Here is a 72,089-nt window from a genome sequence, read left to right as displayed (position 1 = left end):
CGCTACACCACTCATTATGGGGCTGCGTAGGGGACTCAGTTACACATGTGCGAGTTTCCCTTTTAAGCAAGGCCCCCTCCCCCTTTCTCTCCCGGCTTCTTTTCTCTTTCTCGGTTGGCCACCAGCTACCCCCTTTCTCTTCTCTCCACCAATAAACTCCACGTGGGTGCCTTGAGTGTTCGTGTCTCATTGGCGTTAACTGGCAAAAGAACAACAGTAACAGCATCTCTAAAGTCCTGGGTAGCTTCACACCAGTGTCTGCTGACTTTCTATATACCTTAGAGCTTAATGGGCTAAGAATAAGAGCGCAGTTGCAAAGCCTTTTGCAGTCCTGCTCACCATCATGCCAGGGGCTTTATAGTTAGTTACCATTTCACTTAAGATGATAGAGACACTTCTGAAAACCAAAACCACAGAATTCAACTAACTGGCCCAAGGACTGAACTGGGATCTGAACCAAGTCAGTGTAGTTTTATCCCAAACACTCCCATGTCATTGCTAGGGAGCCTACCCATAAAAACCAGGCTTCCACCAGTTTCCTCTCCAGTCCCCCGGCTGGTTTTGTAGATATTGCGGTAAATAAGGATCAGGATAAACAAATAGGCCTAATAGATGTTTATTCAGGGAGAAATAACTTACAACCTAGACAGATGAACACCAGGAAATTCAACCCGATCCTCTCCTGTCCGAGTCACGCCAGAAAGAGAGAGCCTTTCCTGGCCCCCTCCGACCTCCTTCCACAGGTCACTTCCGCCCATGGCTCCACCCCCCAATGGGCGTGGTCAGTGCCACAGAAGGAGACAAAGTGAATATCCCACTACATGTACTAAGTGTGAATACTAAGTCCAGGTCACTAGGTTATTTCAGCCAAAGGGAAAGTGGGAGCTTGAGTCACCGGAGCGCCTTATTCTTAAGGGTGAGATTCTCTGGCCAGTGGGGAACCCCCTGTCTGTTTTCCACTATGCCCATAGAAGGAAGATTCTTAGGCAGAGCAGGGATTTGGGCATTGAGCGCCTCTGACAGAATCTCACTCGAGGGGAGCCCTTTGAAAATGAAACCATGCTATCCTGTTGCGAGTGGGTTTGACAAAATCTCAAAGTCAACACGACCCTGTGTGCTTTCCAACTGTGGCACGTTTAAGCCAATGGCTGCCTGCCTGCCTCTAGCCTAGAAGGGGGAAGGCAAACAATTCCATTTGGACGAACTGGTTTTGGTTTTTGTCACCTTCTGGAATCCAACTCTACTTAGCCACCTCACCCAGACCACATTGCCCAGGCTTTCGTTCCCTGGGGTGCACAGGGTTGGGACACCAGAACACAGACAGTTTGACTCATGACAGCCCATTTTGCTTCTATCTCAAGGACAACCTGGTAAAGGAAGTAGTGTGCCTCCACTCTGCTTGGTCCTCTGTGTAAGATGCTTGGGTGAAGGAATGTGCCCACACCAGGACGGACAGATTGCTGTTCAACCATAGCTAGTTCATGGGTAGGATGGGTACACGTTAGGGTCTGAACAGGTACTCCCACAGCTAAACCCTAAGAATGGTGTGAGGGAATGGAGGAGGGGCTTCTGAGAGGAGATTAGGTCATGTGTGACTGTGGAACTCTCAGATGTTCCGGGATACTTGATCACACTGTGAACCCTGAGTTTGTGTTTGCATTAATTAAATAAAATCAACCTTGGGTCAGAAGGTTGAGCCAGCAGCTAGTTGACAGAAAGTAATCATAAAGAATTACAGGGAAGCCGAGTGTTGGTGGCACACGCCTTTAATCCCAGCACTTGGGAGGCAGAGGCAGGAGGATCTCTGTGAGTTTGAGGCCAGCCTGGTCTACAGAGCTAGTTCCAGGACAGCCTCCAAAGCCACGGAGAAAGCCTGTCTCAGAAAAGAAAAATAAAGAATCAGAGGGAGCCTGGAAGACAGAGACCCACAGGAAGTAGTGGAGGGGCTCTGAGTGTGGCAGTCTCTTTTTGGTGTGGTGGAGCAGAAGGAGGCTGTCTTTTTGAGATGCTTGAGAAGAGGGAAGGCCAGCTAGTTGCTCCTCAACCTCTCTGGAGTTAGCAGGTTCTCAGCCCAGCCTCTGACTCCTGAGTATTATTGATAAATAGAATAATAGAGATTTAGTTAAAACTGCATTTGGTGGCAGCGGTAGGAGTCGGACCTGGTGGGACATAAAAGTTCTGCTAGGCCATTGGGCTGAGCCACAATGACTGGCTGAAACAGTTCAGGTGCGGCCACTGTGCCAATGGGGAAACAACACTCAGTAATAGGAAGAGAAGAGACTCTAGGACCAACAAGCTGGTTCAGTGGATAAAAGTGCCAGCTGCCAAGCCTGAGGACCTGAGTTCAATTCCTGAGACCTACATGATGGAAGAGGAGACATTGATTCTTGCGAGGTGTCCTCTGGCATACTATGAACACAAAAACAAGTAACGAAATCATAAAAGAAAAGGAAGGAAGAAAAGGAAAGAAACCCTAAGAGCTTATTGGTCCCATCCACATGTGAAGACAGCTGCACATTAGACCCTCATCAGACATCAATGAACCTACTTGTGCCTCAATCTTGGCCATTCCAGAGCTATGATACATACGATTCCCCATCTATGATACTGTCACAACAGTGTGGATGGAATGAGAACGTGGGACACACAGACAGCAGTGACTCAGCCCTTCTCTGTGCCATTACTGCCACTCCTGCTTGTTTGTCCGTTTGTCTGGCCCAACTCTGATGATAAACTGGATGAGGGCAGGGCCCATGGCTTCGTGAGGATGTTTCAACACCAAGCAGCTTGCCTACACCCAGTAAAACCTGAAGGAAGATTTGCTAAGTGGACAAATACATAAACAAACAAACCACGTATGGGTGGGCATAGGCTACTCAGGCAGGCAAATGAGTATCAAGAAACAATATGGGAATTTCATTACTTAATTTATCAGCTCTATTAGACCTGAATCCAAATGCAAGAAATGATTGTGTGTGTGTGTGTGAGTTTGGAAAGCAAATATGAATATCCACATTCATGAAAAATAGTATGAAAGTGTAGGTTTTAAAGAGTAAGGTCTTTCTCGCCTTGAGCTATACGACTTTTCGAACTTTAGAACGCCTGGTAGCTGTTTTTAAGTAAGAAAGGTGAAGTCTGGCGCCCTCTTGTGGCCTTCTATTTAAAAGACAAATGCAGTGAAGTTCTGTGATGCTGGGACTTTTGTACCTGGCAAACTCATGCCCTGGGGAAATTGCTTCCTTGAGACCCATGGCTGCTTTCGGTGCCACTGTGCCACGTCTCAGTAAGTTCACATCAGAATATTCCAAAGGCTAAGGGTGCAGCTAGGTGGTTGTAATATCCCTGTATGAACTTGCTAACTTGCTCTACAAAATGGATAATGAGACCAGAGATGAAAACTCTGTTATAGTCCTACAATCTCAGGTCAAGGCCAGAAGAATTCATGATCCAGCCCATGTCTTTTCCTCTGGTCCCCTCTGATATCCCCCTCCTCCGAAAATCAGCTGCTCATCTTTCAAGGTGGCCTAGTTTGCTTTTCATTGCTATAATACATTAACATGACTAGAAGCAACAGGGAAGAAATAGTTTGTTTAGCTTACACATCACACTCGAAGGCCATCACCAAGGGAAGGTGACTCAGGAACGGAGCGCAAGAACCTGGAGGAAAGAATTGAATCAGAGCCATGGAGGAGCATTGCTTACTGGCTTGCTGTCCATGGCTTGACCAGCCTGTTTTTTTATAGCACCCACAGCCCACAGGTTGTGTTACTCCTAGTGAGGTGGGCCTTCCCAAATCAACCACTAATCAAGAAAATGGCCCACAGACTTGCCTACAGGCCAACCTGTTGGGGGCATTTTCTCAGTTGAGGCTCCCTCTTCCCTGATGAGCCTAGCTTGTGTCAAGATGACAAAATCCAGCCAGTACCCAGGGGGCGCTTAAGCATCGGTACCTTGAGAATGGGTTATCCAATCTTAGTGGTCAGCTCTGAACACTAACAGACTCCGCTCTCTCTCTCTCTCTCTCTGTGTGTGTGTGTGTGTGTGTGTGTATGTGTGCTTACAGAAGAGTAGGTCAGTAGCTCGAGGGAGAGTGGAGGGAGCTGGAAGTGGAGAAGGGAAAAAGGAAATGGTGTAAATATAGCACTCCTGTATGAAAATTTCAAGAAAGATTTGGAATTTAAATTAAAATAACTACCTTCCTGTCGGCTAAGGGCTGGTCACGTGTCCTTGTGTTCATTTGAATTCTCCATTAACTGCTGTGTTCCAGCGGCGAAGTTTCTGTCTTGAGACTGGTAACTACTCCCTGCTATTCACCCAGGGCTCAGCACAGGGGTGCAATAAATGCTCATCTGGTGTCGATTAAACATCGAGACAGAGATTCCATTTTAGAAGCAAAGAACACGCAAAAAATTCCTTTTCTTGCTAGCCTTCCCTAAACAACAGGGTATAACAGCCACTTACATAGATCCCACACACTATTAGGTGTTCTGAGTAATTTAGGAATGATTTCAACATAAGAGAAAGTCACACATGGTGGCATGTACCTGTAATCCCCAAACCTAGAGAGTAAAGACAGGGAGATCAAAGAGTCAACACCAGCCTTAGATACAAAGGGAGTTCAAGGCCAGCCTGGGCCATGTGAAACCCTAATAAATAAATGAATAAATCAGTTTTTGAGAAGATGAGTTTTGGTTCTATGTAAATACTGGATTTAATTTTAGAAGACTTGAGTGTCTGCTGAATTTCGGTAGCCATATGTATCCTGGCACCAACCCCTGTGGACATGGTAGCTACAGCACTACAGCATTGCCTTGGACCTCCAATACAAGTATGGAGGAGGCTAGGGCTAGATGAATTGATACAGCAACTGAGCTCACCTGGAATCCCAGCCCCCTGGAGGCAGACGCAGGAGAGTCCCAAGTTCCAAGCCAGCCTAGGCTACAGGGCAAGACCTTGCCTGTCTCAAAAAGCAAAACAAAACAAAATAATAACAACAAAAATACAAAATCAGAGGCAGGGGAGAGAGATAAAAATGAGAGGCATAAAGGGCTAGGGCTGGAGCTCAATGATAGAGAATGTCCCTAACTTGCTATAGTTTACACAGATTGGGATCTGATCATGCCAGCGTTAGTCCCAACTGATGAACAGAAGATGAACTGGGAGACAGATCGTGCGTGCTCCAAGTCACATGACTCAACAAACAAACAAAATCCCACAAAGCAAAACAAGCCATGTCTTTGGGGTCTTGCTTTCCAATTCCTCACTGCTTTTCTTTCTCTTCTTGGCAGGCAGCTATAGTCTTAGACAAAGACACTGTCTGCTGTCTGTAGGCATATATGTACGAAACACTTGGGTAGATTTAAAAATCTTATTTAGATGTTACAAGTCACTACCCAGCCACCCTCATTTTCACACTAACTAATGAAAAGACTGAAAAACATGTTCCTAGACAACACTGATGTTCAGGGGTGTTGGGGAACACTCAAATGTTGGAACCCATGCTCTGCCATTCACTAGTTACACAGTCTATGCAATTGGCCTCTGTCTTCCCAGCCTCCCCTATAACAAAGACTAGAATTAGAGTGTGTTGTTAGTTTTGTTTTTTAAGTTTAATTCTCACAGGGCCTGGCAGATAATAAATTAATTTTAGCTGTTATTGATATTAGAGTGGCTTCTATCAGAATGCCCTACATTGGAGAACTTCACAGCCTAACAATTTGCTTTTTTTGTACTAGCTTCTCTCTCTCTCTCTCTCTCTCTCTCTCTCTGTGTGTGTGTGTGTGTGTGCGTGTGTGTGTGTGTGTGTGTGTGTGTGTGTGCATGTCTCTCGCTCTCTGGCTCTCCATCCCTCCTTGTGTGCCTACATATAGTCCTGGATGTGTCCTATTTGTAAGGACCAGTGGCTCAAGACAACTCCTTATGTAACAGGTTCAGATTGTTGCTCACACAGAAGGATTCTGCCTACTTGCTTTTCTGTGGGAATTCACCTACCCAAAGGGGGAAGTGGGATTTTTGAACCTTAAAGGTCTTAAGAGTGTCAACATATTTTATATAATTTGACAGTAAAATTCAGCTTGCAGCTTTTTGGAAAAGGACTAATAAATAAATAGACCATAAAAAAATGTTTGGGTGAGTATGGTAAAGCATGATTATAATCCCAGCACTTAAGGAAGCTGAGACAGGAGGATAACCATCTGGAACTACATGGAATTAAGACACACACTCACACAAACACACACATGCACAAATACACGCACACGTGTGCGCGCGCGCACACACACACACACACACAAGATTAAGTTTGGTGGTAACTGCACTTTTGTTTGTGACAGGGTCTCATGCTGCCTAGGTTAGCCTGGAACTCTCTATGTAGCAGAGGCTAGCCTTGAACTTCTAATCACCTGCCTCTCTTCTCCCAAGTTCTGGGAAGACAGATGTGAACCATCACCTTCAGTTCAGTAGTAACTAATTTAGTGGTTACCGATGACAACTCTTAGTAAAAGAAGAATTTAAGGCAGGTGCATGCTTGTGCCTAAGCCTGCAGATTCCTTCCAGGAGCAGGGACTGTTCAGAAAGCAGGTTGTGGTGGTATGTCTTCATTATTATACTTCAGAGCCTTAGTCCACAGCCACATTCTGGGAGACTTGTCTTTTAAAGAAACTCAAAGTACATGTAGTGACTGATTGAATAAGCATGTGCCACAAAAAAATATTTGGGGAACTATCAGGCAAACCAAAATTAAGTTGGCCACAAATCTCCTAAGAGCCACCTCGTGGCTGCGTGGAAATGCAGAGGCAGTGTGAAAGCCCATCATCCCATCAGCATGTGTGTCATTGGCTTTGGGTGTGGGAACACAGGACCTGAGGTGCAGAGTAAAGATGGGGCACTGGGGTCAAGCCAGAGATACTTCTGCACCCAAGAGCCCAAATTGCAGTTTTCTGCTATCCTTTGCAGCAGGTTGGAAAGCCACAGGGTTCGTATGGGCAACCAGGCATCCACTCAGGATCGCTGTGGCTTCAAGGGGTTCATCTGCAGCCAGTTCATAGGACCCTCTATCTTTGTTATTCTTTATTTTTGAGGCCGATCCCCAAGGCAGTAACCTATCCCCCGTCCTGGCATCACAGGAGACACAGAAAGATTCCTGGAGATACTTGCATTTGCAGATTGATTAGAAATGTGTCTGCTTATCTCCCAGTGCTTTGGCTGCTCAAGATGAAGAGAGCAAATAGGTCTATCTCAGACAGCTCAGATTCCCAGAAGGACCATCCATCTGAGCCTCCAGCTCATCGAGTAAGCTCTTATTGCTTGGGTGCCATAGCAGAAAGAGACCTGGGACCTGGACCTTGGAAGCCGAGACAAGAGCAGTCCAGGACTTCACTGACTTTCTCAGAACACGGGAGGAAAGTGATGTGGGTCTTATAGATGTGAACAGAGTTAAAAAAAAGAAAAAAAACTTTATTGTAGTATAATTTACATATAAAAGATATTGAAATACACATTATTTTTATTTTTAATTGAAGACAATCTTTTGTGCATGTTCTCATGTGTGGGTGCACATGTGTGTGCAGGTAGAGGCTAGAGATTGACGTTGGGTGTCTTCTTTACTCTTCTCTATGGTACCCATTGAGGCAGATGTCTCACTTGAACCCAGAGCTTGCTGGGTCAGCAGTCTAGCTGATGTTTGTCTCAAGGATTCCTTTTCTCCATCATCCTGGTGGATGATGGAGGTGGGTGGACATGCAGGTGGGTGGGCATGCAGGTGTGGACATGCAGGTGAGTGGACATACTCACCTGCACTTGTGTGGATGCTGAACTTGCATGGTATGGGCTTTACTCATTGATCCATCTCAGTGGCCTCTGACACTCACATACTTAAGTGTATTATTGGATACATTTGGATATTTGTGCATACTCTCAAACTGTATCCATTCACAAGTTAATGAGTACTTCTGCCATCTCCTACTCCCTTGTACTCCGTTTTTTCCATCTTTCCTGCCCTTCCTTCCCAGACAATGACTGACTTTCTTTCTGTCATTATTGGATATTGTTATGCACTTTTAGAATTTGATATACATTCAATCACATAGTGTATATTGGGCATTTTTCACATTCTGGTTTCTTTCATGTTGTTCCCTTAGTCTAATTATTTTGAGGCTGTGACAATTCTCAGAGTGCGTATCAATGGCCCAATGACTCATTCATTGTATAGACAGAACTGTTCCTCTATTCAAGTTGCTTCCAGCTATTGGCTATTACAAGTGAAGTTGTTCTGAACATCAATGGCTGGGTCTTTGTATAAAAAAGGTTACATAATGGGCTGAATGGTTATGCTCCGCCCTCCAGCCACATGTTAGAATCCCTAAGCAAACCCCAAGATGATGGTTTGCTATTGTCAGAGTGTCGAGCTCAAGTGTTTCCAGGTTCTAGGCCTCTTATCCAAAGAAGTGAAAACCAGAGCTCACCCAGACTTGCAAAAGTAGTGAGATAACTTTATTCTGGGTGAAATGATAATATAGATTACAAAGGGTAACACTATCAAGATTGCCATTGGGCCACACGAGTGAAGGCATTCAATTATAGTTTGGATTTTCCTCTTAGGTGATTCAAGAGAAGGAGGAGTTTGGTTACTATGGGGTTAGTTTGTGTGGTTTTCTGTTTTGTTTGATAGGTTAGAGGTAGGTTATGCAATCATTTTTCTACTGTGTGTTTCTCTTCCCATAAAGCATCTGATTTTAATCATATTCATGCAAAATTATAAATAGGCATACGATGATAAATAGGGGATTCTCCCTAAAAGTTCTCCTATACTCCTCAGATCAACCAGGCTGCATCTGTCTTTCTAATCTCCTGATCCAGATTCACTGGAAATACACTTGAACAGAAACCATCTAAGTTTAATTGTCAGGGTAGAGAAATGTACATCATTATTTAGAGAATGGTGTGTGTGTGTGTGTGTGTGTGTGTGTGTGTGTGTGTGTGTGTAACAAAGCAGAGTGGAGTCCCAGGTTTCCCTGTTTGAGAGTTGTCTCTCCACCTCCCCACCTCAATACTTGAGGTCAGTCCACGATCATCAAGGTGGGAAGCAGCCAGGCATGGCGCTGGGGCAGTAGTTGAGAGCTTTGCATCCTGACCCCCAGGCAGCAGGCAGAGAGAGAGAGAGAGAGAGAGAGAGAGAGAGAGAGAGAGAGAGAGAGAGAGAGAGAGAGAGAGAGAGAGAGAGCAGACCTAGCATGGGCATTAATGGGGAGGTCAGTACCCTGGAATCCTAAACTGGGCTTACTTCTGAGTAGCCTGGAATAAATACAGTTTTTCTGGAAACTGCAGAAAGCCTGGAATGGGTAGGGGAGAAATTTAATGATAATGACTTTGTTACAGCCATGGTCACAGACAGAATGATCTAACAAAAAGTAAGATAAATAAATAATTTTTGAAAGTGTTTTGTAAACAACAGTCTCATAATAAAATAATGGGAGCTGCAATAGTGTCGGTGTTAGGACTCAAGGCATGGTTCTATGATAGAGAGCTTGCCTAACACATACAAGACCATGGGTATCCTCCTCTGGACCTCACAAAGGAGGAAGGGGGGGGGGAGAAAGGAGGGAAGGAAGGGGGGAAGGAAAGAGAAGGAGGAAAAAAGGACAGATTGGTAAAAGAGAAAAATCAAATGTAAGTGATGTGGTAACTCCTGCTTGTAATCCAGCACTTGGGAGGCTGAACAAGGGGTCATTGTGAGTTCAAGGCCAGCCTGAACTACATAGTAAGGTCTAAGTTCCAAGTCAACCTGAGCAACAGTGTGGGACTCTACTTCAAACTTTTAAAAATTGGCAAAAGAATAAGAATAAAGATACATATTGTTTATCCTGCTTATATTGCATTCAAAGGAGATAATGCCCAACTCTATTTTTTGAGGGATGTTTATATACAGTATAAACATGGTATTGAGGGCAGCACTTCCCACTGTGGCACGGGATTTGGATAGGCTGTGGCAGTGTAGAGCTAAGGTTTGGGGAGGTTATGGCAATCTCCTAGGATCTGGGCTTCTCGGGAAGTATTTATGTCGTGAGATCTCCAGGTCATGAAAGGAATTTTGTGCAGGGTTTTGAAGAAATGAGCAAAGCAGCACGTTTTATAGCACTCCAATTCTAGAGTGCACTCTGGTGGAGAATCTAATTCTGGGGTCTTGGAAACTAAGAGGAATGTGCAGTTTTTTTCTACCTAGGGCTTCTGGTTCTATTTGTGTGTTCTGTTTGTGCCGCAGGACTTTGCCTGTGGTCCTCAGATGTCTTTTCTGAGTTCAACAGGAGCCTGGAAGTCACTCCTCCAGTTGCTTTTGCTTCATAGTTGGTTTTCCAAGTCAGTGACATTGCCTGGGACTGACTGACATGGGGGGGGGAATGGTCATTCTGAGGCAGAGAATGAAAGAAAACCAAAACCAAAACACAGACAGCCCTAAGACAGAAACCCAGCTCTCTTTAGGCAATGTAGTTAGAATCTTCCAGTGTGGCTGAATCACCCCTCCCTTCAACTCTCACTCATACTTCACGATGGGTGGTTTGTGACCTGTGCTGGCGTTACAAAACATCCGTTGGCATGTTGTACCTATACTGACTAGGACAGCTGGAGTCTGGAGGGCTGTGGGCAGGGGTACTTGTGTGTGTGTAGTGGGAATCTTTTTTATGTTTCAAAGGAATCTCATGGGTACATTCGGATCACCAAATCTCACCTAAATACTTCCTACTGCCCTCAGCTCACCTTGTCTTCGTTTCTGTCCCTTATAAGGACAGGCATTCTGTTACCAATAAGCCAGGGGAAGAGGGAACTTAAAAGATTAACCTTTGCATGACTGTTGCCAGCCTAACAGTCTTCTTGGAGATGGCATCTTGGTGTGTCTCTCTGTTTAAGGAATGTGGTGGCTACAGAATTGCAGTTGAAAGCTGTCCAGAGAAGCCATTGAGAGATAGAGTCCCAACTCACAACTCAATGTTCTTCATAGAGTCAGAGGAGAGGGGTCAATTTCAGAACGAATTTCATTGACCTGACTGGAACATGCCAAGTGTGTTCTCTTCCATCCTTTCCTGAACTGCCACACTCAATAGGAAAACCCTTGTAGAAAAGTACGTGGCCAGATGTCCTTCCTCTGCCCCCCCCCATGATGGTTGATTTCAGTTGTCAACTTGACAGGATCTAGAATGATCTCGGAGACAGACCTCTTGGCATGTTCATAAGGGAGTATCTAGACTGAATTCACTGAGGTGGGAAGACCCATTCTAACTGTGGGCAGCAAACTCCACCCCACCCCCCAGCCTGAGGTCATGACTGGATGAACAGGAGAAAGGTAACAGCATTAGCATGCATCACTCTCTGCTTTCTAACCTCGGGTGACATATGATCATCTTCCGCATGCTCCCGCTGGACCTGAGTCTTCCCAATGCACTAGGCTCACTGGTCAGGGAGCCCGTGGATCTCCTTGTCCCTGCCTTCCCTGTGCTGCAATTACAGGTGGATCCTGCTACATCTGCCTCCCTGCCCCTCATGGGTGCTGGAGAAACTGAACTCAGTTCACTATGCTTGCACAGCAAGCACTTAACCTGAGCCAACTCAATAGCCCAGGGACTACACACTTTCAAATTTTTTGAAGATGAACAGATGGGGCCAAAGAGCACAGTACCTCTTTACATCACCCGTTGCTTTGGTTTTGGTTTTGATACAGTGCACAATCACCCCGCTCCAAGAATGTGGCTGAATTCAGGCACCTACAGAGAAGCTTGTTTGTTTAAAGAGAAAGACATTGGCCAAGCTACTTAGAACTCTAAGTCAGTTCAGTTGAAAAGGGAAAAAGGGTTCAAGCTGTCTAAAAGGGAAATGAGCTGAGAGCTGGTGGGTGAGGACAGAGACCAACTGGGCTTTGTTCAGATGGCAAATGACAAGCATCTTGAAGTTACAGCTTGGGGAGAAGAGAACAGCTCCATAAAGGTCTTTATGCATCAAGTGATGATTATACGGTTATAAATCCATTTGGATGTGGAGGAAATAATCCTTGGACATAGGGTAAATAGAAACCATCTTCTTCCCATCAAGCTGACATTTTAACAAAGGGGGAAAAAAGGTTGAGTTAAAAAAGAATTCTCAATTCAATTTACAGTGTAAGATTGATGACTCTCCCACTGGACATGATGCATTGGCAGAATCCTGAGGACTGCAGAGGGGCAAGGAACAGTGTGTAGATTGTTCTGGTTGGCTAGGATCAGTGCTGACTATGGATGGGAAGTTGCACAGACATACATATACCCCCTGTCATGTGTATGTTTGTGTGTGTGTGTGTGTGTGTGTGTGTGTGAAGCCTTTCAAAACAAACTACTATAGAGCTTTTTTTCCCAAGAAATGTAACATTTCTCAAACTCTTACACTGTATCAGAACTTCTACCACACATAACTTACTTTCTCATTTAATCTTCATTAAAAAGCCACATACCCAAGTGTTATTTCCTTCTTGGACAGCTAGGAAAAGTTATGGTAATATTCTCAGTGTTTCAATAGGTAGTATGCTTTACATATTTCTGTAGGATTGCTGTAATGTGTATTCATACTACTTTAATCTTCAAAATTGCCTCCCTAAAATAGACACTCATATATGCAACAAGCAAATAAACTGAGGTTTAGATGCTTTAAACAAGTTGTGCACTGCCAAAGAAAGAAATAACCTTTCCATCATAAATTACCTTAAGTCCTTGATATCGTGTAGAAATTAGCTACTATTTGGAAATAGAATATTTGTGGAAGACTTGTATTAATTGCAGAGAATAATGACCATGTAATAATTTTTCTTTTTGAGACAGACTATGTAAATCAGGCTGGCCTAGAACTCACAGAGATGCCTCCTGAATGCTTGGACTAAGAGCATCAAACTCAGCCTAGTTACTTTTCATTTATGGCAATCATTGAGAAACTGGAATAAAGGGAAATTTTATCTCCAAACTTGGATTTTAGTCTGTTTTTGCTGAGATTCCACAATAATATGATGCCCACTAGGTTGAGGGACACTATGTAGCTTAGAGTCAAGTCTGACAAGGCGTGGAGCCTTCAGACCTTGGTCCTAAATATAAGTGTGGAGTGCGACAGAAGACTATGGCTCGTGAGGCCTGTGACTGCCCATGACTGACGTCTGCATTCTGACACTTGTACTAAGATCTAAGATCCAGACCTCTAGTGTGTGTTTCATTTGGCCGTTGTATCTACGGGCACTTCACCAGGGAACCAAAGCTTAGCGAGAACCATCTTACCTGCTGAAGAAGGGCAGCTGTCCTGCACTGGGAGGTCACATGGCCCATTATAAGGCAGAGGATAGTCAGGAGGTCTGAGCTCTAAGGGTCCACATTGCTTGCATCTTGTTGTACTTTTAGGGACAGTTTTAAAATTCAACTGACTTCCCTTTTCCCTCTTTGCCACTAATCATTAATTGGAAAGGTTCTAGTACTTTTGTGAGATCAAAGTGTGTGTTGGGTGGGTGTGTGGGTATTTTTCAAATGTATGTTACTTGATCCCATCAGTGTAATCATTGATGATTCATTGTAAGTCCCCAATAAATATATACCATAGCGAACACAAAAAGACTCCACTAAGTCGAAGATAGCATTGATATACCTGTTTCCAATGCTAATCTTTCTGTTATGTCTAGTGTGTCTGCCTTGTATCTCAGTTGACCTTCATGACAGCTCCACATATTGGTGTCACTGGGCTTGCATCTGTTTTCAAAGAAGGGGACCAAGGCCCAGAGAGTAGCGTCTTGCCTGAATCACATGCTGGTGAGTGGTCCCCAGAGCACAGGCTATGGAGCCTCAGCAACAAGAACTTAGGTCTGCCTCCCATTGGGGAGCTGGCTGGAGAGTGGCTGCTTACATAATTGTCATCGTTGTTCACCTTGCATACGAAAACGGAGTTCACTCTGCTCTGAATTCTGTTTAAAAGCCTCTCTCTTTGGCCTTTCTACTTAGCTTTGTGATCCATTTCATATCACTTTTTGTGTGTGTGTGTGGGTGAGGTGAAGTTGATACTTGCAGTGTTCGAACATCTTTTTTGTTACATTATTCACTGAACTACAGAAATATTGCTAGAGGTTTCTTGTCCCTCCTGGTCCCACTGTGGCTTTAACCCCAAATAAACACACAAAGGCGGTATATTGATTATGAAACTGTTGAATGATGGCTAAGGTTTCTTATTGGCTGGCTCTGTCTTAATTATTAACCCATTTCTATAAATCTATGTATTTCCACGTGGTCTTGGCTTACCAGAGAATGCCCGAATCTGTAACTCCTTTTTTGGCTACATGGTGTAGCCTTGAGATCTCTGTCTGCCTACCTTCCCCAGAATTCTCCTCGTCTCCTATCTTCCTGCCTCTATTGGCCAAACAGTGCTTTATTCATCAACTGATAAAAGAAACATATACACAGAAGGACATGCTCCATCACAGAACCTATTTCTTTTACCTTTTTTCAGACAGGGTCTTGTTGTATAGTGGTGGCTGGCTTGGGACTTGCTGTGTGAACCAGGCTGACTGCTGTGGAGACTATAGTGATTCCGCTTCTGTTTCCTGAGGGCTGGCATTTGAGTGAGGTACCACTCCTGCATAGAGAATGTACCCAAACCTTGCCAGTTTTCCTATGTCTAAAATTCACACTTTTTTATTTACTGTTTGTGCTTGAGGGTGCATGTACACACGTGGCACATTTTGTGTAAAGGTCAGAGGACAGCATTTAGAAATCACTTCTCTCACGGGTCTTAGGATCTAACTCGGGCTGTTAGGCTTGGCAGCAAGCCAAGCAATCTCACCACCCCACCCCTATATTTTAAAATCAAGATATTTTGTTGCTCTGCTTCTTCTTTCTCTCCTGTCCTCATCACTATCATGAGTGCTATTGCCATGTTCAGCATTCATCATGTGCCAAAATCGTTCTCAGTGCTCTGCATATTACATAACACCTGTGGCCTCTCTGTTAAGTCTGCTAGTCGGGGCTAGTCTTACATCACCTTGACACAAGCTGAAGTCATGTGAGAAGAGGGAACCTCAACTGAAAAAAAAAAAGCCTCCATAAGATTGGCTGTAGGCAAGCCTGTAGGCCATTTTCTTTATTAGAGATTGGTATGGAAAGGCCCAGCCCACGATGGGTGGTGCCATCCCTAGGCTGGTGGTCCTTGGTTCTATGAAAAAGCAAGCTGACAAGCATTGGGCAGGACTCTGGGAATCCTGCAGAAGAGAGGGAGGAAGGATTGTGCAAGGCCGAGGGGTCAAGGACATCATGAGAGGACCCAGAGCCAGCTGACCTGGGCTTATAGTGAAGGGCTCAGACCCTCACCCAGCCCCCTGCTTTAGCAGCCATGACAGGCTGCAGAAAAGATCCAGCAAGAAAGACAAAAGGTCCCTGACTCAGCACCATGTGCTTGCCTGACCTTGCCCAACCTCCTAGTCACTAGGACATCAGATACCCTCCATGTGGCAAGGAACCAATCAGAAGTTATCTGGTGGGCTCTGGACTTGCTTTATGGTGCTTTCCTGTAAAAGTGTCAAAAGTGTTATAACAGTGCAGAGCATAGCAACTGCCCTGGGAGGGCATATAGTCCATAACAACCAGTTGACCAATGAACACAAGACAGGTCACCCAAAGCCAATAAATTCCCTTGCCTTGAGGTTCCCCCAGGCCCTCTCCTTCCACTCACCATGATGAATGCATGAAGGGCCCTAGTTAATGCAGTTAACTCATTAAACAATAAAAGACTCTTTGCTTTTGCATCAGAATGGCTCTCTTGGTCATTTTGGGGTTCAGAATTAGGGAAAACCAATAGGGGCTCACAGAGTCTAAGTTGACAACCAGGGAGCCTGCATGGGACTGACCTAGGCCCTCCGCATATGTGTGACAGTTGTATGGCTTGGTTTACTTTTGGGACTCCTGGCAGTGGGAGCAGGGGCTGTCCCTAAGGCTTTGGCTGGCTTTGGGAAATCTATTCCTCATGCTGGGTTGCCTCGCCCAGTCTTAATACAGGGGTGGGTGCTTGGTCCTGCTAAGACTTGATGTGCTATGTTTTGTTAGTGTTCAAGGGAGGCCTGTCCCTTTTTGGACTGGAGGGTGTAGATGGGGAGGGGCAGAGAAAAGGTGGGGGGGAGGAAGTGGGAAGAAAGGAAGGAGGGGAAACTGTGGTTGGGATGTAAAAATTACTGAATGAATTTAAATAATAATAATAATAATAACAATAATAATAATAATAATAAGAAGAAGAAGAAGAAGAAGAAGGCAATCAAGATGAGCAAGCCATGGAGAGCAAGCCAGTAAGCTGTCCTCCTTCATAGCTTCTGCCTTAGTTCTTGACTTGAGTTCCTGACCCGAATTCCCAGGCTTCCCTCAATGGACTATGATTTTGATATGTAAGACAAATGAACCCTTTTCTCCCTAAGTTGCTTTTGGTCATGGTGTTCCATCACAGCAGTAGGAACCCTAACTGTGACAATGTACGTGGTCAGCAATAGATACCCATGTTGGGTATTTCCTGTGTGAGTGGATATTGGCTTAGGAGTACACTCACAGCCTCATTTACACCTGTGCACATACATGTACCGACACACAGAAAAGCTCCCTTTCCCTCACTGCAGAGCCAGTGTGAAAGGGTCTAATGTATTTATCTGTGACCTCCCTTCAGATCTCTGAAGGATCCAAATCAAGGCTCAGTGGTCACACCTGGGGAGTCCGGTGGTTTTGGTTTGGTGTGCGATCACAAATTCCTGGAAAGAGGCTGTGTCTGCAAAGATGGACTGATTAGAACTGCACTGATGGGCAGAGGTTGGAATGTTGCAGATCCAAAGCTTAATTACACTTGATCTTGAGTTAACTTTGACTTCCTAAGTAGCCATTTCTTGCCTACCTCTGTGTCAGACCTTTTGGAGTTTAACTTAGCAGACCCCTGGCTTTCCCAAGGACAACTTCTGAAGTCTAGAGAGAGATTCCCTCATCCCACTGTTAACCACTTCTCTGCCATTTTTACCACTCAAATTTGGCTCCATAATAAATTGTCTCTTATCCTTTTTGAGATGAGAGCTGTGTTTTCTAGAAATGAGGAGGGGTCAGGCTCACTGCAGGCAATAGGAACACAAAGTTTCAGAACCCATTTGGACTCTGAGCACAGAGCATACAAGACTGAGAGTCTAAATAATGGTCCAAAGCACTCAGCGTAAATGACTAAGGGCACTGTCATAGTGTTCTCTGCCTGGGCAATTAGGTCACCCCAGAAAACCACAGGTATCTGAGGCTAGATAAGAGCTTTGTAGGAGCTACCTAGCCACATCCTCACCTTCTCACAGCTCTGAGAGATCAGTGGTGGCGACTCACAAGTGTCCTCTTGTCTTAGGTTTCTATTGCTAAGATAAAGGCCATGACCAAAAGCAACTTGGGGAGGAAAGGGTTTATTTCAGTGTATAGTTTACAGTCCATCCCTGAGGGGAGGCAGAGCAGGGACTCAAGCAGGAACCTGGAGCCAGGAACTGATGCTCGCTTTTCCTCATGGCTCTCTCAACCCGCTTTCTTATACAACCCAGGACCACTTGCCCAGGGGTGGCACCTCCCACAGTAGGCTGGGCCCTCCCACAATCATTCATCAAGGAAATGGCATTCTCTCTTTCCAGATGGCTCCAGTTTGAGTCAAGATGGCAAGTAACCCAGCCAACACATCCCTCTGGAAGTCTGATGCTCAGAGAACAGTGTGAGTAAGTGCCTTCAGCATCTCCTGAAGCTGCTCAGAGTGGCACTCCACCCGAGACCTACTGACAGGGCCTGCAGGCTGCCAGATAACTTTATGCCCGTCGGTGTTTGGGAAGCTCTGCCTTAACCTTAGATTACTGGAGGCATAGGTGGGGTGCAGTTTGGGGGATGCCTGTTGGGGTACAAGTCATTATCAGTGGGCTTTCAGCTAGTTCGTGCCGCAGGGTTCAAAGCCCTTTAGCAGCCCCATTGCTCGCGGCACAATGCTGCAATGCCAGGCTTCAGAGTCTCATCTCTTACTTTCCCACTTTTCCTTTCTTATATTCTAGCTGAGTTCAGATTGGGGTTAGCAGCACAAAGCAGCCAGGTGTTCCTACTGCTGTTTTTCACATATTTTTGCTGAGTGATCTGCTTTACCATGGGCTCTCAGATGCACAAAGGAAAACCCCCTTCCCTGTGTGGCCTGGGGAGTGTGGTCAGCGCATAGCGGCTGGGCTGAAGCACTCTGTTCCACACAGGAAGCCCAGTCTCCACCTGTGCCACTTCTGTCTTGGCCTGAGGTCAGCACTCAGGGCCCTTCTTAGCCAACCAAGTGTTGCAATGGCTTTTTTGGTCTGTTCTGCGTATCTTCCCTTCTTCACAGAGCCCTAGTACAGAGTGCTACACAAAATAACAGCGTCATCAGTGTTAGCCGGACTGTGACAAGCTCTCTCATCAGCCGGTCTATAAGCGGTGCTGGAAATGACGTTTGCTCTGGTATGAGGAAGTCCTTCAGAGTGCCTAGCCTGTGAACTGATCTGGGAAGAGAATCTGCATTCTTTTCCCTGCTCGTACAGAGTTGGTATCGCCACCATGCTTTTAAGTTTACACACTTAAATTACCAAACTTCCTTATATTTTTCTTTCCTATTTTTTGTTTTTGTTTTTGAGGCAGGGTCTTCCTCTGTAGCTCACTTTGATCTGGAGCTCACTGTGTAATTCAGGCTGGCCTTGAACTCATGGCACTCGTCCTGCCTCAGCCTCCCAAGTGCTGGGATAACAGACACGAACCACCTTGCCCATCCAGCTCATCCTTGCCAATTTAATTTCTTTTAAAAATCTTTTGTTTTTATTATGCTATAGGGGGGCAGTCACAGAAGGGGCTGCCCTGGAGCTCAAGGGGCTGGTGGCTCTAAGTCATCTGATGTGGGTACTGGGAACTGAACTCATGCCCTCTGAAGTATCAGTATGCAATCTTAGCTGCTGTTCCATCTCTCCAGCTTCCTTACCGGTTTCTTTCTTTCTCCTCCTCCTTTTAAATTTTTATTGATTCTCTGTGGATTTCACATCATGCGTCCTGACCCCACTCATCTCCCCATCCACTTGATGCCACCCTGTGCTCTTGCAACCTTCCCAACAAATCTCTTAAAAGTAATCCCCCCAAAACAAACGAACAAGACAAATGAACAAAAACTACTTTTTAAAAACCTCAGCATGGAAGCTGAAGTGTGGCCCAGTGAGTCACAGATTACCTTTTAGTCCATACATCTTTACTTGTAAGTGTTCTTGCAATGAGTCATTGGTCTGGTTTGAGGCCTCTGGCTTCTGGTACACTACTGATACTGGGCCCTCACTGAGACTTCTCTTGGAAACCTTATTGTTGCTTTGTGTTGTGGAGATCCTCTAGCTTTGGATCTACAGGTCCAGCAGTTCATAGATGAGGTGGGTGTTGGGGTGGGCTACCTCATAGTCCTGGTTATGGGCCTGGGTAGTATCTCTTACCAATTTCTTGATTGTTAGAATTCTTTACAGAAACAGAGGTGACATAGGGTCTAATAATTGATTCTATTTGCAGATCTAACTCCTCCTAGTCATGGATGACAAGTACAGGTTCCAGAATTTAGGATGTGGACATCCCTGCAGCCCATTATATAGGCTCCATCTCAAAGGATCTGCTGTAATCAGAGGGGGCTTTGAGACTGATACATAAACACAAATGATAATTACTTATTATTATAAAAATGTAAGCATGGGAAATGGGGTATGTGAGGATGCTCTTGTTGGATGGTTGGTGCCTTTTGTCTCCGCAGGCAAATTGACACAACATTATTTTTAAGTAGAGGATGGCTTGGTGAATCAAGCTGAAGGACATTGGTGGTTGGTAAACGGAGAGGAGTTGATGCTGAATCAATGTACTTCTGGAGACATTGCTTCAACTCAGACTGGAGACCACTGTCTGCTGGCACTCGCCATACTGGTGTTCGAGTACATGGAAATGACTTGGGAAGTGGTCTAAGGTAGATCAGATTGCTACAACAAAGTGAGTTAACTATCAGGGTTGAGGTACTGAAGGACAGGGATCAGCATCAAGAGGGACTTGTGGGAGATGTAAGATGAGTTTGGTGACCTGGCTACTAAGGGAAGAAGAGAAAGACCACAGTGTGAAGACCACTGTGGCTCTTAAGGTCACTGAAGCAGGGGTGAGGAAAAAAGGATGAAAATGCAACTGAATCATACCAGAGAAAACTTCAGAGCCCTGATGGGAATACTGAACTTCGGGCATCGTAACTGCTTCTGGGTCTTGTACATGCTAGGCAAGTGCTCTACAGCCAGGGTACACCGCCAACTCATTATTTTTAGTTCTTTACTTTTGTCATTTATTTATTTATTTATTTTTGGACAGCATCAACCTACTATTTAGTCCTAGCTATCCTGGGACTTTCTATGTAATATTTTTAGTTCTAGTAGCTAATTAGGGCTGCACTCGTGTGGAACCCCAACTTTTTTCTGTATACCACATTTAGTCCTACACATAGACCACAAAACAGGTGTAGCTTCTGGCGCTGTTAGTCTAGCTATGTTTTTTAGAGAGAAAAAATAGAAACTATACAACAAAAGAGGGCGTGCTTGTTGTAAGTTGTACAAACGGGTCCAGGAGTCGTCAGCCCTAGGAACTGGGGATGTGGCTGTGCTTTGGGGTGGGTCCACACTCTTTTTGTTAACTGTCTCCAATCTCTTAGGCAAAGAACCTCTTCCAGGTTTAGGTTGCCTTTAAGCACACTCCCTTGCACTCCAAGCCACTCAGCAGAAGGGGAAGTGCATAGAGCACTGAGTGACAGGCTAGTGGTATGGTGTGTGCCTTTAGTCTTGCTGTCTTAGTTAGGGTTTCTACTGTAGCAAAGAGGCACCATGAACACAGCAACTCTTGTAAAGGAAAACATTTAATTAGATTGGCTTACAGTTTCAAAGGTTTAGTCTATTATCACCATGGTGGGACAAAGCAGTGTACAGGCAGACATGGTGCTGGAAAAGGAGCTGCAAGTTCTATATCTTGGTCCACATGCAGCAGGAGTCTGTGCTTACACTGGGCATAGCTTGAGCACAGGAGTCCTCAAAGCCTGCTCCCCACAGTGACACACTTCCTCCCACAAGGCCATACCTATTCCAACAAGGCCACCCCTCCTGATAATGCCACTCTCTAAGAGCCAAGCATTCAAACACAAGAGTCTCTGAAGGCCACACCTAACTTCCATGGTTGCCCACTGTACAGGCAAGAGGATTTTAGGGACCCACGAGGTCAAGGCCAGGCTGAGTAGAGTAAAACCATCTCAAAAGAAACAAAACAACCTCCAAAAGATTAAGAATACTTTCCTTCCTGATGGGGGAGAGTAACAACCCAGAGGCCCAGCCCTGGCACCTCTAACAGGAAGCAAACAATGACAGCTTTGTTAAAACTCAAGAAAAGAATCACTGCGTGTTCTCAGGCATAATCCATTCCCTTGAGCTTTTAGTCCAGAAGAGTACTGCATCATGAAAATTGATTTTAAAATATCCGTGTGTATGTTTTGTTATGGTGAAATGTACAAAACGTTCACTATTATCTACCCTTTTTAGTCGCATTGGACAATGACCACTATATTAAGCCTGCCTAGTCACGTTGGGTTCGTCTACAGTGTTAGACAATCACTCCTACAATCCAGGCCCACCGTCTATCCTCCTAAGCAGAAATTTTATACTCACCAAATAATAAGTAACTCCCCCTTTGCTGTGCCCATTGTGCTCGGTGACCTTTATTCTTCTTTCTGTCTCTATGGATTTGTTCTAGGTGTCTCATGTTAATGAGACCATGATCTTAAACAGGTAATGGCTGTTTAAGACAGGTGGGCAGGAAGGAAGAGAAAGCAACAGGGCAGCTGAATACAGCGTCTCTTGCTGGCCTTGCCCTCTCCACATGTCTTGGTGTCTTGGTGTACAGGACCATCCTCCTTTCCCCGACTTCTGCATGGAGGTAACACCATTAGGCTTCATCTGCTCATTATGGAGTTTGTTTCCTCTCATTTCCTGTTTTGCAGCGACTGGTTTCCCCTTCTCTGAGTTCAAATGCAGAGTCAAAGCTCTGCATACAGCACAATAGCTTCTTGTGAACCCTGGCTTAGTATAGTTGGTGTTTTTACTCTTGTTCATTGAGGGACCTGCCACCCAGCTCCCAAATAATCAACACAGAGGTTTATTCTTTCTTATAAATGCCCATCGTTAGCCTGGCTTGTTTCTAGCCAGCTTTTCTTAACTTATATGATCTACCTTTTGCCTCTGGGCTTTTGTCTTTCTCTATTGTCTATTCCTTCCTTTACTTCTTACTTTGTAGCCAGCTGTGTAGCTGGGTGGCTGGCCCCTGGTGTCCTCTCTCCTTATTTCTTGTTCCTTGATCTTCCCAGATATCTCCTTCTGTTCTCTCTGTCTGCCAGCTCTGCCTGCCCTTTCTCCTGCCTTGCTATTGGCTGTTCAGCTCTTTATTAGACAGGCAAAGTAACATAGCTTCACAGAGTTAAACAAATGGTACTTAAAAGAATGCAACATATCTCTGCATCATTACACAAATATTCCACAGCATAAATTGTTGGGGTCCATAGAGATGACTCCACTTCATCTTAAGGTCAGAGAGTTCAAACTCACTATTGCTTGTTCAATGTTAAAAATAGGATATTTGGCCTAAGAAGTAACTAATGGATGTCTTGCTTTAACAACAGGATATTTAGCTTAAGGTGTGGCTGTTGTCTACCTTGCCTTTACAATAGGATACTTGGTTTAAGTTTTGATTACTTGATGTTTTGGGTATTGAGAAGATAATTGTGCTTTTTTTTTAATTCTGTGTAAGGAATTCTCTTTGCCTTCCCCCACTTTTGATTGGGTTTATAAAGACTGTAATAAACTTGAAGTTTTTTGTTTGTTTGTTTGGTTTTTTCTCTCTCCAGTATTCACTGGAATGTCCTCCCCATGGGAAGCAACCCTATGAGAAAACTTTAGTTTTGTCTTTACATACTGTAGGGAGCCGTCCCTGCATTCTTCATTACAAGATGGCGCCTGCATCTGGCTGGCGTTGAGAGTAAACAAGTCAGTGCGCAGGTGCAGAGTGATTTTCCCTCCCTTGGCCTCTGCCTCTCCCGTGGGGTCATATGGGCCGATGGGCTGCAGCCAATCAGGAGGTGACACGTCCGAGGCGAAGGTTGTAAACCTATATAAGGGTTGGGTTTTGGATGTTTGGGGTCTCTGCTCTATAAGCTTATGCTCTCCCTCTCAAGATGCATTAAAGCTTTACTGCAGAAGGATCCTGAGTGTGCCGCATCGTTCTTGGTGACGAGATGGTAGCGCGGGACAACATACCAGGAACTATGGGGCCCTTTTGCATCCCAGCAATCCGCCACTGACCCGTGTATCCCTAGCCTAAGAGTCTTTTTCTTAACTAGCACTTCACTTACTCTGCCATTTGGCAGTTGCTTTTTCCCAGTGCTGGGTACTGAACCCTTTACTATGGAGCCTCACCTCCATCTTCCAGAGCATTTGCTTTTACTTTTTGATTAGTGGTGTACCTGGCAGAATTAACTCCAGGCTGCAAAGGCTCGATTTGGCCCACAGGTTTAGAGGGGTTTCAGTGTCCAGGTCAGATGGCAGGCACAACTCTTTCTGCCGGGAAGATGGAGGCAAAGAAAGGTTCATTGGTGTAGGAGCGGACCAGGAAGCAGAAAACTGTGGAATTAGGGCTTGGCTACAAACCTGAAAGTCCCATTCTTAGTGACCTACTTCCACCAGCTCAGTTCTGCTTCCTAAAAGTTCCAGAGTTTCCCAAAATGTCACCAGCCACTGAGGGAACAAGCTTTCAAAACACGAATCTGGGGGAGACATCTCAGATTCAAACCTTAACACCATTTTCTTCTTCATGGCATTCACTGTTGCTAAGATTCTCTCTCATGCCCCATCCTGTGACTTCTTTCAGTTAACCCTGAAAGAAGGTTGCCACATGGCGCCCTTTACTTTATTCATCTGCCCATTTGATGCTCCCTAGAAATTGGACTTAGGATCTGCTGTCAGCTACACCTACCTTAAGAGTCTGACTGTGCTGTCTAGCTGTGTGGCCTTAGAGGAGTTATTAAACAACTCTGTAAGCCTCAGACTCCTTATTTTCGAAGCAGGAGCAATGATTTCTTACAGGGATGTTTTAAAGAGGGCTTAAAACAATTAGCAGGCACAGCAGATGAGCAACAAATAGCAGTACTAACATTGTTTATTGACTTTTCTTGAAATAGTCTTACTGTGTAGCCCAGGCTGGCATCAAAGTTGCATTCCTCCTGTCCACACTTGCTTCTCTTTCTGACTTTTTAATGTAAGTTTTTCCTGGTAGGTGTTCAGTTGATGCAGAGTCTTTCCAAGTCTAACCCAGTATAACTCCCAAACAAACTGGTCACAAGGTACGGGGAGAATAATGACCAGCAGCTAATTAATATTCAGAGGACATTTTCATTCTTTCTTTCTTTCTTTCTTTCTTTGTTTCTTTCTTTGTTTCTTTCTGTCTGTCTGTCTTTCTTTCTTTTTTATTTTTTGAAAATTTACATTTGAAACAAGCTTGTTTTACATGTCAATCCCAGTTTCCACACCATCCCATCTTCCCCTATCACCCCCACCAAACCCCAGCCCATCCCCTTTCTGCTCCCCAGGGAGGATGAGGCCTTCTATGGACAGTCTTCAAAGTCTGTCATATCATTTGGAGCAGGGCCCAGGCCCTCCCCCATGTGTCTAGGCTTAGAGAGAGCATCCCTCTAAGTGGAATGAGCTCCCAAAGTCCATTCATATTCTAGGGATAAATACTGATCCACTACCAGAGGCCTCATAGACTGCCCAGTCCTCCTAACACCCACATTCAGGGGCTCTGGGTTAGTTCTATGCTGGTTTCCCAGCTATCAGACTGGGGTTCATGAGCTCTTCCTTGTTCAGGTCAGCAGTTTCTGTGGGTTTCTCCAGCCTGGTCTTGACCCCTTTGCTCATTACTCCTCCCTCTCTGTAACTGAATTCCAGGAGTTCAGCTCAGTGTTTAGCTGTGGGTGTCTGCTTCTGCTTCCATCAGCTAGAGGACATTTTACTGGTTTCTAATTTCCTCTGAAGAGGCAACAACTAGTTAAGTTTAAACCACTCTAAACCAGGATGTCCCAGGCTCTGGGGTTTTTTCAGAAACGCTACACAAATAATCCAAAATCTCGTTGTATCTGCTCCATAACCTGGAAATGATAACGGACAAAGCCAAAGAACCACCGGGAGTGATGAAGAGAAGGAGCTTGCAGAGAAGCAGAGAAGGAGCCTTGGGATGCTGGGACTGTCTAAGGGATTAAAGGTCCCAATCCTTTCCCCAGAGACCACCCAGCGCCACCTAGAGGGGCTGAGCGCGGTTGCTCGTGCAGCTGAGACAGGAGAACTTTAGGTTTCTATTGGTGAAAACTTACTGTATTCGTTGGCAGCTTCTCTCTGCACCATCAGAACCTCGGGAGCTGTTGGCCGCACACCAACGAGGTGATCCGGACCTGCCGCTGCTACTTGGCAAGGTGTCTACTGGGTGGATATAACGGCCCAGAGGCGCGGGCAAGCTGCGGTTCGCCAGAGAATAGCTGACTTCAGCGCTGACACATCCGAGCAGGGAAGCTGCTGCTTGCAAGGTGGGGGCTGGGAGCTTATTTGTGACAGTTTGCTTTGGAGCTTATTTCAGCCGGGTGTGTCGGGTCGGTGGCGTCCGAGGGCAGAGTGTAGCCTCGAGGCACAAGTCCAGGGCGCCCACTGGGTGGCACGTCCCAGTGTCCCCGCGTTCCCGCTTGCAGCCGTAAGCTTCGCTTTCCCGGGTCTCTTCATAACGTGGGCGTCACAGGCAGCGGGAAGCGAAGATCACTGGCGTCCCGGCAGAGTCCTTGCTGCATCTGGGTCCTCGCTGTGACCTCTGTCCCCAACGCAGTGACCCCTTGAAGGCGGCCGGAGCAGCGCAGGCGGGCTGTATTGGCCTGGCTGCGGGAGGCGGGGCACTATGAGGATGAGAGCGCAGGAGGCCGCTGGTCTAGAGTAACCAGTTGTCCTGGATGTGGTCAGGAAACTGTTGTGGTTCCTAGGGGTGTGTGGGAAGGTGTTCCTGGGGGAGAAGGGAGCTTTGGCGGTGTGACTTTGAGGGGTGGGGGAGTGCTTTTTGGGGGAGGGGAAAGGCCAGGGGAGGGGTACTGTTGGCCAAATGTCACCATTGGGGCAGTAAAGAGCCTGAAGTCTTTTCAGTTCCCCATAGGCCCTTACTTGAATTGTGAGAATCCCATTCTCACCCAACTGCCCTAGACTTGACAAGGTGGCAGAAAAACATTTGCCATGTAAGCAAGCACACCTGCCCATCTGAGGTCCTTCCACCTGCTGACCTGGAACTGGAGTGATTCCTGACCCAGCCCACCGGGCCACACCAGTGCCAGCTTGCAGAGGATTCCCTGTGGAATCGAGAGTGCTTGAGAAGGACTATTACCCTAAATGAGCGCTTTAGCGCAAAAGAGACTGTACTCTGGAGCTGCCCCTACCGCGCGCCAGTCCCAGAGCTCAGTGTGAGATTCAGTTGAAGTTGTACAGGTGCAAGAAAGCAAAGGACTGGGAACCAGTTAGCAAACTTTGGGTTCCTTAGACCAGCCCCAAGGCCAACTGCTTGTCAAGGCACTTCCTTGTGAGGTGAGAGAGCCCAGGTTCCACTTCCCAGAGAGTCTGAAAGATAAGTGAAGGCAGGGAGTGAGGTATACTTAGAAGGGTGGCCTTTGCAGGAAATGACTGCCACTAAGCCCACAGCTGCTGCCCCAGAGGCCAGAAGAGGCCCTATGCAAGCTTCATCGTTTTGTAACGCCCTGTGACAAGGGTCAAAGCATGTCTGTTTCTCCATCCCCGAAGCTCTTAGTTCCTCTTTAGCTACTTGCCACCTGACACTGCTCCTCACCGCCTCTTATGTCAGATAATAGGAACTGCATCTTCTCCTTCCGTTCCCTAGGGTCTGTATATCCTCGGAGGGGGAGGAGGGCAAGGGACACTGATGGAACTTGAGTGTTATGGAGTGAGGCCTACAGGTGGTTAGTTTTCATTCCATGCTCTTGCTTGTTTTGGAAATTAGATTTGTTTTAGTTTATGTTTTAGTGTTTTGTCTGCATGTATATCCGTGCACCGTGTTTGTGTCTGGCGCCTAGGAAGATCACTGGAAGGCCTAGGATCCCCCACTGTGGGTGGTTGTAAACCACCATGTGGATGCCCGGACTTGAACTTGGGTTCTCTGCAAGGGCAGCAAGTGCTCTGAACTACTGAGCCATTTCTTCAGCCCCCTTGTTTATTTGTTTTTACATAGGCAGTTTCTGTGGGAGCCATGGACAAGTATTCAAGTGGAAACAGCTTCATTTGATAGTGGGAAGGAAGTCAAGTGCTACAGAGTTACAGCCTACTGGTCCATGCCCCTGCTCACCTGAATGCACACACATGACATAAATGACAGATTTGAATACTTTCCCTTGTCACTAACAATAGACTCGTATTACTGATGCAGAGAGATTGGTGTGGTGTGCTGTGTGACTGTTAATATCTAAGCAGTTCTTCTTAAATAAGTATGTGTGGGCTTCCAGAGAGAATAAATCCTTGTACATCTTTTCATCGTGCCCCAAAACAATCTCTGGCTTGTTTGTACATCTTAGTTAAGAGGACCTGAAGGAAGATTCAGAGGCTGAGGAATAAACAAGGGCTCCCTATCTATCTGTCTGCCAGTGCACTGGGACTCGCTCTGCAATGGCCATGCCAATGATAACAAAGTTAACTTAGAGAACACGGTGTGCCAGGCTGAGTGAGGCACACATGCTACAATTCAGTTAGTTCTCACATCAAACTGGAAATTGTAATGGAGCACAGAGAGATCCTGTGCCTTGTTCGAGGTCATGGAGCTCATAAAATCACCTTACTGACTGGGAGGTTTGTGAGTGTGTGTGTGTGTGTGTGCGCGCGTACTATGAACTGATGAGGAAGAAGATGTCAGAAAAAAACTGCTATAGAGAAAGAGTTGGTGAAAGTTGGGGACAGCACACAGCTAGGTGATTAAAAGGTGATGGGTCCACAGGTCGCATCTGCATAAAGACCCAGATGCTGAAGTGATAGAGTGGAGTGTCCCAGGTAGGATAGGGATCATAGAGGTCATAGACTATAGCAAAAGTTGAGACTCTTTCAAATTTCTTACTTATAAGATTTTTTTAATGGCAAGTTTCCACTTGAAAGTAGAAAGAGTAGTGTAATGAATAATGCTCTTTTCTGCCAACTCCGGCAGTTGTCAGTGTGGCTAATAACGTCTTTCTTCTGCATCCATCCCTTAAAGCAATGCAAGAAATCCTGTTATTTCTAAGTCTTTTTGTATGCACCTAACCAAATACACCACAGTGCTTAACAATGGGGCCTTGTTTCCTCTCTGTTAACCAGGCCTCTCTGCTGCTATTCGAAAGACAGGGTACATTTCAGAGTGTGTGGGGTATTCAAGAGACAGGGTCTGCCATAGCTATCCAGAAGGCATCTTCAGATGATGTTTTCTTTGTCATCCTCCTTTCTCTTTCTTTTCTAGACAGTGCTGTGGTGGTGAGTTCACTCTTACTTCCTCTTCATGATATTTTAGGCTCACTTATTCATCACCCCTTTGAATGTTCTACTTCTCTCTCAGTTGATGTTCCTCTGACCCCACTTTGATCCACCAGAACCCTGGTGCTCCTTGGTCTTCTTGAAAGGAGAGGGACACTTCTTCCTATTTCAATACAAACATAGCATCGCTAAGATCAATATATAATTCAGATGCCGTATGACAGTGGATGCCACTACTGTGGCTGCTTTTAGAACACTTTCTTTGACTGCTCACACACACATGGGGGAACGGTCCTGGCAGACCATCCTACCCAGAGTCTACCAGGGTCCTTGTGCCACCTCTACCCATGGGAGGAGGTAAGTGTGGGCTTGTTTCTGGCCTGCCTTCTGGGGCCTCACTCAGAACCTCCTGAGGTCTGGGGACTCCACACACTTTTTGGTGGACCAGCCCATCCAAAGTCTGCCAACATCCCACTCCCACCTCCACCCGCTGGAAGAGGAGAGCCATAGGAGTATTGGACCTGCCCTGCTTGCACCAACTGGAAGAGAACCTTGGTCCTGTACCTGCCAGGAGAGGGAGAGACCCCTCCAATATAAATTGGAAGAAGGGATGTGTAAGGAGTAGGGTTTTTCCTCCTGCCACCTGGTGTTGTCCCGCCGCCACGCCAGCCCTAATTAACACACTGAGACTCTATATTTGATATAATTCTGTTGGCCTGTTACTAGTTTCTTATTGGCTAGCTCTGTCTTAATTATTAACCCATTTCTGTTGATCTATGTATTTTCACGTGGTCTTCTCTTACCGGGGATCTGGCAGGCATTCTGCTTTTTTCAGACTCTCCATCTTGACTCCTCCTTACTACTTCCTCTTTCCTCCTTGTCTCCTAGTCCCTCCTATCTGCCTTTCCTATTGGCCAACAGTGCTTTATTCATTAACTAGTATGAGAAACATATACAGAATGACCTCTCCCGTCAGGGATGGGTAGATGACAGTGTAAGAACACAGTCAACAACAGAAAGAGCAATGTGATGCCACCAGAGTCTGGGGACCACCACACCAGCAAGACCTGAACATCACAACACAGATGAAGCAGAAGAAACAACCCTAAAAACAACTTTATGACAATGATAGAGACCCTCAAAGAGGTAATGAGAAAATCCCTTAAAGGAATGGAAAAAAAGCAAAAACAAAAAATAATTTCAAGAAATGGAGGAAAAGACAAACCAACAATGGCAAGAAACGCTTCAAATAGTACAAGCCTTGAAAGCTGAAATAGAGACAATTAAAAACAAACAAATAAAAAAACAAACCACAGTCTGAGGGAATGCTGGAAATAGAAAAGCTAGGAAAATGATCAGGAACTACAGAAGCCAGCATAACAAACAATACAAGAAATGAAAGAGAGAATCTCAGACACTGAAGATACGCTAAGAGAAAAAGATTCATCGACCAAAGAAAATCCTAAGTCCAACAAATCTCCAACACAAAATACCCAGGAAATAGAGGACAATGTGAAAAGACCAAACCTAAGAATAATAGGTATAGAAGAAGGTGAAGAAACCAATCTCAAAGGTGCAGAAAACATATTCAACAAAATCATAGAAGAAAACTTTCCCAACCTGAACAATGACATGCCAATGAAAATACAAGAAGCTTACAGGACACCAAAAGTCCCCTTGCCACATAATAATCAAAACACCAAGCATACAGAATAAATAAAGAATATTAAGAGCAGCAATAGAAAAAGGTCAAGGAACATACAAAGGCAAACCTATCAGAATTACACCTGACTTCTCCACAGAAACTCTGAAGGCCAGAAGGTCCTGGATAGATATTCTATCAACACCAAGAGACCACGGATGCCAGCCCAGACTACTATACCCAGCAAAGCTTTCAGTCATTATAGATGGAGAAACCAAGATATTCCATGACAAAACCAGATTTAAGCAATATATATCAACTAATCCAGCCATACAGAAAGTTCTGGAAGGGAAACTCCAACCAGAGGAAGTTAACTATACCCACAAAAACATAGGCAATAGATAATCCCATTTTACCAATGGCCAAAAGAAAAAAGGGGGAAAATCCACATACAATACCACCACCACCAAATCCAAAACGAACAAGAACTAACAATCAATGGTCATTAATATCCATCAATATAAATGGTCTTAACTTGCCTATAAAAAACACAGGCTAACAGAATGGATATGAAGACAGAACCCATCCTTCTGCTGCACACTTAAACTTCAAAGATAGATATTACCTCAGAGATAAGGGGTGGGAAAAGATTTTCCAATCCAATGGACCCAAGAAATAAGTTGCTGTAGCAATCCTAAAAAATTAGACTTTAAACTAAAATCAGTCCAAAGAGATGAAGAAGGTTGTTTCTTATTCATCACAGGAGAAATCCATCAAGATGAAGTCTCAATTCTGAACATCTATGCCCCAAATACAAAGGCACCCACATTTGTAAAAGAAACATTACTAAAACTCCAATCACACATAAAATCTCTCACACTTATAGTGGGAGACTTCAACACTGCACTGTCAACACTAGACAGGACCACCAGACAGAAACTAAACAAGGAAACAAAGGAAATACCAGAAGTTATGTTCCAATTGGGTTTAACATACATTAATAGAACATCCCATACAAACACAAAATAATATACCTTCTTCTCGGTGCCACATTGAACCTTCTCTAAAATCGAGCACATACTCAGCAATATAGCAAACCTCAATAGGTACAAAAAATTGGAATAACCCTCTGTATCTTATCAGACCACCGTCCTTTAAAGTTATAATTCAACAATAACACAAAATGCAGAAACCCTATAACTCATGGAAATTGAACAATGTGCAATTACACCACCATTCCTGGGTCAAGGAAGAAATAAAAAAGAAATTAAAGATTTTCTAGAATTCAATGAGAATGATGTCACAACATACCCAAATTTATGGGACACTTTGAAAGCAGTTCATAGCACTAAATACCCACATGAAGAAACTGGAGAATAGTCATACTAGAGAATTAACAGCACAACTGAAAGCTCTAAAACAAGAAGAAGCAAACTTATCCCAGAGAAGTAGATTCCAGGGAATAATCAAATTGAGGGCTGGAATCAATAAAGAAGAAACTAGAAAACATTACAAAGAATCAATGTAACAAAGAGTCAGTTCCTTGAGAAAAATTAACAAAATAGACAAACCTTTATCCAAACTAACCAAAAGGTGGAGAGAGACCATGCAAATTAACGAAATTAGAAATGAAAAGGGGGACATAACAACCGACACTGAAGAAATCCAGAGACTCTTCGATTCATGCTTTGAAAAGCTGCACTCCACAAATTTTGAAAATTTAAAGGAAATAAAAATTTTCTGGAGAGATATCACTTCCCGAAATTAATTCAAGAACAGATAAGCAATCTAAATAGACCTATAACCCCTAATGAGATAGAAACAGTCATCAAAAGTCTTCCAACCAAAAAAAAAAAAAAAAAAAAAAAAAGCCCAGGGCCAGATGGTTTCAGTGCAGAATTCCACTAGAAATTCAAAGAACAGCCAATACCAATACACCTCAAAGTATTCTACACAATAGAAGCAGAAGAGTCATTGCCAAGCTCTTTTTATGAGGCTACAATTACCTTAGTACCCAAGCCACACAAAGACACAACTAAGAAAGAGAACTACAGACCAATATCCCTCATGAACATTGATGCAAAAATACTCAATAAAATACTGGCAAATCGAATCCAAGAACACATCATAGAAATCATCCATTATGATCAAGTAGGCTTCATCCCAGGGATACAGAGATGATACAACATATGAAAATCCATCACTGTAATTCACCATATAAACAAACTGAAAAAGAAGAACCATATGACCATCTCAGTAGATGCTGAAAAGGCCTTTGACAAAATCCAACACCCCTTCGTGATAAGTAAGGGTCATGGAGAGATCAGGAATAACAGGAACATACCTAAACATAATAAAAGCAATATACAGAAAACCAACAGCCAACACCAAACTAAATGGAGAGAAACTCAATGCAATTCCTCTAAAATCAGGAACAAGACAAGGCTGCCTACTCTCTTCATATCTCTTCAATATTGTACTTGAAATTCTAGCCAGAGCAATAAGAAAACAAATGTAGATCAAGGGGGAAAAAATTGGAAGGAAGAAGTCAAACTTTCACTATTTGCAGATGATATAATAGTTTACATAAACGACCCGAAAAACTCTACCAGGGAACTCCTACAGCTGATACACACCTTCAGCAAAGTGGCAGGATACAAGATTAATTAAAAAAAATCAGTAGCCCTACTATATACAGATGATAAAGAGGCTGAGAAAAAAAAATCAGAGAAACATCACCCTTTACAATAGCCATAAGCAACATAAAATATCTTGGGGGTAATGCCAGCCAAACAAGTGGAAGACCTATATAATAAGAACTTTGAGTCTTTAAAGAAATAAATTAAAGAAGATACCAGAAAATGGAAAGATCTCCAATGTTCTTGGATAGGTAGGATCAACATAGTAAAAATGGCAATCTTGCCAAAAGCAATCTACAAACTCAATGCAATCCCCATCAAAATCACAACACAATTCTTCACAGACCTTGAATGAACAATACTCAACTTTACATGGAAAAACAAAAGACCCAGGATAGCTGAAACAACCATGTACAATAAAAGAACTTCCAGAGGCATCACCATCCCTGACTTCAAGCTCTACTATAGAACTATAGTCCTGAAAACAGCTTGGAATTGGGGCAAAAACAGACAGGTAGACCAGTGGAATTGAATTTTAAATCCTGATATTAACCCACACATCTATGAACACCTAATTTTTGATAAAGAAGCTAAAATTATATAATGGAAAAAATAAAACATATGATGTTGGCATAGCTGGATACTGATGTGTAGAAGACTGTGGATAAATCCATATCTATCGCCATGCACAAAACTTAAGTCCAAATGGATCAAAGACCGCAGCATAAATCCAGCTACACCTGAACTTCTTAGAAGAGAAAGTGGGAGGTACTCTTGATGGAATTGGTACAGAGATCACTTCCTGAACATAACACCAGTAGCACAGACACTGAGATCAACAATTAATAAATGGGACCTCATGAAACTGAGAAATTTCTGTAAGGCAAAGGACACAGTCAACAAGACAAAACAGCAGCCCACAGAATGGGAAAAAATATTTACCAACCCCACATCTGACAGAGGGCTGATTTCCAAAATATACAAAGAACTCAAGAAGCTAGTTACCAAAACACCAAATAATCCAATTAAAAAGTATGGTACAGAACTAAATAGAAAATTCTCAATAGAGGATTCTAAAATGGCTGAAAGACACTTAAGAAAGTGCTCAACATCCTTATCCATCAGGGAAATGCAAATCAAAACAACTCTGAGATTCCATCTTACTCCTGTCAGAATATCTAAAATCAAAAACACCAAAGACAGTCTATGCTGGAGAGGATATGGAGAAAGGGGAACACTCCTCCACTGCTGGTGGGAGTGCAAACTCGTACAGCCACTTTGGAAATCAGTATGGCAGTTCCTCAGGAAAATGGGAATCAGTCTACCTCAAGATCCAGCAGTTCTACTTTTAGGCATATGGCCAAAAGATGCACATTCATACAACAAGGATATCTGTTTAACTATGTTCATAGCAGCATTATTTGTAATAGCCAGAACCTGGAAGCTAAATGACCCTCAACTGAAGAATGGATGGAGAAAATGTGATACATTTACACATTGGAGTACTACTCAGTGAACAAAAAAACAATGGAATGTTGAAATTCACAGGCAAATGGATGGAACTAGAAGAAACCATCCTGAGTGAGGTAACTCAGTCACAAAAAGATAAACATGATATGTACTCACTTTTATATGGATATTAGACATAGAGCTAGGGACTATTAGTCTACAATTCACACCAACAGAAAAGCTGCGAAACAAGGAGGACCCCAAGGGAGACATACATGGTCCCCCACAGAAGGGGATAGGGACAAGATCTCCTGAGCAAATTGGGAGCATGGGGGGAGGGAAGAGGGAGTTAAGAGAAATAAAAGGGGAGAAGAGGAAGGGAGAGGAGGACATGAGGGAGCAGGAAGAGTGAATCAGGGAAAGAATAGAGGAGAGCAAGAAAAGAGATAGCATAATAGAGGGAGCCATTATAGGTTTAAAGAGAAATATGGCACTAGTGAAATGTCATCTACCAGGATGACCGCAACTAACAATCTAAGCAATAGTGGAGAGGCTACCTTAAATTCCCTTCCCCTATAATGAGATCGATGACTACCTTATATGCTACGCTAGAGTCCTCATCCAGTAACTGATGGAAGCAGAAGCAGACACCCACAGCTAAACACTGTACTGAACTCCTGGAATCCAGTTGTAGAGAGGGAGAAGTGCTGAGCAAAGGGGTCAAGACCAGGCTGGAGAAACCCACAGAAACAGAGCTCATGGATCCCAGTCTGATAGCTGGGACCAACCCAGACCCACTGAATGTGGTGTTAGTTGGGAGGACTGGGAAGTCTATGGGGCCTCTGGTAGTGGATCAATAATTTTCCCTAGTATACGAATGGACTTTGGGAGCCCATTCCACATAGAGGGATACTGTCTCAGCCTAGACTGAGGGAGGGCCTGGGCCCTGCTCCACATGATACGACAGACTTTTACGATTCCCCATGGAAGGCCTCACCCTCCCTGGGTAATAAAAAGGGGATGGGTTATGGGTGGAGGAGAGACAGAGGAGGAGGGGAGAGAGAGGGAGAGGAACTGGAATTGACAATTACATTCTTCAAATTTAAATTTACAACAAAGAAAAGAAATATCACTAAAGCTAGAATACTTTCCTTGCCTCAGAAGTAAGCCTGTGACTGATTAGCCAGCACCCGTATACTCTCCTCTATTCTAAGAGCTGCTAATCTACTGTCTCTGTAGGTTACCTCTTCTGGACAACTTATATAAAAACTTAGAAATGAGAAATGCCTTTTGTGTCTGACTTCTTTTACTTGGCTCACTCATCATAGTCTTTACTTTTAATTATGACTAAGCACTATTTCAGAATATGATTATAGGACCCTTTGGGCCGGGCATTGGTGGTACATGCCTTTAATCCCAGCACTTGTGAGGCAGAGGCAGGCAGATCTCTGTGAGTTAGAGGCTAGTCTGGTCTACAGAGCCAGTTCCAGGACAGGCTCCAAAGCAATACAGAGAAACTTTTTCTCTAAAAAAAAAAAAAAAAAAAAAAAAAGACCCTTTGTTTATGTAGGCATAGGCGTAGGTGAGGATTTTTTTTTTTTTTTTTTTTTTTTTTTTGTCTGTGATGAGTAACTGTGCTCTTACATCCAAGTCATCCAAGTGGGAGTCTTGTTGAACATTCTTCTCCATTTCTTATAGGTATGTACAGGTCATGGAGTTCCTAGATCAAATGGTAGGTTTGTGTCAACTTGATGATGTGCCAAACATTTTCCAAAGTGGCTACTCATTTTATTCTGCTCATGTGTGGAAATCTATACATCTTTCAAGTACAAGCATCAACTCAAATGTTTCTGGGTTAATAGATATTTTTCAGCGTCTTACTTAGTTTTTAATTATGTTCGTGTGCATTTCTGATTTAATGTTGGTTAATACGTTTTTTTGTTTGTTTGTTTTATTTTTTGAGACTGGGTCTTGCTACAGAGAGCTTATCTTGGGCTAGCCTAAGATATGATTCTCCTCCTGCTTCTGCTTCTTGAATGTTGGAGTTACAGGCTGTTTGCTATTGTTTTGCATCTGTAACATTTAAAAATAGAACATTACTTGAGCAACGGTCCCCCAAATGCAGGGTATTTTTAGGGTATAAGAAGATTCATTGAAAAGCAAAAAGGATGTGTTATTTTTACATATGCTTTATAATTACATAGAATATTAAAGTAGAGAATGTATGAAACATATAAACGAGACTCTTCTTTTGGAGATGGATGGGGCAGGTAGAGAATGAACCATGCCCTGGTGTGTGTGCTAGGCAAGTGCTATACCACCAAACTATATAGCCCCGGCCCCTTTAAATTTTATTTTGGGACAGAAGCTTGACACATTGCCCAGGCTGTCCATCAGCTTAGAATCATAAGCCTCTTGAGTAGCTGGGATTGCACGCATCTACCACCAAGCCCAGGGAGCAGTCCAGTTCTCAATTGCCTTTTATTGTTACTATTTGAGCCAGCATCAAACTGTGCAGCCCGCACTGGCCTTGAGCTCTTCAGTAGCTCCACTGATCCTGTAATTCAAGCTCCTCCTGCCTTAGCTTCCCAAGCACTGAAATCCTAGGCACGAGCAACCACTCCCGGCTTCTTAACTCTGGATTTTACCATAAATGTGATAGGAAAATCCTTGAGATGACATTGCCAAGGAAACCGAGCAACATTTCCTGTTGATGTCAGCCAGTGTGTGTACCACGTGACTCCTCATGGAAGGACCTTTGGCTCAGGTGTCAGACTTCCATTTTGTCCTACTCCTGCCGATTACCAAAGTCCACTCAGGGTCCCATTTCGTGCCTCACATTGATACGATAGCACCTGAGCTCATGTGAGTTCTCACGGAGCAAACTGAGAGTGGGAAGGGGAGCCATGGAATGAGCGGAATGAGCGTAGTTGGTCACTTGTGAATCTGCCGCAACTCTGGTCCTTCAGGTAAACATCCAGTGTTCTCTGATGCTTGTTGTCCCCTCATCGTGCCGCCACACCTGTTACTTTTAATGGCTGTCTGTCCTTCTTCCTTGTGTCTCTGACAGTGAGCCTACAGAACTACTGGCAAATCTCTTTTGGAAAAGAGAGAGCCAGAAAGGAAGGAATGCCTGTGATGTCACCCACCAGCCAAGCGATAAGACACTGCGTCCTTCCTGCTGACCTTGTTAGGATAATGATCACCTGTTACAGTCAAGCCTTTGAAAATCTCTGCTTGCTCTCATCCTAGATGCTATAGGAGCTTGAGGCTATGCTGCTGGCCATCTTACTGTTTTAAGTTTGACACAATAGACTCAGAGTGTGTCAGCATCCGTGGGGATGTGAATCTTTGTTTGAAGTCAGCGTCTGTCTGAAGGGAAGTAGCCTGGAGAGAGACTGAAGAGAATAGGGAAATGTGCATGAGTTTGGTCACATGCTGTGGTTGAAGAGTTACTCATTTCTAACCTCGTTTGCATACTACTGGGCATGTTTAGTAACACACCGGGAAATATGTCATAATGAATTTTATGTGTGAGGACATGGAGAAAAGGGACATTGTATTCTGTTGGTGGTAATATAAGAGCACTACCCTTATGGGAACACCATGGAGGGTTAGCCAGTGCTGTACACAGAGCTATCAAATGGTGTACAAGTCTCACTTTTGGATAAATATTCAAAATAAGTCAAATCATCATGCCAGAGACATCTAGTCCTATGTTTATCATGGCTATTCACTACAGCCAACAGATGTAGTTAATTTAAATGTTCATCAATGGATGACTACATTTTAAAAATGCAGTATATATACACAACAGAATACTGGTCAACCCACCTCAAATTATCCAATCAGGAGCATCCATCATGGGCACGCTTGGGTTTCAGTCAATTCCAGATATAGTCAAGTTGACAATCAAGATTAGTCATTACACTCCCCAAGTCGTGTTTATTCATGGTGTTTATCACTGGGGTAGAAACAAACTAGAAAGCGTGTTGGGGCTTTGCCTCTCCAGTTATTTGGTGATCCCACTTAGATCACATATTTGTATGTGCAGGCATAATTTCCTGTCCGTCTCAGCCTGGATTTTTGCTCTGCGGCTGCTTGCCTGTGACTGTTGGGATACTGAGGTTCTGTGGATCTGCTCGGTTCCAGTATGATCTAATTTTGTAACCCAGCAAAGCCAGCACTGTGGCCATTTGTGTGAAGTGAAACACATAAGGCAAGCAATGATTCTGAAAATCTCTGCAGAGGAAGTCTGGCTTTGTTCAGTGAAGTAGGGCCATTTCTCTTGCAAGTAAGGCTTAACTTCCAACTTGTGTCGTTTATAGAAAATACTATGAGTTGATCATGGTGCACATACCTGTAATCCCAGTTCTGGGGGAAAGGCGAGGAAGGAGCATCAGGAGTTCAAGATCAACCTAGGCACTTAGTGAGACCCTGTTTAAAATTAAACAACACAGCAAACCTTTAGGTAACTTTACCATTTGAAACTGCTCATTTTCCAAGCATTTTCACTTCCACAATCAGCTCTTCTCTAACTACATAAACAAATACAATGTATGGAGAATTAAGTGAGTAAAGCATGACTTACTTCCATAGCTCTAGCCTGTAGGGACTAATGGGGCCATTTTGAATTGTGACTGAAAGTAAGATTGGAGCTAGTAAGAGAAACAGACAAGTAAAGGGAAGCCAGTAAAAATATTACGAACAAAGTTGTTCACTGATGTACATTTCATAGTAATGAAAAGCTGGAAATATGTATTTATCTATGAGGTCTGGCTATGTAACCTGTAGCATGTATATACTGTAGAAAATGGTAAAAAGTTAAGACAAGGGGCTGGAGAGATGGCTCAGCAGTTAAGAGCACTGGCTGCTCTTGTAGAAGGTAGGGGTTCAACTCCCAGCTCCCATACAATGGGTCACAGCTGCTTGTAACTCCTGTTCCTGGGGATCAGATGTTCTTCACAGGGACAAGACACACACATGGTAAACAGATATACATACAGACAAAACATTCATATGATAAAAATAAAGATACAAAAAAAGAAGTATGTGAAACAACCTTGAAGTCACAGTGTTGAAAAAGAATAGGATAAACTATGGAACATGTCTACTATGAAACTGTGATGGTTTGAATGAGAATGGCCCCCATAGGCTCATCTCTTTTAAAGCGTGGTCCCCAGTGGGTGAACTGTTTGGGGAAGATTAGGAGGTAAAGCCTTGCTGGAGTAGGTGTGTTTCTGGGAGTGGACTTTAAACCCCCATGCCAGGCCTCTCATCCCCTTGTACTGACTTTTGGATCAGGATGTAAAGTTCTCAGCCACTGCTCCAGCACCATGCCTGTCTGCTTCCTGCCCTGATGATCATGGTCTAACCCTCTGGAACTATAAAAGGCCCCAGTTAAGTCTTTTCTTTGATAGGAGTTGCCTTGGTCATGGTGTCTCTTCACAACAATGGAACAGTAACTAAGTCAGATCCGGTGTGTGGGTTTAGGGGGGGGGGAAAGACAAAACAAATCTTTGAATCTGACATAGGTGGGGCCATTCATTGCAAAGGGCATGGGAGGAATAGAATGGACAGCAGGCAGGCAGTCATCTGTGGGCTGAAGAAGGCTTCATGGAGCATTGAGTGACAGGAACTCTTCACTTTTTATTCTGGACTTCTGAAGTTCTGTGCTTGGGGCCTTTATAGAAACCTAGTTATCATTTCATTTTGTAAATAAGATCCAGTTACTGGTCAAGAAAAGATGTGCGACAAAGAGAAATTGGAGCACAGGTGGGATTTGAGGGAAGAGAAGGAAGGCTGGAATACTTGGGGGTAGGGACAATGGTGGTTGTCATGGATGCTTTCATCCTATGATAGTCTCTCAGTGGTGACTTGGTACTCCTGCAAACTTTCCACAGAGGCAGATATAGGTGCACAAGCACACCCCTACACACACACACACACACACACACACACTGTATCCTTCATCTGCATTACTTCAAAATATGAGACCTAGAATACAGGGCCCTCAAATTGAGGAAACGTAAAGACTTTCACGAACAATTTCCATATGTAGTTTCTTTTGACATATTTGAATTTTTATCTTACCAATGCACACATTGAGATAGAGAAATTTCGTATCTCTGGGAGCATGTGTTCATTTCTATTCTTGTTAAAATAATTATGTCCCAGTAACTGAACAGCCACATCTACCAAAGAAGGTTTTTTATCTCCTGCCTTATTTCCAGTTTGTTGGCTCTACTAATCTATACCATAAGCATTTATTAGTGTCTTAAATGCAACTGAAGGCACAGGATATGACAGGCAGACAATAGACAAAACCCTTGCTGTGATGGAGCTTATTGTTGGAAGGAGCTGGCAAAGAATCAGGAAGTGATGTTTCTGTGACGAAAACTGAACAGAGTAACAGAGTAGGGGGAGACCAGGGAACTGCCTTTAGTTAGGAAAGACTTCCTTGAGGAAGTAATTCAAAACTAAGGCATGCATGACAAGAGAGGACCAGGCTGTGTTCACTTGGGGAAAGAACATTTCAAGCAGAAGGTAACCTGCACCCTTAGGGTGGTAAAAATTGAGGATCTAAGAGCTTCTTGTGTTGTTGGGGCTGGCAGAGGCTAAGAAAAATCAATGAGAGCTCTTCAGGGTCATGCCACACCTTAAGGGGTGTGGATCTTATTCTTGGCTTGATGTGAAGCCATTGGGTTTGATTAAGGGAATGAGATGCCAGTTTAGGTTTATAAGGGTTTCTCTGAATGCCTGGGGTTGTGAATGGGAAGGGCAAAAGGAAGGGGAGCCACTCTCCACTGTGAAGGCATAGGTGGGTGTCCGAGAGGGCTTAGATGAGCATGCTGGCTCTAAACTTGCTGATGGATTGAATATGGAGAGCTAAGAAAGCATAGGCTCACACGTGGCTCCTAAATCTTAGGTTGGGGAAAGTAGGAGAAGAGCAGATTTGGGAAAGGAGGCTTTAGAGTGTGATTTAGGCTTGTTAAGTTGATGTTCACCTGGAAAATGTCAGTTAGGTGATATGATAAATTTGCCTGGAGTTGAGGGGACATTGGATAGAAATGTGTCTGTGGGAGTCAGATCCACAGAGTGGGATGATGCTTAACACTCTGGAGTCAACTCTGAATTCTCATATTCAGTTACACTTGTATGAGATACTCTTGTTTGCTGACTGGATTGAATAGAACAAACCTCCAATGTGTCTGTGACAGTCTTCAGAGGGGATTCAGTCATGAGAGTTCTGGCCTAATCTGTGGATTAATCCACTGATGGATTTGAATTTGGGTAGACTACGGGAAAGTGGTTGGGGGGTTGGTAGAAGCAAGTTATTGAAGGTATGCTTTGAAGGCTATGTCTGACTCAGGCCTCATCTGACTGTGTCACACACTCCCATAGCCATGACAAACTGGGTCACTATACCCAGTAACATGAGTTATGTGACCAAGGACTGAACCTTCGAAGACATGAACCAAGTAAATCCTTAAGATGTGTTCTCCCAGGGATTTGGTCACAAAGACATACAACTAATCCATGTGCTGTGATACTCTTCATTAGAGCTAAGCGTGCTCAGATGGACTGCACGAGTACGTGCGTGTGTGCATGCGCGTGTGAAGACTGACTTGGTTGAACCCCTTTGATCTTAAGGCAGACAGTATAAAGAAATGTTTTTTTTTTTTTTGTTTTGTTTTTGTTTTTTTCTGGAGAGAATCTGCCAATGGGCTTCTTACTGTGAAGGTCAACATTTTAACCATCATCACATTCACTACAGCCAAAAATCAGACAGAACCCTTTTAAAGATGAATTCTAGATTCCCAGCATTGTTTAGAAATGTTAGGAACTAATACTGAATTCCTATAGATGTCATGAATATTCAAGTTGACTCAAGCTGCATGGCACCAGGGTCTTAGTGGCTGTCTTCTTTCTTTTTAATGCTCTCTTGCTTTGCTGGAAGGCTAGAACTAATCCCAAATAAAGCGATATAAAAGTATCTTTGCTTTTACATGGCATTGCCATTTTGTATTTGACAGGTAAATTTATCATAATACCTTTGGCATGTTACTATTTTGCATTATTAGTTAATCTTTGTTATTTCTCCAATAAAGTTCACACTTGAAAACACATGGAGAAGTTAGTGTGAGGTATATAGGAAAATGATTTGGTTGCGTTTTTTTGTTCGTTTGTTTTTTACTTGTTGACAATAATGTATAATCCAAAATACAACTGGACTCTCGTTTATCAGGGATGATTCTTGCTCCTTGCAGATAAACTCTTCAGACCTCCATCTGGCCATGTGATGAAGTCAGGGACCATGCCAGGTGGGGCATCAGCCACTGGAGAGCTATTCGTTGAGCACATTCATGCCACTGCTGGAAGGATGGTGTCCCAGGCCACAGACCGGCACAATTCTCCTATGGATCCCTGTGGAGGGACCAGCTGTGCCCGTGAGGATGCTGATGGTTTGCCCCGGCTCCTGGATACTGACCACCCTCCTTGCGAGTTAGACGTGAGGCTCCTGAGGCACAAAGCTTCCTGGATCAACCCAGTGTCTGTGGAGCAGCCCCTACAAGAGTTATGCTCCCAGAGACCTACAGTGCAGAACAGCGGGAAACACTTGGTGGTGGACGCTCCGACGCCTTTGGGCCTTTCACTGTTGCCCTACAGGGACTCCCTAGCTGAGATGACATTGACTGAGAGGACTGTGGATGTCACCTGCAGCTCCTCTGCTCATGGCCCTGGGGGAAAGAACGGTGACTTCTCCCTGGCTCCAGAAGAACAAGAGGTTCAGCCTCAGCACAAATCTCTGCTCAGAAATCCCAAGACTGTGGCCACTTCCCCATCCCCTAAGGAGGACAGTGCCCGTTTTAAGTCTCCTCACTTGACAGCCTCTGCAGGTAAACCTGTCTGGTGACTTCCTTTATTTTTCCCCATCCACGTGTTTGTCTGGGCTTGGCTCAAAAATCTGCCCATTGTCTTTGCCATGAGAAATGAAGTTCATGGCTCTCTACTTTGACCAGAGAAGCCAATGCTTGAGCTCATTTAGTGTCACCACAGCCCATACTCTGTGATGGTTATAACAGGTGGATCAGACATCATCTCCTCCTTCCACTGAGGAACCTGTCATCATGCTAGCTCAGCATAGTTAGTGCTGGGCCTAGACCTCAGCAGGGAGGGTTAGTGGCAAAGCAGGTGTCACTCCTAGCTGACAGGTGTGAAAACACTCAAGGCTTAGTTCGTAGGGTGTGCAGTTCCAGAAGCAATCCTTGGGCTTATTAGCTTGTCTGCAGAGAGGACATCAGGAACACTTAACCCACTGTGGGTGGGGAAGGCGTTTGCAGACTTGAAAGGAATTTGCTGTTCAGTAGTGTTTCTGAGGGTGATAGACAAGCCTTACCTGTACTAGTTCTGGCACAGACAGTTGAGAAAAGAGCAAATTTGAAAACAATAGCCACAGTACTCCTCTCAAAAGCTATCTAAAATAGAACTCCTGGATGAATTAGTTCACACAAAGTAACTGGCAAGGTTCAGCTGGTTGTCCTTATTTCATTGTGAAGGATTCATTATGTTGTATCCATGCTGTGAGCTGAGAGCCCTGCTTCAAAAAGTCTGCAAAGCATTCTGTTGTTTGCTGCAGAATAACTTCAGGAGCTGTTACCTGCTAGGAGACAGGCAGGTGACAACAGGTGACATTCTGCCTAGGTGTATTTGCCAGTTTTTTTGTTTTGTTTTGTTTTGTTTTTTGAGACAGGGTTTCTCTGTGTTGTTTTGGAGCCTGTCCTGGAACTCACTATGTAGACCAGGCTGACCTCAAACTCACAGAGACCCATCTGCCTCTGCCTCCCAATTGCTGGGACTACAGGTATACACCACCAACGCCGGGTACTTCTTACTGTCTTTCAAAGAGTAATTTTTAGACAACCAAATTTGAGCAAAATGCCTCTCAAAACAGACCTCTTCCTTATTTCTCCTGTCCACCCAGGTGGTCAGTTCTCGGGGTAAAGAGCAGCTTGCAGATGTGAGGTTGCTCAGTGAGGGATGACTTTGCTGTTACATTGCCTCCCAGAGGAAGTCTTTCCCCACATACACCACCATGGTAACAAGGTACAAGCAGCCACTGGCGGATGGTGACCTTTGAGGCCCAAAGCCATCAAGAAGTGGTTCTTCGACTTGGCATTGCTTTCACAGCTTTGTCTTTCTTCTAGAAAAACAATGGGACAAAATGATCCCCAACGCAAAGACAAGTAGTGTGGCTCCTTTTGTCTAAAGGCAGGGTTTCCCAGCAATCCTTACCAGTACCAGTGCCTTTAAAAGCTGTTCAGTGTTTTGAGGTGTTCTGTTTGCTGTGCTTTTTTGAGGTAGGCTCTCACTCTGTAGCCCAGGCTGGTCTTAGGCTCATGGCAGCCCTCACACCTCTACTTTTGAGTGCTGAGATCACTGAGTGCTGAGATGCTTGACAAGACTCTCTTGAGCTTGGTGAAGATAATCATTCAATGTAATTAGGAAACAGGACCCAGGAAGCGACAGGGTTCATTTACCGTGGAACAGCAGAAGAGACAGATATTGCCACTAAGACACGGGCTGTCTGAGGACCCCATGTCTCTAATGGCAGCAGAGGAAGCTTTTCCTGAGGCTGTAGATGCAATCTCCTAGGTCCTATTGTTGAGCAGTACATGTTTACACAGTACCCTTGCATTCTTTCTCCTTATGCCGTAACAGGTAATAATCCCAACTCAAGGCACGAGAGAGAGCTTGCAATCAAGGCATAAAGGGGCTGGGCACCGTTCTGCCGCATCTTGCTTTTTCCTCTACACCCAGGTCAGCACCTATGACGTAGGGGCCAAACCCTGCCAACTTCCTGTTTTTGTTTTTAAAAAGACAAACCAGCAGTTTAGTTTCTTTCAATAGTGGCCTTCTAGTTATAGTGGCAGAGATGGTGAATGCCCGCCCCCCATATCCTACCTCCAAAATGTTTACCAACCCCAGCCAAGAAGTCCTCCCTTTTCCAGGTCCGATCCAATTTGTTCAACACGAGGCATCAGGGTGACACTGCCTGCATCTGTCTGGCATTGAGAACCCACTCCCCAGGACTTTTGCAGAATCTTACTTTAATTCAGCAGGTCAGGAAACCTCACTTCTCCAGCTGTCACGAAATTTCACTTCCTTTCAGGCTACAGCTAGCGGCTCGGTGATAGGAAGTGCTCTCTTTGGTGCCCATTGCCAGGAAGGAGTGTGTACATATGCAAGAATGGATGATACAGAGCAGTCAATGTTGGGCTTGGCCGGAGGACTAGTTGATTTCAGACGACTTTGGATGTGTAACAAGAAGTTTGGGGCCAATTGCTACGAGCTGGGGAAGTGGTCCTATAACTCTTAAGGCCATCTTCCCAACTCTCATGGGTATTTCCCATGATCTGTTTACATTCCCACCATCTTTGTTCCACTGCTCCATCCTTTTTGGTGGTTTTCTGCGGATACAGCTCAGTCACTCCATTAGTTTCCTGTAAAAATGATTGACAGTAAGGCTGTGTCTACAGGCCTTATCATCAGAAGGTTATTCCCTCTTCCGTCACCCACATCTTCCCAGAAATGTACTTTTTTTTCCCTTATGGCATTGAAGACTTATACTCAAACCTGGTTTTGTTTGCTTAGATAATCTTCGAATTTGCTTTCCCTGTGTGCATGTGTGTATGTATGTATGTGTGTGTTTTCTTTTGTGTTGTGTTCACCTTCGTGAATATGTATGTGGAGGCCAGAGGTCAATGTCAGGTGCCTCTATCATTCCCCAGCCCCCTTCTTTTGAAGACAGAGTCCCACCGAACCAGTAGCTCACTAATTTGTCCAAATTAGCCATCACACCCAGGGATATTCCTGTCTCCACCTCTCCAGCACTGAGACTGTAAGCACAGTGCTAGATGCAACAGAAGACTGAACTCCAGTCCTCAAGCTTGCATAGCAAGCACTTTATTGACCAAGCCATGCCCCAGACCCCCTTTCTCCATTCCTAATGACTCAGTGTGTTGGCAGGTACTGCTTGGAGCAGCAGAAGAAACCATTCTTGGGACTCCTTCCCACTGGAGATGTTCATGCTGCCCATTGACATAGAAAAGGTGAGTGGATCTTCTCAATCACTGAGGGCCTGAGACTTTTGGTAGTGTCTCTCAGATGTGAGTATGGAAACCACCCATGTGAGGCACAGCCAAAGGGTTCATTTCAGTGTGTGGAGGCTGCCAGGAGAAGTTTTCCAGCATCATGTGCTCAGTTGTCTGTGACTGATGAACTATGTCGGGCACTAGGCCCCACCTACTGAGCGTGTTCTATCACAAGAAACTCAACTTGGTGGCTGGGCGTGGAGCTCAGTAGTATACTGATTGCCTAACATATGTGATGTTAAGTTCAATCTCCCATCTTGAAAGTGAATTAACTCAGTTTGGGATATGTTTCTCTGGATGTGATCACATCATGATTCAGATAAATCAAGTTATATGTAATCTGCATTTGTGTCTCTCAAGTGGCACTTCTCCAGTTTTGAAATCTGATCCATACTCTGAGGGAAAGTTGATTATGCTCTTATTTGAACTGACTTTTTTTTTCTCACAGGAAAATGTCCACTTTTATGCTGCAGACATGATTATCTCAGCAATGGAGAATATGAAATGCAACCTCCTGAGTCAACAGCAGCCAGAGGCCTGGGGCACAGAGGAAGCCAGTGGGTCTCATGTGAACGATTGGATTCAGGATAAAGCAGCACAGCAGGAGCCAGGGTCCTCCACTTCCTCAGACAGTGGCTATGAAGGCAAGTTGGGCAAATCCTTGAACACTGAGTGTTGTGATCTCCATGCACGCTGTCTGTCCTCTGTCCAGTCTTGAAGGAAGGACATTTTTTAGTCCTTTGAAGACATGATCAATCTATGACCCATTGGCCACATGCACCTCAAGTTAGCTAGGAATGTGACAATTCAAAATCTGAAACTAACTTATAACATTTTGAGGTGTGTGTGTGTGTGTGTGTGTGTGTGTGTGTGTGTGTGTGTGTGAATGTGATGTGTTATTTTCAATGAGTCAGTTTTGAGGGTCTTTGGTATGTACTGTGTTGGTGATATAATGTCACTTTACAGTATGAAGGGTTGAGCACATATGAATGACCTTTACAAGGCTGCTATTTTACCTTGTGATTGGTGTGTATGCTCCACTCGTTAGCCAATGCCACTTTCCTTGTTTTGTTTTTCATTGGATTTCATTCTGCCTTTTCATGGTTGTGTCTTCCTTTATTTTCTATCAAATAGCATTCTCCTGATTTTCCTTCCACATTTTTTTTCTTGCCCAGTGGTCCTCTTTTATTTAGCAAACAATGAACCTGTTATGTACTTGGTGATGGGACTTAGTGGTGGCAGGACACTCTGCGCCTTAGGGTTTCTATTGCTGTGAAGAGACACCATGACCATGGCAACTTTTATAAAGAAAACATTTAATTGAAGTGGCTCATTTTTACTTTCAGAGGTTTAGTCCATTATCATCATGGCAGGGAGCATGGTGGCATGCAGGCAGACATGGCTCTGGCTACATCTTGATCAGAAGGCAACAGGAATTGGACTGTGACACTGGGTGGTATCTTGAGCATAGGGACCTCAAAGCCCACCCCCACAGGGACACACTTCCTCCAGTAAGGCTACACCTACTTCAATAAGGCCACACCTCCTAATAGTGCCACTCCCTGTGAGATTATAGGTGCCAATTACATTCAAACTAGAATGTTTCCCTAGAGAAAAAGTGCGGAGCCAGAGCCAAGGAGGCAAGAGGTGAGAGTCTAGCCCAGTCACTAGTCAAGGGCAGCTGGGAAGCCAGTGAGTTCCTTCTGGAGGAAAGGGCACCAAAGCCAGCAATTCAATGAAGGAGTGAATGAATTAATGAATGTTAGCTTTGACACTTTGCATCCATTGTTTTGGGAGGGGAGGTATTTTGAGACAGGGTTTCTCTGTGTAGCTTTGGATTCTGTCCTGAAACTAGTTCTGCAGACCAGGCTGTCCTCTAACTCACAGAGATCCGCCTCCCAAGTGCTGGTATGAAAGGCATGCACCACCAATGCCCGGCTCTTTGCATACATTTCTTAGAGCAAACCCTGTCTTCAGCCCCATCCCCCCATATTTATATTCTGGCAGATTTTGTCTCCATCAACCGCTTCCTCTTGGTGAACACTGCTGAGAGACCTGTGTTTGCAGGCCTGAGCTTTTCTTTCAAGTGTCTTTCTGTACCTGACAAACTTGCCCAATTGGAGGATCCCCAGATCCTCTGACTTAACACTCTTCCTGTATGGCTTAATACATCCCACATTCTCTGTTTCCAGTACAGTCATATCGCCAGCTTCCATGTGGGCATAGTTAACCTCTAATTAACACGTCTACACTATTAATCTAATAATTCTTCACAACCCCTTCTGGAGGCTAGAGGCTATGGCTTAATTTGACCTTCTATCTGTATAGATTCTACTGCCAAACACAGCCACATTCACATGTTCTAGATGGACATGAACTTTGGAGGGACATGACCCAACCTACTATAATTATGTGTCTTGTATATTTCATGGCCAGGTTGGCTTTTGTGTTTTATTTTAAACTTTGTGTTATACTAGAAAAATTTCAAACATATCTAAAAGTAGACAGCTGGCATCATCCTGTTTCACCTAATTACAGTGAATGAGGGATCCTAAACTAACTTCCTGTTGCTTTTAATCCTCGGAGCTGTAGCTTTAGCTCTGCCAACGGTGCCCAATTTCTGTCAGCAGGAAGCTATGCTGTTCTCCCCCGCCTCATCTTCCTCGCCCTTCTCCTTTCCTCCCCCCTCTTCCTCACTGTCTTCCTCTCTTTCAAAAGTGTCTTGCTGCATAGCAGACTTGTGTGAAGGTGCGCTTCTCCAGCATTTACCTCCCAAGTACTGACACTCTAGGTGGTCATCACACCTGATGGCATTTTTCCCCTAGCAATACTGTGATTGAACTCAGGGCCTTGTTCTTACCTGGTGGGTGTTCTACTCTTATTTTTTTGTTTGTTTGTTTTTGTTTTTGTTTTTGTTTTTTTGAGATAAGGTTTCTCTGCATATCCTTGGGTATCCCGGAACTCCTTCTGTAGACCAGGCTAGCCTGTAACTCAGAGGTATATATGGATTAAAGGTGATTGCTACCTCCACCCTGTGGGTGTTCTACTCTTGCTCGTTGTGGTATTCATGCATATGTGTTTAAATGTGCATGTAATGATACGTGTGTGGGGAGGTCAGAGGACAAATTTGGGTGTCAGGAACAGTCCCCTTGGTTTTTTGTTTTGTTTTTAGACAAGCTCTATCCCTTGGTCTGGAACTCTCTAATTACCTCACTGACTCCAGTGAGCTCCCAAAATCCACCTGTCGACCCCACCCCCATGCCTCCCTAGAGCTGGTATTACAAACTCAAGCTACCAAGATCAGCTTTTCCTGTAGTTCTGGGAGTTGAACCCGGGTCCTTGTGCTTGCACAGATGTTTTGCTGACTGACCCATCTCTCCAGCTTCTGGTCTCCCTTGCTGATGATAAAGTCTGTTTTCCTTCTTTCTTCAGGTTGTGGTGTGCCCCAGGTCAGCCCAGTGGCTGACACAGTTTCTTACTCTCCTGTGTCCAGAGAGGCCTGCAAACGTGACTTGGATGAACTGGTTATGTTAGGTGAGATTTAGAGCCTCCTTACTTCCAACTCCCTCACATACCACACACCTACCAGCAAACATCACATGCAAGGCCATGTCAGGGATGTCCCAGGAAACCTCTCCCGGGATGCAGAGAAGGAGAAACTTTCCTTGTCTCTAGCATGTTGATAATTGCTCATCTCACTTGCAAGAGCTGAACAAAAATGCAGATATTCACTAGATCGGCTGTGTGGTTTTGATGAAGTTTATATGAACATCCCATCTCTGGTGGGCATCTGGGGTCTCACACTGATGTGTGTAGGTGATTAGCCACTGCAGGTTCTCTGAATCCAGGGACCTATTTTTATGTTCTTGTAACATTAACCAAGTGAGATAAGCTAAAAGATCCTCTTACCCTTTCTTTGATTTTCCCACAGAACTTGGGGAATATAACGACATCGCAGGAGGCAGCAGACGCCCCTACAACTCTTTAAAGAGGTACACGTTTTGTTGTGCTTACACACATGGACTCCTGGGGGTTTCTATGGAGTCACCATGTATACTATGCCACTGATTCAGGATATTGTAGAGTGATTAGCCACAAGGGGATCCATGATGGCTAGTGTTAATTGTCAGCTTTACAGAATCCAGAATCAGCCGAGAGTGGGACCCCTCAGCCTGCCTGTGGGGATTATCTTAAGTATGGCCCTCGATGTGGAAAGACCTTGTTAATTACTGGTGGAACCAGCCTATAGGCAGGGCAAGCTGGTCTGTATGAGTTGAGAAGGAGCTGGACCCCAGCATGCCTGTCTTCATAACTCTCTTCTGATTGCTCGTGTAGTGTGATGAGCTACTTCAAGGCCCCAATGCCTTGACTTCTCTACTGAGGTGGACTGTCCCTTGAAGAGCAAGCTAAAATAAATCCTTCCTGACAGTCTCACAGCAAGCTCGCCAGTCCTCTGGCTCTATCAATTTCCCAGCCCTTCTTCTCCAGTGTTCCCTTAGCTTTAGGTGTGGAGGCCTTTGTAGATGCATCCATTGAGATCAGACTCCATGACTCTGCATTCTGATTGGCTGTGGTTTTCTGTAGTGGTCTCTGTTGCAAAGAGAATTATTGGATGTGGTTTTCTGTAGTGGTTTCCCTGATGAGGGGCAAAGACTACACTTTTAAGGACAAATGTTTATAGATTGTTGTTACGGATTATGCTAGTTTGGTAAGTTAGAGACAGAGGGAAGGGAAAAAGTCTTATCATTATAATATAAAAAATTTAAGCCAGGACATGGTGGTGCATGCCTTTACCCAGAACTCAGGAGGCAGAGGCAGATGGATCTCTGTGAATTTGAGGCCAGCCTGGTCTACAGAGTGAGTTCCAGGACAGCCAGGGCTACACAGAGAAATCCTGTCCCAGAAAACAAAACAAAAAACAAACAAACAACAACAACAAAGATTTAAAAAGTAAAATAAATCCTTTCTCCCTTAAGTTATTTTTTTCCCTGAGGCTCATTTATTTTTATGAATTTATTTGTGTGCATGGGTGTTTTGCCCCTTAAGTTACTTTTATCATTTTATCACAGCAACAGGAAAAGAAACTAAGACAGACCTACCACCTAGAAGGCAGCCGGTCATCTCCATAATAGCAGTTTTGTTTGCTGTGATAAAGTACCTGAAATAACTAACTTATAGAGAGAAAAGGCTTATTTGTCTTTGGAAATGAGAAGACTTGCTAGTGTCATTGACTTGGTGAGGTCAGCATGTCTTGCACTATCATGGCAGGAACAAGGGTAAGAGGGAGACATCCTTTGTAGTTACTGCCCCCAGTGACCTACAGACCTCCTGCTAAGTTCTACCTTCCTGCACTTCAATCCTGGGAGCCAATCCCTTAACATCTAGAACTTTGGAGGACACTGCCCATGTTCAAGGCACAGCACCCCCCAACATCACTGTGTGTTATAGTGTGTGAAAGGCTGTTTGTATATGTGTAGTAACACGTAATGACACAGAGACTTGTTAGTAATTATGAAAGCGTGGCCTTAGCTTATGCTTTTTTTCTAGCTACCTCTTTTAACTTAAATTAACCTGCTTTAATTAATCTCCGTCATGTCTCCTGCGTGGCTAGATTCATCCCTTTGACTTACTCTTTCTGTCAGGAAGTCCCGCCTATCCTGTCCTGCCTAGCTATTGGATATTCAGCTTTTTATTATACCAATCACAATTGTCACACAATGTACAAATATTCTGCAACATTTATATCTTCATTTAACCACACAGGGAGGCTAGGAAAGTTTTACATATGTATTTGTGCATTTATTCAAAACAAACTTGGATGTATTTTATGAGTGTTTTACTTGCATTATGTATGTGTTCCATGTGCATGCGTGGAGGTCAGAAAAGGGGCTTTCACACCCTGGAACTGGAGTTACAGATGGTTGTGAGCTACCATGTATGTGTTGGAACTGAATCCTGGTTCTCTGTAAAAGCAACAAGTGCTCTTAACTGTTGAACCATCTCTCCAGCCACTGTGAATTTATTTGTAACCCTGTTTTATAAACATGGGAACTAAGGCTTATAAAAGATGGCACAGTGCCCCCACCCCTTTTGACAGGTCTCATGATGTAGTCTTGTAACTTGTAACTTGTAACTCATGAGATCCCCCTGCCTCTGTCACATCTGCTGAGATTAGAAAATGGGTCAGCCTCATCATGCTACTAAACATCAGAAGAAGGATTTGAACTCTGGCTTTCTTACTTTAACTCCAGGGCTCTTTTCCACCTGACTGTATTCCCTGTGCACAGCTGTTCAGCTTTTCTTTCTCTCATGTTTCAGTGTAACCTGTGAGTCAGACTTCAGTCCTGCTGGGCTGTTAGCCAGAGAGTTGTTCCGGGGGTTCTTGAAGTGCCAGGTACTTTCGGAAGTCAATTCTCGGCTGCCAGGCTCCCTGACAGCAGCCAGCTCAGGGGTAAGTATGGGAGCCAGTTGATGTGGAAGAAAGCGTTCTTAATTTCTCACTGGGCTTACTGGGCTCAAATATTTATGTTTCCTCTTATGCTTTAGAGGTGTTCTGGAGGTCTCAAAAGGACTCCGAGTACCCATTAAACACCAGAGAATGTACTTACCAATTCACACCATTAAACACCAGAGAATGTACTTAACAATTCATGCCATGGTGTTACTGTTTTGAGAAAAGGTCTTGCTGTGTAGCACAGGCAAGTCTCTAACTTCTAGAGCCCTCTTATTCTGGCCTCCCTAGTGCTGGAATTACAGGCATGCTAAAATGTTGCCATCCTCCCAAGTATCCTGAGGTGTTGCTATCATTTCCCCCTCTTATTACTCTTATTTTAAAGTGCTGGGCAGACATTGGCAGGGCGGTGGGCAGGGCAGGACAGTGGTGAAGCAGGTGTCACTCACAGACAGATGTGGCAACACACAAGGCTTTGCTTGCAGGATATACTGTTCTCAAAGAACATGAAACCCCTGGTGGTAATAAATGCTAAACGATGATTGAAGGTTGAAACAAAACAAAACGAAAAGAATCCTCTGAAAGGGCCAGGGTGGGAGGGCATCTAATTTCATCAGAGGAACCTCAGAAAGCTGACTGGAGAGCATCCATCTGACCCAGGTGTTAGCCAGTAGGTGCTGGGGCTGCTAGAACCTGTGGAGAAGTGTTCTCAGCAAAGGCCATTGAACACAGATGGAGGGCTCTGGAGCCCTGACTGAGCAGAGAGACTTAGCTGTGGTGGACATTGGGGGTGGGGTGGGATTCGTGGGAACAGGCTTGAGTGATAATGGCCAGATTGTGGGAGTTTCTGGATTGGAGGAGTCTGGGTTTTAAATGACAACAGGAAAAATGTAAGATTTTACAGGGAGCTGTTGAGCTTTGTAAGTTAAGTTCTGCCACAAGACCATGGCAAAGCTCTGATTGGCTGTTGCTTTAGTCACTGGAGGCTGCTTTGGTCATGAAGGAGCATCCCTGGTCACAGAGTCCCCTCACCACGCGGGAAGTCTGGAAACACATGAGCTAAAAATATTAAAACAGGTGGGCTCAGGCTCAATGGCGAAGGACGCTGCTGCTGGTGCAATGTGTGGAGTTCCCAGCACCTACACGAGGTAGCTGACAACTGCCCTCCAGCTCCAGGGGATCTGACACCCTCCTCAACAACGACGGTGGGGGGCGGGCGGGGACACGGGACACCTGCGCCAAGTCCTTTAGGTCAGCAAAAACCAGTTCCAATTTCTGGCAGTAAATTTTAATGGGAAACACACTTAAGAGTTCTTTTCAATTAAACCCCTGAAATGTGATTGCAGGTTGGGAATGAAGAGCATGCTGGGGAAGACTTTGACTCCAGCATGGATGCAACACAGGAAATCATGCCCAAGTCTAGGGTCCCAGGGGCTGAAGACTGGGTGCCCCCTGGATTTCAAATCATACTTACTGTTCACACGCCAATCAGGTAAGAGTGCGGTGCAGCCTGGAATCCCAGGTTCTACCTGGATCATGTGATGGGTCCCACCTGATTCCTAATGAAGCAGATGCAGATAAAACAAAGGGCTGGGGGACAAAGGAGATTGTTTCTGCCTTAGTTTTGGCACTCTGTTGTGAGTTTTTTTTTTGGGGGGGGAGGCAGGATTCTTTAGGATGTACAAGGTAAAAGTGAGACTCTCCTTCCCCAGTTATGAACATCCCATAGCGCTTGTAGATTAAATAGGCCCCGAGAGGATTTTTAAATGGCTAGTATTGAAACAAAAATAAAATACAATGACTTAAAGTGACGAGACCACTCTGTTTTCCAGACTAGCTAGTGTGCAACTAAAAGAACGACAAATGCATAAAAGCTTTGAAAGAATAGTTGAGAAATTTAGCAGGACATAAGTAAACTCTATAAAATCACAGATGCTCGGAGACAGCTCAAATTATACAAGAAGGGACTAAACTTGTATGGAGTGTGTATATGTGGCCATACATACTGTGTGTACAAAGTAGTTTGATTGTAATTTTTCTGAGAGTAAAAAGCGGGTTACAGAGAAAGGTTATAGGCAACATATTCTAATTCCATGCAGTTTTTGTGTTCCCTTGGTCTCTCCTGCAAACTTCAGGGCTATGGAGCAATGTCCCCTGTACTCCACAGAGGTCGCTCGCACACTATGTCTTTGCCTACTGACTTTGCTCCCAGACTTACTAAGTCCCAGGAAGGGTGCTGCAAAGTGCTTGGGCAGAACTTGCCCTCAAGGCACTGGGGACAGGTCACTTTCATTGCACAGGATATCTTCCTTCAAATTTCCCAGAATCCTCTGTAAGACGTATGGGCAGAGATTTAACGTATTTTTTTTTTTTTTTAACTTTGGCAATTTTTGGTTGACCTTGACTGCAATGAAAATTTAAATTTACCACTTTGCCCATAATTCTCGGTCACCGTTGAAATCAGAGTGCAACTGTTCCCAGAACATCCTTCTCAGGAGCATCTAATAACTTTGTCTTGTGTCGTGTCATATTCTAATGTATATGGTATTTATTCATGTGACCTTTCTAAGCATGGCAGACTGTGTCTTGTCTCCTTGGCTTCTGATCATGGGCAGTGGGAAACCCCAAGGACTCTATATTGGAAGAGTTCTTTGTGACACTGATTTCTAATTTGGGGACAGTTGAGATTTTTAAAGAGTCCTAGCTTTAGAAAGCCCAACTAAAAGACCATATTGGATAACTATAAAATTTTCTCAAAATGAAAAAAAAAAAAGATGACAAAATTAAGGACCCCAAGCCAAGGAACACACGCTTTGTCAACTGTTTTTCTATCAATGAAATGTCTAACAGTTGCCATTTTCTGTCGTCAGGAGGGACATAGCGGTAGTGGCCCAGAATTTCTTCTGTGCTGGATGTGGGACTCCAATACAGCCCAGTAAGTATGGGTTCTGCGCTGCTTGCTTGCTTCGTGGTAACAGAGAGATCAGCAGAGCTAAACTGTGTGTTGCTTTGGGTGAGACAGGAGACCTTCTGGTGAGAGCATGCTATAAAGAATTCCTGGAGGCAGTGCTGTCTTTCCTTAGGAGGCCACCATGACCCACTAAGCCACACGAGTAGCCAGGAGGACCAGCATCCTGTCTGCCTCTCCATGACGCACTTGGAGAAGCCAAGCACTCCTGATTCAGGCTTTGAACCTATTGTTTCCTCTCCCAAGAGTGCCTTCCCTGGAGACTTCCCCATGACTCTTGCCTTCCATCCCATCGTCCCCTCCTTTCTCCCCACTCCTGTCTGTCCTCTCCTTCTCGTCCTCACCTCCTCTCTTCCCCGAGTCTTCCTGGCTGCCCCATGGAGCGTGCCCATCTGGCCACACCCTGTTGTGTGTGTCTTTCCTGTGATCATCCTCCACACTGCTTACTCTCAGCATGGCCACCATCCCTAGAATACTCTCAGTTTTATTTACAGGTTATTGTCTGTCTCCATTACCAGAAGTAAATTCCATGAAGACAGAAACACTGTTGGTTTTGTTCATCGTTCACTGCCAGCCTCTAGGGCCGTTCTTGCTAATAAATGGTCCTCTAGACCCACAGAGTGAACAAATGGCTCCTGGCAACACTTCCCTGAGAGAGGACATGGTGACTCACTTCTTGGCTGACCAACATCCTGCCAACTAATGCTCCCTATGCGAGATTTTCAGCTGAGGCTGGGCATTGCTTGCTCTCCAGGGAAGATGTCTGTTTCAAGAGATGGAAACTGAAAGCAGAATGTACCATAGTCACAGTGAGTCTTTAACTGACTCAGTTTCCCAGCCAGTCAAGTAAGAAGCAGGTTGTTAGATAATCTGTACATCCTAATGCCATACAAAATGTCAAATGCATGCCTCAGAAACTGCATAGACACGCCGGCTCCACCAATCGTTCAGTACCTTCCTGAGTTCATTGAAACGCTGTGGGTACAGCAGGGACTCTTGCAGGTCCTGCCCTCACAGAATCTGCTTCCCAGCTTGGAGGGTGAGATGAGGAAAGGGAAAGAAGGCAAGACTGCTGTGGAATTCACAGTGGAGAATCTAAGCTTGTGGTGGAGGTGGAGCGCGGAGAGAGAGGTTTCATAAAGATGTAATCATCTCCAGGATGTGGTGGCGTGCTCAGCCCGCGCAAAGGGACTGTGGCAACTGGAAAGAAGAGGGAAACACTGCAGAGTAGGTGCGGCATAGGTTTGGGATGTCATCTACTGAAGCGATTGAGCGCTTTTCCAGAAAACTTCGTCTAATTCTGATTATTTTCACTTTGCGTTCTGAGATCATTTAAACTCACAGAAGAGTTTTAGAAACAGTGGGAAGGGCTTCCAAGCTCCCTTCCCCAGCTTCTGCCAATGCCAATCACAGGGCAATCATTACATCCGAGATGTTAATGTTGGCTCAATCCCCTCAGGTTAACTTCAGACTTTCCCTGGTTTCAGGAGATCGTTGCCTGTAGCCTTTATCTGTTTCAGGGTTTAGTTCAAAATTCTGCGTTCTGTTGGCATTATTCCTGAGCCCCCTTTTATCTTACATACAGGCCATTTTACTCTCTATCCCTGTCTTGGATCATCTTATGTCAACTTGACACACAAACTAGAGTTATCACAGAGGGAACCTTAATTGAGAAAATGCCTCTAAGATCCAGTTGTACGGAATTTTCTTAGTTATTGAAAGGGGAGGGCCCAGCCCATTGTGAGTGTGCCATCCGTGGGCTGGTGGTCCTGGGTTCTATAAGAGAGCAGGCTGAGCAAGCCATGAGGAGCAAGCCGGTAAGCAGCATCTCTCCATGGCCTCTGCATCAGCTCCTGCCTCCAGGTTCCTGCTCTGCTTGAGTCCCTGTCCTGACTTTCTTTAACAATGGACTCCAATGTAGAAGTGTAAGCCAAATAAACCCTTTCTGCCCAACTTGCCTTTTGGTCATCATGTTTCATCACTGCAATAGAAACCCCAACTAAGACAACCCCTCACTCACGTTCTAAAAGTAAGGACTGCAAGCAGTTATCACAACAAAATGGCAACAGCAATTCCCACTATTATCTCCTGTAGTCCACTCACCCTACTATCTGCAAGGCATCATCACATATGGCTCACCTTCCAATTTAAGTTTGTATTTAATGTGTATAGTGCCATCTAGTCACTATTTCTGTCTATTCGGCTTTATTCGAGAACTGTACTGTTCAATGTGGCAGCCACCTGCCCATGTGCCATCATAAACTCAAGGTCAAAATTTAAGCTTCAGTTTCTTAGTCACACTTGGCTCGTGTCATGGCTGCTGAGTTGGACAGCAGTGCATTTCCATTCTGCAAAAGGTTTTGTTGGACAACCCAAATCTAGATTTATGTTCCATGCCACTGACTCCATGAGATAGAACAGAGCTGTTGGAGTGGGTTTCTGAACTCCAGTTCTGCTGACTTGGGGGCCCCCATGAGTTTGAGGGTTTGGGTAGAATTGCATGCTTCCCTAGCAGCCCCAAACAGTGACAGAGCATGTCAAATGCAAATGTCCCCAGAAGGTAAAAAGTCACCCTGGCTGAGAGCCACTGGTTTAGGAACCTTCCTTTTTCTTTTTCTTTTTTTTTCTTTTTCTTTTTTTTTTTTTTTTTTTCCTTTCTTAATGTTCTTAGGAATAGCAATGGCATCATTCTTTCTGTACTGACTGATGATAGCACAGCAATTATTTAATGAAGCTTGGTAATGAGTGAATGGATATGGAGATGCTGGGGGCCTAGAGGGGAGGAAAAGGTGAGTTAAATCAGGAGGAAATTATTCATCCTCCTGAATCCTCCTGTCTCTTTCCAGTGTGCCAAGTCTGATCAGGGATGCAGGTTACCAGGTCATAGACTGTCCTTCAGGTGGCATGCTAAGAACTATACTTTTTGTACTTCTGGTTTGTTAGAGATCTTACTGTGTAGCATACCTCTCCCCACAGGATAATTCATCAAGTGCAGAGACATTGGCTCTTCCCCTATCCCTTCGGCAATTGAACCCAAGGGGGAGTGGATATACTGGCTACAGTGGATTTCAACTGAGCTTGCCTGCTCATTGCCTTTGTGTTCCAACTCACTGCCCATGTGTCCCTACTGTGATGCTTGTCTTCACTGTCCTGTTTCCTTAATGAAAAGGGGAACACAAGTTCTTAAGTCATAGAACTACAAGCATAGAATGACATATATTGACCCATAACCACCGTGGGAAACGGGCTAAGTGTCCAGTAAAGACTTGTTCCTGCCTATTCTTTGAGGCATTATTTGGAAATGGTCATCATTATCTACAGTGTGCTAGGGAGTGTAGTCACTGCCTTCCCATCCATTATGTTCTGACCACAAATCTAACAGACATAAGAACTAGAATTACACCTTGTGTTATCTCAATTACAAAGAGACGCAAGTCAAACCTGGGATGATAAATGCCAAGACTTGTTTCATGTCGGATGCTAAAAGCTGAGGGATGGCTGCACAGGAGACTGGCTGCATTGTTTTCCTTCTTAGCCTAGGTAGTAAGGGTACAGTATTGTTACTCTTATCCCTACATCTTTAAATACCACATATTTGTTTTAGCAGATTCAAAAGTGCAAGAAACAGATAGTTTTCCCCATGCCACAGAGATGTGCATTAACTTTCTGGGGGGCGGTATCTCTCTCTCTCTCTCTCTCTCTCTCTCTCTCTCTCTCTCTCATCCCCAACCCCCAATTTATAAAGAAACTCTTTGGAGGCTACATCTTAACACTGTGCATACCCTGCTTTAGAATGTGCTCTTCATATGTGGGCTATCCCCGAACCCTCTGCTGCATTTTGTTAGTCTAAGAGAAGATTCTGAGCTGTGATTGGGGTTCCTGTCAGCAGCAGGTGGCATCTGCACACTCTGCCAGACTCCCAGACTCTACACGGAATGTTCTCACTGCACTGCAGCTTGCTGTGCCCATTTTCCAAGAGTGTTTGGGAGGATTCCGTTTCTGTGGCATCAATCCTATTACAGCAAAGTCATAAATGACCACAAGTGAAATCCCCAGGTCAATGTCATTGCTATGCTGCCTGGCAGTTGAATCTGGCTTTGCCACTGTGAACAGTGATTGAGCCTAAGCCTTGCATAGGAGTTGGGACGTGGCCTAAGGCAGATTCCTAGCATCATAACATGGTTTCACCCTCCTGCCCTCTACAGAGTTTGTGAAGCGGCTCCGGTACTGTGAGTATCTGGGGAAGTACTTCTGTGACAACTGCCATTCATCTGCAGAGTCCTGTATCCCTGCCAGGATCCTGATGCTGTGGGACTTCAGGAAGTACCAAGTCAGCAATTTCTCTAAATGGCTACTGGACAGCATATGGCACCAGCCTGTCTTCAACCTGCTAGGCGGGTACCATAGCCTCTACACAAAAGCCAAGGAACTGGATAGGGTGAAGGTGAGTTGATGCCTCCTCAGAGGAGGAAGCGAGGGTAGGAAGAGAGATGCCCCATGGTAGGAAATGCATGTCCCTCTGGTTTCAGAGTGTCTCCAGACCTCCACAAGGCAGTTACACTGCAGGTGCTGGGGCCTCTCGCCTGTGTGGGCTCTTTCTAATTCTCCACAAAACCTGTGAGCATTCGGGACTCGTGGATTCAAGAGTTCAGTTATGAGACCTTGCTGAAGGTGCTATTTGCTTGACCATTGATTTTGTTTGCCAGCACAGCATGTCATATAACTTTAGGGTTTATCACACCCATTGCCCATGGCCACGCACCTCATTCCTTCTGGTTGGCTTCTTGCCTTAGGACATCCAGGAGCAACTGTTTCACATCAAGAAGCTGTTGAAGACTTGCAGGTTTGCTGATAGGTATGATTCCCAGCTGGGACCCTCTCCTCTCCTACGGCGCATGCCTCTTGCAAAATCCAATCTCTGTAACCATTCTACCATCCCCTTCTTCTTCTCACATCCCAGCTCTTGGAAAGCCCCTTTTTTTCTCTATGAATTTTTCTCTATGAATATGATGTATGTGCATCATAGAATATGTGTCTTTTTGTCACTGGATTATTTCTCAGGGTCCATCCACATTGCAGCATGTGTCAGGATTCCTTTCCTTTGAAGACTGAGTAGCATTTGGCTGTGTGTGCATTTTAATTTTTTATCTACCCACCAAGGGGCAGGCTGCTTCTGTCTCTTGTGAGTAGTACTGCTGTGAGGATTCCCATGACCTACTAAATCCCCCTCACATAGAGGCAGGGTGCAAGTCACACCAAATGAGATCATGGCTCCCAGATCTTGATGCTTACCCTAGGGATATTCTTACAGAGATGGGAAGACATTTAGTTAAGATATAAATTTAAAATAAGACATAACACAAACACCTACTAGGTGTTCAGTAATAAGATAATAGTTAAATTTATATCACAGGCACATTGTCAAAAGCAAACAGCCACTAACGGTTGAGACATGAATTTATGGATAGAGATTTTATATGTGTTTGTGTGAATGTGTGTGCACAACATGTTTGCATGCATGTGGAGGCCGGAGGTTGATGTTGGGTGTCTCATCAATAGTTCTACCTTTATTTCTTGAGTCATAGTCTTTCACTTGGCCTGGCGCTCACATACTAATTGATAAGCTGCAGTGAGCCTTGGGCATCCCCGTCTCTGCCTCCCCAATAGTGAGATTACAGGCATTGACTGCAGTGCCCATCTTTCTGTGTAGGTGCTGGGGATCTGGACTCAGCTCCTCTTCTTGCAAAGCAAGCATTTTAGTGACCGAGCCTTTGCCCCAGCGCCGAGAGAGCTTTTTAGTAGTGTAGGTGACTCAGGGAACTCTTTCCTCTCTGGCAGTGTACTGAAGGAGTTTGAGCAGGTTCCCAGTCATCTGACTGACAACTGCCATCTGTTCTCCATGGATGACCTCCTCAGGACCAAGAAAGGACTGCTGGCACCCTTGCTGAAGGACATCCTGAAGTCTTCTCTTGCCCACGTGGCCAGCTGTGAGGTAAGGATTCACCGGAGACAGGTTCCCTTCCTAGTGCCAGGATCTAGGGAGGGAAAGGTTTTTCACTTTACTCTGGACCATATTTAACTCTCAGGGCCCTGAGCAGAGAGAGCATTGAATCATAGCTCTGAATTAGCTAACCTAAGTCACCCTACTGGGACAAGTTGGAACCCTGTAGCTTCTTAATTTGAATGCCCAAACTCTGTAGGAGCCCATTCTGCACTGAGGCAACCATTGTGGAATGTGGTTTTGTTGTTGTTGCTATTATTCTGATCCAATTCTTCTAAAGGCTAAACTCAGAGACATTGAAAAAATAGATGCTTCTATGGTTGTGTGCAAATGGTAGCCCAGTTTCCCCAGCACAAGCAGCAGTGTCAACGTGTGACCTTAGATGCCTTCCTTCTTTTGCAGCTGTGCCAGGGGAAGGGCTTCATTTGTGAGTTTTGCCAGAGTACCACTGTCATCTTCCCATTCCAGACCATGACTTGCAGAAGATGTTCAGGTACTTTAGTTACTTTAATAACATCAGCTTCGTAATCGCTTGACTTAATTGCAAAGTAGCCAAATCAGGGCTCTCACTTCAGCTGAATGACGCCTCAGTCCCTGAAGTACAGTTATCTCTGTAAAGTGCAGAGATGCAGTATGTACTTGGGGGTGGACTGGAGGCAGTACAGTGTGGGCCCACAGCATGGGCATATCTTGCAGGGTAGGGACAAAGAAGGATATTTCTTGGGGTGTTTGATGGAGAGGATACTCCCAGTTTGACCTGTTACCACCAACAGTTTTAATTAGATTATATTTCCACCCAACCCTGAAGGGTTATCTCTGTTTTTAAACCACAGTGGTGGAGTGGATCCACTGTCATGGAGACTATCTTAGGGTTTCTGCTGCTGTGAAGAGACAACATGACCACAGCAACTCTTATAAAGGAAAACATTTAATTGGGGCTTGCATACAGTTTCAAAGGTTTAGTTCATTATCATCATGGTGGAGCATGGCAGTGTGCAGGCAGACACGGTGCTGGAGAAGGAGCTGAGAGTTCTACATCTTGATCCACAGGCAGCAGTGAGTCTGTGTGACACACTGGGCATAGCTAAAGCATAGAAAAATCTCAAAACCTGCTCCCACAGTGACATACTTCCTCCATCAAGGCCACACCTACTCTGACAAGGCCACATCCCCTAATAGTGTCACTCCCTATGGGCCAAGCATTTAAACACACGAGTCTATGAAGATCACACCTATGCAAATGACCACAGAGAACAATGGCTCTATAGACCTTAAAACATTTGCTGCTGGCTCTTGTGTGGGGTATGCATGTGCATATGTGCACTCCTGTGTGTGCCAGTGTGTGTGTGTGTGTGTGTGTGTGTGTGTGTGTGTGTGTGTGTGTGTGCAGGCCAGAAATCAACTTTGGGTGTCATCCCTCAGGCACAATCCATCTTTATTTTTGAGACAGGGTCTCTACTGGCCTAGAACTCATCTATTACTTTAGGCTGACCCATAGACCTGAGTTATCTCCTAGGCCCAGTTATTTGTCTCTTTACAGATGGTGCTGTTAAGGGAATCCCATGCTCTCCAAATTCTGTTGCCTGGGAGGGATTTTGGTGGGGAACCTTGCCTTCATTTTTTTATGTGAACATGGTCTCTTCATAGGATACTCTAGTCTTGCAGGACAGGGTCTCCAGAAAAGAGACTTGAACCTAGGGTTTCCAGGCTGATGGGGATGTGAGAGTAGCAGACCTAGACGGGGGAATATTAAATAGTGATGGCTACAAGAAGCCCTGGTCATCTCACAGAGCTCTGGGTGACATGAGGGGGGAGTAGCATTTCAGCACTGTTCCAACTTACAGAGGTGACCTGGTCTTCAAACTCCTTAGCAACCAGTTACTGAATTCAGGCTGGTGCCAAAAAAGGAGCATAACTTTGGATGAGGCAGCTCTGTCCATTTAGAAACATTTCAAGAGAATCGATGCCTCTTCAAAAGAGTTATCAGTCACCAAGTTAAGACTAGGGGAATTGCCCTTAGTGCTCAGGCTGATCTAGAGGTATGTGGCATCAACCACACCCACAGGCTCCTGTGCCTTATAGTCGAGAACGGTTGAGTAACTGATAGTCCTGAGAGTTTTGGCATGGTTGATTTTTTTTTTTCTCCCTGTAAGACCCTGTATTCTGAAATCAGGTCATCTGGTTCCCACTCCTCAGACCCCCCCCCCCCCCGCCCCTGCCCATGGAACAAGCATCCATGTGTATGTGAGAGATTAAGAGATTAAGGAATGCGTTTGCTGACCACTGATCCATCCCCTTGCTTGCAGGGTGCAGGGCGTGCTTTCACAAACAGTGTTTCCAGTCTTCCAGATGCCCCCGCTGTGCCAGGATGATAGCTCGGAGACAGCATTTGGAGAACTTGCCCTCTGCAGGGATGTGACAGTCCTGATGCACTTATTCAAAGCGCTGTAGGATGATACCAAATTGTGTCTGCTCCTGATAACATTGTTTCAGATACTAAGTGTTTTACAGTAGGAAAAATATGACCCTAACCCCACTCCTGTATATATTTAATGCTTTCAAGGAGCCCGGAAGTTTGTTACTAGGTGTAAGATTATTGCTAAGGTTTTGTTCATAAATGTTTGAAATATTTAACTTTTTTTTTCCTGCTACCTGCTGTTTTTAAATTAAGTTGTAGCTCGGTAGCCATTTTTAGCTAAAAACAGAACCTATTTTTTTTTTTTATGAACTGTAACTGACAAGGTGAAAAACTTAGTTCCACTTCCTTCAAAGCTGCTTGTGAAATGGTTGGACACTGTAAGAGAACAAAGTGCAACGAGAATTGTGTTTGCTCAAAGCTTTTGTTCTTTCAAGAAAAAGACTCCTACTCAATGTAATTTCGTGTGTTTTATTCATTCCACGGTTTGCATGGAATACCCGCCACCTCTGTCAGTATGTTCATTTCTAGATGACTGTTTCAGCCATCCAACGAGGGTCTGGGTGAGATGTCATTTGGAGCAGTTGCCTCTAGATGGCACTGTTTGGGGAACATACATTCAGCCCCTTTGCTGTCTGTCTGTCCCAGGCTAGTCTTGATGGGCCATGGGAAATTCAAGGGAGCCAGAGGGGACTCCATCCTCCTGGTCAAGCTTCATGGGCATACAAAGAACAGATCACAGAGAATCTGAGAGCTGAGCATGGTGGCATGCACCTGTAATCCCAGCATTTAGGAGGTAGAGGCAGAGATTAGGACTTGCTATACTAACAGGAAATCTGAGGACAGCCTACTCTTTTTTTCTTAATCTGAAAGAGAATGGAACTTTAAAAACAAGTGAGTTTGGATAAAATAATTCTTTTTCATTGGTCTGGTGTTTGTTTTGTGAGGCAGGGTCTTCCTATAAAGCCCTGGCTGACTTTTAACTTGCCTTCCATCTCCATATGCTGGGGCTAGAGGTATATGTCACTAAACTTACCAAAAAAAAAAAAAAAAAAAAAAAAAGTACTTTCACCTGTGACAAAATACCTGCCATAGCCAATGCAAGAGAGGGCACCACTGCCTCCTAGTGGTTTCAGTCTGTTAGAGCGGGGAAGGAACAGCAGACTTCACCAAGGCTCACAGGGCACAGACACCTTCACAGGAAGCAGGCGGGAAGCAGCAGACCTGCCCAGAGCCAAGGCTAGGCTAGACCTCCAGAGGCCCACCCCAGTGACACACCTCTGCCAGCCACACTGGCTCCAAAGGCTCCAAACCTCCAAGGTAAGGACCAAATGTTCAAACACACGGACCTGGAGCAAGGGAGGGGGGCGCTTGGCATGTAAACGCTAAGGACCTAGTTCTGTGGATCAAGAAACTGATGAAATTCTTTTCCTAATGCTTCTCATAGTTGCACGGTTTCCTAGGACAGGTAAGCCTGCTTCTTCCCTTTTCCCTCCTGTATACCTTCTCCTACTCGAGGAGATTAGGGCCAAGTCCCTTCCTAGAACATCTTCAGGCTGACTGGTTCTCAAAATGGCTGTCATAGCACCTCCGTGCCCCAGGCTGAGCTGCTCACACCACAAAGGCAGGCAGCAAAGTGGTACAGATGCCTCCCAGTGCCACCCACCAGTGTCCCCTACCACTACCATCTGTGTCGGGGCTGGCCAGGAGAGAAGAGATTGACTCCCAGTAAGGTAACAGTGAGCAGACTGAAGCACAGAGCGTCCCCCTTATGTCTGGACATCCTGTCAACTCTTTTATGATTCTGTCAGGGCTCTCGTCACACTTGTATTTAAGCCGGTGCTCTGTAAGTAGAAATATGGATGCACAGGAGACAAGATTAAACTTCAGACACTGCATCACCCTTGTCCATAGCTCACATTCTCTCCTTGTAATCAAGGGTGAGAGGGGCATGTGTGGTTTGTATTCTAAGGTAAATGCTGGCACCCCATTTTACAGGTAAGGAAACTGAGGCTCTGAGAAGAGAGATAACTTGCCTGGATTCCCACAGGCCATGGGTGGTAGAGTAGGGTTGGCATTTGTGGCACGGGGTAAAGTGGTTTTTTATTTTTTAATTTATTCTTGTGTGAAGCTGGGGGGAACCTACTGGGCCTCAGCCATTACATGAAGTTCTGGGCTCAGAGTCACGTGTTTGTAAGGCTTACATGTATGTGTATTTACACAACTTTGCACTGGCATGTTACATTTACTTAGACTTGTACATGTGTGTACATGTGTGATCTTGTATATGTGAGCACAAGTATGTGGCCAGTGGATTTCTCCTCTGTCAAATGGATCCTCAGGCTTGTCAGCAAGAGCCTTAACTTGTTGTGTGTGAATGTGCACGTGTGGGCCGGAGAAGAGCCGTGGGTGTAATCTCACAAGAGCCACGCCACCCACATCCTTTGAGACAGGGCCTCTCATTGGCTTGGAAGCAAACCCCACAGATCCTCTTATCACTGCCTCCCCAGCGCTGGGCTGCTCACCACCCACCCAACTGCTTACCAACAACCTGGCATTTTCATTTGGGGATGGACTTCGGGCCCTGTGATGGTGGGGGGGGGGATGCTATACTGTCTGTGCCGCCCTGGCCCCAGGCTGTGTTAGCATGGGTGATATTGAGGAAGAGCATCGTCACCATGAAACGCTGCTTTTTATTTCTCACTTGCGGAAGAATGAGATCATTTCAATCACTCATCTGTAGCAATTCCAGGCTCCTGGTTCCTCCCCAGCATGCTAGCTGAAGGTCCTTCCCAGGGAGATGGCAATTTGAGCAGAGAAGCGATCCTAGCCCCCTACAGGGAGCTCGTGAATTGTGGCACTGAGGTTTAGTGGGGTTTACTCACTGGCTAGTTCTTCCTCGGTTTGCCTTCTGTTTCCCCTCGGTCTGTCACCCACTGTGAGGCACCCAAGTGTACTGACTTCCCGTGCTTGGACCATTCCAGTCACTTACCGTCATGATTCTCACATGCAGCCAGAGAACGGTGCCTCCATGAGGCAAGGGGTGTGGGGTGAGGAGGGTGGGCGTTCCCAGGAACATTCTGCTATGTTGACCGGGCCAGGACTGTACGTGGAATCCCACACCTGCTGCTTCTAGCTCAGTGACCTGGGTAAGCGTGAGGGTTAGGAATGAGAAGAGCAGCAGGTTTAAGTGCTGAGCCGTCTCTCCAGCCTCATAGATACAAGGCATTTTTAAAAAGTGCAAGCACGGGCCCACAGACTGTCTAAAATTGAGTATGCTCCTCTTGGAGCCACGTTCCAGAGAATTCTGGGTTCCCAGATGCCCACTGCATCATTCTAAAGAGGAATGGAGTTGTGGGTGAGGATGGACCTTTGTCTCTCACCTGTAAGGAGGGGCTCAGCAGGAGAGAGGCCATAGCAAAGGCCTCAGCTTCCTCAGATCTTAGGAAAAGCCTGATCACTGGCTAGCAAGGACAGATATACGAATCGTAGCAGCAGGAAACCAGCAGATGAGGTAGAATGGGGAGACTAGAGGCACACACAGAGGCCTGAAAACGTGCATTGTGTATTTAAGTTTTGTCATTAATCCTTGCCGGCTGAGAGAGCTGCCCACACACTTGAGGATGCAGGGTCACTGTCCCCTCTGCATGCCGAGTTCCCACTTTCTGTTTGTGTCTGCTTGCCTCAGGACCATTCAGAAAAGAACTATGTTAGTTGCTCATGGGGTAAGAAAAGGGAACCATGGTTTCCCCTTTCAAACCAGTTGAGAATGTACTTCTTAAGACAGGTTCTGAAATATTTGACAACGAAACCAATTCTCTGCCTTCTCCCACGCTGGCGATGACCTCAGTAAGGCTGATTAATGAGCAGCAGTCCGTGGGCAGTGTCTGGCTGACTGATGTTAAGCAAGCACACAGGCTTAGACCTAAGGGCAGGCACTAACATCATAAATGCCTTGTGGATATGTCTACAACGTTCTTCAGCTGGAACAGGAAGCTAGGGCCCAGAGATGCTAAAAAAAAAAAAAAAAAAAGGGCACATTAAATCACCAACCCTACAAAACAGTCTTCTATTATGTGCCGTCCCTGCCATATTCCTGGACCAAGGCTTCTGAGAAGTTTCCAGTTGTTCATTACATTAAGGAAAGTGTCCCCTTTGCCACCCTGTCCCTATTACCATCTTCTGGTCCCAAAGTCCCATTTACCTGACGTACGTTTTAACATTAAGAAGAAATTAATGACGTCTGTTGAGCAAGTCCTATTGCCAGGCACCTAAAGATGCCTTTGGGGAATGGCTTGACAGCAGCTGCCAATTACTGGATCTGAACTCTTTTTCTGTTCCCTTTGCTCACTACGGACTCCAGTACTGAGAAACTGGACTGCATCACCTTACCTCTGAAGGCTCTGGGGAAATAGCATATGTTAAGGTTTGAAAGGGAAGCATTCCTATAGGCACAGAGCTTGAACACTTGGCTGCCGGCTGCCTGTGCTGATATAGCAGCAGTTGAACCTGCAAGAGGTGAGATCTAGATGGAAGAAGCAGGCCACTGGGGGCAGGCACTTAGCAACGGTATCATCTCTGGCTTCTTCTGCCGTGGTCCTGATCCCCACCTCTGATGCTGCCTTACCAGGATACATTGTACACCCAGTGGGACCACACTCTTCCTCACATGTCTCCTCTTACTGGACGCAAATTAGTTTGTGTGTGTAGTTTATGCCTGTGTGTATCTCTGTGTGTAATATATGCCTGTGTATGCAGTCATGTGTGTACACATATGTGTTTGCATGTAGGGGCCAGAGGTTGACATCAGGTATCTTCCTATATTCTTTCTTGTTTTTTGAGACAGGCTCTGCCATACAAACTGGAACTTGCTAATTAACTAGACTAGCTGGCCAGCAAGACAGAGGGATCCTCTCCCATGCTGGGATTATAGGTGCCCAGCTCTGTGTACACCTTATGTTTGTATGCTGGGATCTATAGTCAGACTTTCATGCTAATACAGCAAGCTTTACCACTGTGTCTAAATTGATAACTGGTTACTTAGAAGCAAATACCATTTCCTGTAAATGGAGCTGGGGATCCTCTAACAGTAATAGTGTTTGTGTGTTTGTTTTTATATATGAAACCGTTGAACTCGCTGAGGACTAGACCCCGATAGCCACTGCTTCATTGCACACCTGCCCAGGAACTGATGAAGGGTTGAGGAGGAAAGCAAATGTACTCATAGAGGAAGCCTGGGATGGTTGTGGGGGCTCAGATACCTACCTTATCCTCAGTGACAAGTTCCTGTCCTGCCAGCCTCTGTGCACGGTACAGGAGTACTGGCGGTTACCATACTGGGATACTTCCACGCAGCCTGAGAATATCAGTCCCTTCAGCCCCTCCTCCTGAACTCCTCTGACACTCCAACGACATTGGCTGATGCTATCTTTTCTTTTTTGTTTGGGCCCGTTCTGTACAGGTTAAATATTTGACTATTGTATTTCAGTGTGGAGAACAGGATCAGAAACCTTCCCCCCTTTTTCCTAGCAGAGAGTCATGGGTCCCTGCATGTTATAAAGATCTGAGGTATAGAAAAAAGCATCCCATATATGACCTTTTTTTACCTTTTCTCTTCAACATTTGAAGGCTCATCATTAAAGGTCATTATTAGCAGAAAGTTAACATTATACAATATTATTTAATTGTGGTTTTTCTGTAATCAACTGGTCTCTCTGAGAGCAATTCTAAACCCTTGGGAGAGTGTCATGATTTGGATCTTAATTGCCCCCCCCCCCCAAAGCCTACATGCTAAAAGGCTGGTTGCCAGCCTGTGGCACTACTGAGAGGCGGTAGATTCACCAGGCAGCAGGCTTCTGCAGAAGGGAATGATGTCATTGAAGCTCTCCCTGGAAGGGAGTCAATTCTCTCTCTCTCTCTCTCTCTCTCTCTCTCTCTCTCTCTCTCTCTCTCTGCTTCCTGACTACTGAGACCACGTGCTTCTGTAGCCATGATTCAGTGCTTCCCTCCAAGTCCCCAAATGACTGATGAATTATGGACTGAAGTCTCAAACTATGGACCCAAAGCGCCCTTTCTCTTTTTAAACTGGTGTAACCCAGGTATTTTCTTATAGTGATAGAAAGTTAACTAGCAGAGAGACCCAAGAGAAATAGCATGCAATAAAAGTTATCTGTGGTGTCTTAGAAGTGTGAGCATTTGGGGAAGAGCATCTCTGCATCTCTACAGTAGTTGCTTTTTCTCTTGCCTTGCAGGCCCCTTCCTCCTTGCCTCAGCCTGAATCTCTCCTGACAGCCAAAGATAGCACACCAATCCTAAGGACATCAGTGTGACCTCTAGGCCCACATGCTAGGAGATTTATCAGCTCCCAAGGCTGTACTCTGAGCTCCATGTGTCTTTCTTGAGTGTCTAAGTGTCTTCAGTGGAATGAGGGGAAGACAGACAGACAGATAGACTGCATCTATTTGTGAAGAACATTATTGACTGAAGAAAAGCTTTGTGGAGCTAATTGTCTCCAGATCCATTCCAACCTCCAACCTCGTATTGCAAAAGAAATTAGGGCAGGGCCAAAGGCCAAAGGCCAATGGCCAGAGCTGATTTGGAAAGCATGCCTTGCATCACTCCAGACTCTTGTTTCTTGGTGCTATTTCCTCACAGAGAGGAGGGAGGCTCAGCCAATCTGCAGGGGTGAGTCCCCCATGACACACATCTGTCAGTTTGCTCATGAAGATCAGAGTTCCATGATGTGAAACAGAGGTTCCAGCCATGGAACCTGCTGCTGGCATCTGACAAGTAGAGGACAGGGATGCTGTTAAATGCTCCCACAACAAATTATCTGGTGAGAAGCCCTCGGCTGGTGAGTTTAGGTAATACAGACCTATTAAAATTTTTATGAAAATAAATGTTTTGGGCAGTACATGCATTGGGCAGCAGGCAGAGCCTGACTTAGTTCAGAGTGCCACTGGCTGGGTAGCATGAGCAGCCCCAAGGCAGGAAATGGCCTGGTTGGATGTGCTGCCATTCTTACTTTATTTAGCATGGTTTCATCTAGGGACTTTCTGTGACTGACTCACCCACTAATGTATTAATTCATAATTTCCATTTAGGTTGTTTACATATTGAGGTTTCAGATTGTTATCTAGGACTCAACATCTGAAGACTGCCTCAGGTCAATGGTTCCTTGCTTATTTACATACTCTTACTTAATTCATATTAGCATATTGAATGGAGAACAATCACCCGTAGATTATTTTTAATGGAGCATCTTCTCAAACTTCTTGCATCCCAGAAGCCCTTCCCTGGCACATACCTATAATCGTGCACATGCACGCGTGTGCGTGTGTTTATGTGTGTGCGTTTGCACATGTGTGTACATGGAGGCTAGAGAATGACATGACATCATTTCACTTTATATGTTGTGATAGGGTCTCTCACTGACTCTGTGCTCAATGGTTTGGTTAGGCTGACCCAACAGCATGCTTTGGGGATCCTCCTCTTGGTGCCTCCCCAGGACTGGGATTACAGACATGGGGCTGTCTGTGTGGGTGTCTGGGGACCTGAATTCAGGTCCTCTTTATCAAGAGAGCTGGCTCCCCAGTCCCTGCAGCTGCCTCTGGATGGTTATGGGGATATACTGGTCAAATAATTTGTGTCTTTTAAAAGTATTTCCCTTGATAAAGCAGCAGGGTGGTTCTATGTTCCAAATCTCCATGGCTGAGTTTAA

General features: G+C 44.8%; 1 protein-coding gene across 1 annotated transcript; it reads left to right on the top strand.

The window, feature by feature from the left end:
• The first annotated feature begins 25,425 nt into the window (after positions 1–25,425).
• Positions 25,426–64,824, top strand: Rubcnl (rubicon like autophagy enhancer). Its single transcript, XM_051195378.1, has 14 exons — positions 25,426–25,698; positions 42,649–43,278; positions 46,409–46,491; positions 46,982–47,177; positions 49,966–50,067; positions 50,465–50,525; positions 52,852–52,984; positions 54,331–54,476; positions 55,855–55,919; positions 60,158–60,396; positions 60,746–60,807; positions 61,791–61,944; positions 62,356–62,446; positions 64,260–64,824. The coding sequence occupies exons 2-14, from the start codon at positions 42,681–42,683 to the stop codon at positions 64,370–64,372; spliced, it is 2,043 nt and encodes a 680-aa protein (XP_051051335.1). The 5' UTR covers positions 25,426–25,698; positions 42,649–42,680; the 3' UTR covers positions 64,373–64,824.
• The last annotated feature ends 7,265 nt before the right edge of the window (positions 64,825–72,089 follow it).

The sequence above is a fragment of the Phodopus roborovskii genome, unplaced genomic scaffold, assembly GCF_943737965.1.
Source record: "Phodopus roborovskii unplaced genomic scaffold, PHOROB, whole genome shotgun sequence".
NCBI lineage: Eukaryota > Metazoa > Chordata > Mammalia > Rodentia > Cricetidae > Phodopus > Phodopus roborovskii.
The sequence above is the reverse complement of the archived record's forward strand: the minus strand, read 5'-3'. Positions and strand labels throughout refer to the sequence as shown.

What these genes read in the sequence shown, in the direction of transcription:
- Rubcnl (XM_051195378.1), top strand. Translation starts at nt 42,681, where the DNA reads ATGAAGTCAGGGACCATGCCAGGTGGGGCATCAGCCACTGGAGAGCTA. An exon ending in AGGAACTGGATAGGGTGAAG is followed by an intron (nt 60,397 to 60,745) that starts GTGAGTTGATGC and finishes TTCTTGCCTTAG; the next exon opens with GACATCCAGGAGCAACTGTT. An exon ending in ACTTGCAGGTTTGCTGATAG is followed by an intron (nt 60,808 to 61,790) that starts GTATGATTCCCA and finishes CCTCTCTGGCAG; the next exon opens with TGTACTGAAGGAGTTTGAGC.